The sequence below is a fragment of the Rhinopithecus roxellana genome, chromosome 8 (assembly GCF_007565055.1).
Source record: "Rhinopithecus roxellana isolate Shanxi Qingling chromosome 8, ASM756505v1, whole genome shotgun sequence".
NCBI classification, from domain to species: Eukaryota; Metazoa; Chordata; class Mammalia; order Primates; family Cercopithecidae; genus Rhinopithecus; species Rhinopithecus roxellana.
In genome coordinates, this window is record NC_044556.1 from 55,022,264 (window position 1) to 55,093,689 (window position 71,426).

General features: G+C 43.2%; 2 protein-coding genes and 5 non-coding genes across 10 annotated transcripts; 2 read left to right on the forward strand and 5 right to left on the reverse strand.

Annotated features, from left to right (window-relative positions):
- Nucleotides 1–1,056: 1,056 nt before the first annotated feature.
- TRNAN-GUU lies at nt 1,057–1,130 on the reverse strand. Its single transcript has one exon. It is a non-coding gene; the product is annotated as a tRNA-Asn (tRNA).
- Nucleotides 1,131–10,020: 8,890 nt separating this feature from the next.
- On the reverse strand, nt 10,021–10,092 carry TRNAD-GUC. The gene has a single exon. It is a non-coding gene; the product is annotated as a tRNA-Asp (tRNA).
- Nucleotides 10,093–10,987: 895 nt separating this feature from the next.
- On the reverse strand, nt 10,988–11,059 carry TRNAG-UCC. Its single transcript has one exon. It is a non-coding gene; the product is annotated as a tRNA-Gly (tRNA).
- A 700-nt stretch (nt 11,060–11,759) lies between these two features.
- On the forward strand, nt 11,760–11,842 carry TRNAL-CAG. Its single transcript has one exon. It is a non-coding gene; the product is annotated as a tRNA-Leu (tRNA).
- Nucleotides 11,843–16,449: 4,607 nt separating this feature from the next.
- HSPA6 (heat shock protein family A (Hsp70) member 6) lies at nt 16,450–19,108 on the reverse strand. The gene is given in 3 exon segments (XM_010375598.2): nt 16,450–17,626; nt 17,628–18,046; nt 18,049–19,108. Coding segments are annotated over 3 exon segments (1,797 nt in total). The 5' UTR covers nt 18,533–19,108; the 3' UTR covers nt 16,450–16,732.
- A 394-nt stretch (nt 19,109–19,502) lies between these two features.
- TRNAG-GCC lies at nt 19,503–19,573 on the forward strand. Its single transcript has one exon. It is a non-coding gene; the product is annotated as a tRNA-Gly (tRNA).
- A 4,579-nt stretch (nt 19,574–24,152) lies between these two features.
- Nucleotides 24,153–39,479, reverse strand: FCGR2A (Fc fragment of IgG receptor IIa). 4 transcript variants are annotated; one of them, XM_030936370.1, is made up of 7 exons: nt 39,354–39,479; nt 38,893–38,913; nt 38,315–38,569; nt 34,231–34,485; nt 33,342–33,464; nt 30,476–30,513; nt 24,153–25,787 (listed from the first exon to the last, which is right to left on the reverse strand). In XM_030936370.1, the coding sequence occupies exons 1-7, from the start codon at nt 39,436–39,438 to the stop codon at nt 25,614–25,616; spliced, it is 951 nt and encodes a 316-aa protein (XP_030792230.1). In that variant the 5' UTR covers nt 39,439–39,479; the 3' UTR covers nt 24,153–25,613. The 4 variants fall into 4 exon arrangements, with proteins under 4 accessions (XP_030792230.1, XP_030792229.1, XP_030792231.1 ...); XM_030936369.1 differs by having other exon boundaries at nt 38,315–38,572; XM_030936372.1 differs by having other exon boundaries at nt 25,739–25,849; nt 38,315–38,572.
- Between the last annotated feature and the right edge of the window lie 31,947 nt (nt 39,480–71,426).

Genomic DNA, 71,426 nt, shown 5'->3' on the forward strand with positions numbered 1-71,426 from the left:
CATGACACAAGTGCATTTGGAAACCTTGGACATTAAACTCACATTTATTTACCACCTACAATGTGCAAGTTTGAGTTCAGGTGCTGAAGATATCAGATGAAAAAATACAGGGGTCATTCCCTGGAGAAGCTTTATTTCTAGTGAGAAAAACAGTTAAATAGGAAGAGAATGAAGAAAGGGCTGCAGAAAAGAGGCTTGATTTGGGGGATGTGGTCATGAAGGATGAGTAGGAGTTTGCTAGGCAAAGAAGAGAAGAAAAGCCCAAGGTTCATAGGCAAAGATTTAAAACCAAGAAAGCAGTTTGGTTCTGTGTCGCTGTGGGAGAGGAAAGAGTTTCAGGGCCAGATGATGAAGGGCATTGCCTTCCAAACTAAGGAGATGGTATCAGACCCTGCAGTACATTGACGGATTTTAAGCAGACCAGGTTTGTACCCTATAGTATTTTAGAAGGATTCTCTGACAACTACTTCATGGATGGACGGGACAGGAGAGTTGAAGACAGGAAGCCAGCTAGGGCGGCAAGGCAGGATGCAGTAACCCAAAGGCAGCAATAAGGAAGTAACTGGCGGTGAGGCTGGAGAGGAAGGTGCTTAATCAATAAGGTATTTAGAAGGCAGACTCTCCAAGAATTGGCAGCCAGCAGTACACGGCGTAACTAAGGACCAGGTTCCACACATAGTGCCCGTTTTCTGAGTTAGGAAATAGAAAAGCAAGGCAGGCACAGGTTTGGTGGAAAGACAATTCGTTTTAGGATTATTAGTACTTACTTCCTTTGGTCAGTAAATTTTCTTAAAGATGGAAGTTTCATAACGTAACTGCACTGGTTAAGCAGCTAAAAGTTAAAATTACAACCCTAGTCGGAAAAACCAATACCTCAAAATTACCCGTACAGCACTAAGGCGGAAGAGGACAGTGTGAACTACACGATGCTGAGGTCAGCTGGCAGGGCTCCCGGCTGGTTTTGAGAGAGCCGCGGTCCCAGCGAACCGGGTGGTTAGCATCGAAAGCGGTTTTTCAAAGTTTCTTAAAAACCTGAGTTTTACAAAACGTCACTTCCGTCCCTGGGTGGGCTCGAACCACCAACCTTTCGGTTAACAGCCGAACGCGCTAACCGATTGCGCCACAGAGACGGACGTTGGGGGATTTGGCTGCCAACTCACTTCACTGAAGAAAAAAGGCTCACTCTACGTCTCCAAAAATAACTGAGGCTGATTTGAAACCTGTGACACAATCAGTTTTCCGTGCTTCAGGGCGCAGTTCATAGCCCTGAGCGAGGCAGGTCTTTTTTCCGCGCTAGCACTTGCGTAGATCTGGAACAGGACTCAGCTTCCACCAGAAGAGGCTGAGAAAAAGGAGAGCAGAAGAGGATGCAGGAACGAAGGGTCTTTGGGGAATCTAAAATGGATGCTCTCTGTGGGTTCGGGGGTTCAGTTGATTTTGGTCGGAGAAGTACGACGATAAGCTTTTTTTGCTGATGTAGACAATTTATGTATGCATGTGCACACGTTTAGTGCTGACTCATAATAAGCTTATTATCGTGAGCATTAAAAATACTTTCTTATGGGTCCAATTACGTCCAGCAAAATGTGATATCTAAGTAAGTGAGTTTTGTATTACAAAATTGGTCTTCAACCCCCGCTGTTTTGAAAGATTTCTACCGGCATATTAGACACGCAGGCAGAACACGGAGCTTAAAAAGCCTGTAACATTCCAATTAATGGTATTCAGCTTGGAAATAAAAAATATTTTTTAAAAAAATGCCTGCAATTTAAGGACTTTCATACTGATATATCCAGATCCAAATATCTGAGGACAGAGACCCCTAATCCCACCACCATCGACCTAGGGAACCTCGTCAGTGCTGGGTCTAAAAAGCTATTTTTTTTCTTTAACTCTTTTTTTATATGTTTACTTTAAGTTCTAGGGTACATGTGCACAACGTGCAGGTTTGTTACATATGTATACATGTGCCATGTTGGTGTGCTGCACCCATTACTTCGTCATTTACATTAGGTATAGCTCCTAATGTTATCCCTTCCCCCCTCTCTCCATCCACAACAGGTCCCAGTGTGTGATGTTCCCCACCCATGCACACGTATGTTTATTGTGGCACTATTCACAATAGCAAAGACTTGGAACCAACCCAAATGTCCATCAATGATAGAGTGGATTAAGAAAATGTGGCACATATACACTATGGAATACTATGCAGCCATAAAAAAGAATGAGTTCATGTCCTTTGTAGGGACATGGATGCAGCTGGAAACCATCATTCTCAGCAAACTATCGCAAGAACAGAAAACCAAACACCATATGTTCTCACTCTTAGGTGGGAATTGAACAATGAGAACACTTAGACAAAAGCCATTTTCTATATTGCCCAAGACCCAGGGTCTCTCCATAGCCTCCACACAGAAGCTCCTTTCTTTCTGCCCTGCCATCCTCTGTCATCAGTGGGCTCCAGTTTAGGTGCAGGTGGAAGTTTTAAAGGATGTTCAGTGAAATGAGAAGACACACAAACATAGATATGCATATGCAGAAATTATATATGCATATATGTTTATGTGTACATATATTTTATATCTTATGTAAAATACATATATGTGTATCATATGTATAATAAATAGGTAAATAAATAAATTTGCCAAATGACCTTTAAACTAGAGTCATTTATTTTTATTTTTTTATTTTTTTATTTTTAAAATTTTTTTGAGACGGAATCTCGCTCTGTCGCCCAGGCTGGAGTGCAGTGGCCGGATCTCAGCTCACTGCAAGCTCCGCCTCCCGGGTTCACGCTATTCTCCTGCCTCAGCCTCCGGAGTAGCTGGGACTACAGGCACCCACCACCTCGCCCGGCTAGTTTTTTTGTATTTTTTAGTAGAGACGGGGTTTCACCGTGTTAGCCAGGATGGTCTCGATCTCCTGACCTCGTGATCCGCCCGTCTCGGCCTCCCAAAGTGCTGGGATTACAGGTTTGAGCCACTGCACCCGGCCCATTTATTTTTATTTATTTATTTTTAATTAATTTGTTTTTTTGAGATGGAGTCTCAGTCTGTCGCCCAAGCTGGAGTGCAGTGATGCAATCTCGGCTCACTGCAACATCCAACTCCCGTGCTCAAGCAATTCTCCTGCCTCAGCCTCCTGAGTAGCTGGGATTACAGGCATGGGCCACCATGCCCGGCTAATTTTTGTGTTTTTAGTAGAGATGGGCTTTCACCATGTTGGCTAGGCTGGTCTCGAACTCCTGACCTCAGGTGATCCTCCCGCCTCAGCCTCCCAAAATGCTGATTACAGGCGTGAGCCACGGCGCCAGGCCTAGAGTCATTCCTTTTTTTGTTTGTTTGTTTGTTTTTGTTTTTTTGAGTCATTTCTTTTATACTTTAAATTTTTGTTTTTGCTCTTTTGCTCAGACCTGTGGAGCCGGCAATATGGGCAAGTGTTCTGGACTGTCTACCGCCAGAAAGCTCCATAGTCACCAACAGGATCAGAAGTGGCATGGTAAACAGTACAACAAAGCCCATTTGGGCACAGTCCTGAAGACCAGCCCTTTTGGAGGTGCTTCCCATGCAAAGGGAATTGGGCTGGAAAAAGTAGGGATTGGAGCCAAATAGCCCAACTCTGCCACTGAGAAGTGTGCCAGAGCCAAGCTGATCATCCAGCATAAGCTAGATGCTGTGGTCTCCACTGGCACAGCTTGTCCTCTTGTTACAGGATGGAGGCTGTGAGGCAGATGAGAGAATAGCAAGAAAATCACAGCTTTTGTACCTGATGATGGTTAATTGAATTTTATTGAAAAAAATGATGAAGTTCTGTATCGGGGGAACCAGCCCCCAATATTTCAATGTAGGTTCTTTTCTATTTTCCCTAAGTGTCGGCCAGTCTAAGAAATAAAGAGAAAGAGTACAAAGAGAAGAATTTTACAGCTGGGCCGCCGGGGGTGACATCACATATTGGCAGGTTCCATGATGCCTACCTGAGTCACAAAACCAGCAAGTTTTTATTAGGGATTATAAAAGTGGAGGGGGTGTACAAACAGGGAGTAAGTCACAAAGATCACATGCTTCAAAGGGCAATAAAAGATCACAAGACAAGGCAAGGCAAAATTAGAACTACTGATGAGGGCCTGTGTCCCTCTGTGCATGCATTGTCTTGATAAACATCTTAACAGGAAACAGGGTTCGGGAGCAGACAACTGGTCTGACTAGAATTTACCAGGCTGGAATTTCCCAATCCTAGTAAGCCTGAGGGTACTGCAGGAGACCAGGGCATATTTCATTCCTTATCTCAACCTCATAAGACAGACACTCCCAGAGCGGCCATCTGTAGACCTATCCCCAGGAATGCATTCCTTCCCCAGGGCTATCAATTATTAATATTCATTGCTGGGAAAAGCATTCAGCGATATTTCTCTTACTCACACATTTGTCTGTAGGCTCTCTGTAAGAAGAAAAATATGGCTCTATTCTGCCCAACCCCATAAGCAGTCAGACCTTATGATTATCTTTCCTTGTTCCCTGAAAATCGCTGTTATTCTGTTCTTTTTCAGGGTGCATTGATTTCATGTTGTTCAAACACACGTTTTACAATTTGTACAGTTAACACAATCATCACAGGGTCCTGAGGTGACATACATCTTCAGCTTACAAAGATGACAGGATTAAGAGATTAAAGACAGGCATAAGAAATTATAAGATTATTGACTGGGGAAGTGATAAATGTCCATGAAATCTTCACAATTTATGTTCAGAGATTGCAGTAAAGACAGGCATAAGAAATTGTAAAAGTATTAGTTTTGGAAACTGATAAATGTCCACAAAATCTTCACAATTTATGTTTCTCTGCCTCGGCTCCAGCTGGTCCCTCTGATCCGGGTCCTTGACTTCCTACAACAGTTCTGGTTGCTGGATTTGGCAGACAAGGTCATGCTGTTGGTGATATTCCTGGAGTCCACCTTAAAGTTATTAAAGTAGCCAATGTCTCTCTTTTGACCCTATCAAAAGCAAGGAGGAAAGACCAAGCTCATCAGCTTTAATGGTGAAAACCCAATAGTAATACTTTTTCATTCACCAAAATAAGTTGTTTTTAAATGTCCTTTCTTTTCTAAAATTAAAATTATGATAGAAGACAGTTTTGTGGCTATTTGTTTTATGAATTTCCTAACTTGGCAAAATGAAAAGTTGACCACCCTATACTAGTAACCAACTTTATTGATGTCATTAGAGACAGGGTCTTGCTCTATCACTTAGATTGGAGTGTAACTGCACAATCATAGCTCACTGCAGCCTGCAACTCCCGAGCTCAAGCAATCCTCCCGCCTTAGCTTCCCAAGTAGTTGGGATTACAGGCTTGAGCCACCTTGCCTGGCCAGTAACCAACATTATGGGGAAATTTTGTTCATCTGTGAAGTTCAGGTTTGGAACTATCACTGTTTGCTTTACCTCCATTATTGGATTGACAGCAGAAATAAAAAGTTATTAGTTTCCAGTTGATTGTGAATATACATACATTTCCTATGCTTCATTTTACATGTATGTGACAGCAGTGCAAAAGCAGGAGAATAGAAAGGAAGAATTTTAAAAGAATAAGTGAGGTCAAAAGCACAAAACGAAGTGGTGAAATAAGCTCAAATATATCAGCAATTTTATTTGGAGGGTGGGTGGACAGAGTCTTTGTCACCCAGGCTGGAGTACAGTGGTGGCATCTTGGCTCACTGCAATCTCCACCTCCTGGGTTCAAGCGATTCTCCCACCTCAGCCTCCTGGGGACTACAGGTGCACGCCACCACACCCACCTAACTTTTAGTAGAGACGGGGTTTCATCATGTTGGCCAGGCTGGTCTTGAACTCCTGACCTCAAGTGATCCACCCGCTTCAGCCTCTCAGAGTGCTGGGATTACAAGTGTGAGCCACCATAACCTGGCCTATATTAGTAATCATAATAATGCAACTGAACAAAACCTTCCAGTTAAAAGATAAAGTGAATTTTTAAGATCAATTTTATTCTGTTTAGAAGAATGACATTAAAACATAAAGAAACAGAAAGATTAAATGGAAAAGGGAATGCCAGGAATATTCTAACAAAAAGAAAGTTGGCATATAGCTATATAATATCAGACAAAATAAAGTTTAAGGAACAATGCATCGTTAGGGATGAAGATGGTCATCATATAATAAAAGATTAAACTGATGAATATGTAACTGATAAAATGGCATTAAAATATGAAAGCAAGAATTAGGCCTACAAGGGAAAATGAACAAATCCATCACCACAGTGAAAGAATTCCATATACTTCAACCCTTACTATATCAAACAGAGAAAAAAATTATTAAGCATATTTTTTCTTATTTACTTTTATTAAGCATATGAATGCAATTAACAAGCTCAATTTAATAGATATATATATAGAACTGTAATCAATAATTATTAGTTGTACATTCTTCTCAAACACACATGGGATATTATGAAAACTGACTTTATATGAGGCTAATAAGTTTCTTTTTTTTTTGAGATGGAGTCTTGCTCTGTCACCCAGGCTGGAGTATGCTGGTACTATCTCAGCTCACTGCAACCTCCACCTCCTGGGTGCAAGTGATTCTCCTGCCTCAGCCTCCTGAGTAGCTGGGATTACAGGCACATGCCACCACACCTGGCTAATTTTATTTATTTACTTATTTTTTATTTGTAGTAGAGACGGGTTCACCATATTGGTCAGGCTGGTCTTGAATTCCTGACCTCAAGTGATCCACCCATCTCGGCCTGCCAAAGTGCTGGGATTACAGGCTTGAGCCACCATACCTGGCTAAGGTCAGTAAGCTTCAACATATATCATGGAATCAGTACTATATGAAGCACATTTTCTGAACCTAAGGAATTTAACTCAGAAATCAATGACAACAAATAACTTTTAAAAGGCTTCATATATTTGGAAATTTAAAAAAAACAAAATTTGTGGAATGCAGTGAATCCTGTTATAATGGGGAAATGTATAACCAGTGGCTATTCTGATTGGTCAGTGCTATATCTGTTAACTCCTCCACAAAAAGAATTGTCTTCTGGGTTTTGCTTTTGGCTTTCCCTAGACATCCCAAAAATCCGTCCCCATACCTCGGCTGGCCACAGGGAACTCTAGGTGGCCACTTCCAGAAAAATCACTCAGTGGATCCCAACCTGAGGGGCTAACTGAAGCCAGCCTATGGCAGGAGTTGGTTATAGGTATCTGTCCCTATATGTTTCCCAAGACAGGGCAGCCTGAACCCTGATCCACTTAGTAATTGCCCAATGTCAATCTGTCCCCACACAGCTGTGGCTAGCCACTACCAGTCAGTACTACCCTTTGGTTCTTCTTGCCTGTGGGCACTGCAGCCTCCGTGGGACCTTAGTACTAAGAGTCAGAGAATATCAGGGAGAGCAGGTGGGCAGTAACACGTTACACTGATGGCATAAGCTAGATGCTGTGGCCTCCACTGGCACAGCTGGTCCTCTTGTTATAGGATGGAGGCTGTGGGGAAGATGAGAGCATAAGGTAGGTTTGGAGCTAAAGCCTGTCTGAGGTGCATATGTCCTTTCTTCCCATCCCTGTTGAATTTCACCTCCATTTTATGGAATGAGATTTAAAATCTCAAACATCATCCCACTACAGGCATTAACAATGGACCATCGGCCTGGCGCGGTGGCTCACACCTGTCATCCCAGCACTTTGGGAGGCCGAGGCGGGTGGATCACGAGGTCAAGAGATCGAGACCATCCTGGCTAACACGGTGAAACCCCGTCTCTAGTAAAAATACAAAAAATTAGCCAGGCATGGTGGCAGGCGCCTGTAGTCCCAGCTACTCGGGAGGCTGAGGCAGGAGAATGGTGTGAACCCGGGAGGCGGAGCTTGCAATGAGCCGAGACCGCACCACTGCACTCCAGCCTGGGCGACAGAGGAGGCTGACAGAGGAGACTCCGCCTCAAAAAAAAAAAAAAAAAAAAAAAAAAGTGGACCATCCTGGCAATATTTATACATTTGCAATATATGTTTATATATTAACCCATTTAAGAATTAAAATTACTGCCGGGCGCGGTGGCTCAAGCCTGTAATCCCAGCACTTTGGGAGGCCGAGACGGGCGGATCACGAGGTCAGGAGATCAAGACCATCCTGGCTAACATGCTGAAACCCCGTCTCTACTAAAAATACAAAAAACTAGCCGGGCGAGGTGGCGGCGCCTGTAGTCCCAGCTACTCGGGAGGCTGAGGCAGGAGAATGGCGTGAACCCGGGAGGCGGAGCTTGCAGTGAGCTGAGATCCGGCCACTGCACTCCAGCCTGGGCGACAGAGCAAGACTCCGTCTCAAAAAAAAAAAAAAGAAAAAAAAAAAAAAAGAATTAAAATTACCATCATTATCCTCTTTTACAGATGAGGAAACTGAGACAAGGAGAGCCAAGATTCAAACACAGGAAGCACAACAGAGCCCATGCACTTCACACTGTGTTGCCTCATCCAGCCTGAATGGTTAGGGTCAGTCTAATTATATATGTTATTCCAAAAAATGACTTTTGTATAACAAAAGATAACAGATACATAAAACCTTCATACAATATTTTAAAGGCTAGAAAATTTGCGAATACAATTGCTGTTAGTTCAACCAGTGACAAATAACTCAGTATCATAAACAACATGTTAGGAAAAAGTTTCGACTTATCGAGACTACAAGTCATCTAATGACTATCAGTTTATTGGGAAATTACCAAAAGAGTTTGATTCCCAGTCAAATTGAATCCCTACCTCTCTCCCATGTAACTCAGTTCCAAATCAAATGCTCACTCCAGTGCATCTGAGCTTTTTGCCAGCAGAGAGGGGGGCCCGAAAGCGTTGCTTACTATGAGGCCACTTTGGGGGTTTTTATGGACTGGAAACGGGAAGGAATGTGCTTCGTTTGCCGGCTGTTTTGGAGAAAGCGGGATTTAGCTTGGCCTGGGACCTTGGCCCGGAACTAATTAGAAAGCCTGGCCCGGGACCTTGGCCTAGGTCCTCAGCCGCGAACTAATTAGGGGCTGAAGTGATGATTTGTAGAGACTGCTTTACTTGGCTCTAGACCTACTAAGGAGCTGAAGCGAAAACTTGGCCGGGGACCTCGCCCCAGGACCAACTGGGGCTGAACTTGTGATTTATAGAGGCTGGACCTGCAGTTTAAAAAAAGGAAAGGAAAGTGCATACTGGAACCCACTGGAGCCTACTGTGCCTATGCCTACAAAAAGAGAAGGAACTTTTTCCTGGGAGCCCGCTGACTATACAAAGGACAAAGGCATTTCTATTTCAGGCCTTGTTCTCTTATTTGAGTGAGCTGGAGGTTTGTGCAAGTTTTTATCTAAAAAAGTCGGAGGCTCTCCTATTTGTGCCCCGCCCGCATGTTTTCAGGCGCAACCTCCGGTCCTAGTTCCCTTATGGGTGCCCCGAAGCTTGACTTTTTCCCAGGCTGCTTTTTGGTTAAGTGGAAATGAGGCACTGACCCATGGGGCCGGGGGCTCTCCAGAGACGCTTCCCTTGCTATCTACCAAGCTAACTAACTCCTTTCAGTTCCCCCTTAGGAATGGAGACCCTAACTGCTGTTAGGGAGATTGGGTGTTGATTTTTTTGGCTATTTTTTGCTGGAAAGGGGTGTTGTGTGGGGAACAGCAGCTAAGGTTTTTGAGGGGGCAAGCTGAAGGGCTTTTGGAAGAAAGGTGTACTTATGCGTGGTTTTATTGCATTGCCCTTTGGAGCTTGATAGCCTTTAGACAAGAGGAAAACAATTTGGGTTACAGCATTGAGTATACAAGGCCTAAACATTAATACAAGCATATATGAAAAGTAGGTTTTAGGGGCTAACTAGGTTTAAACTGAAGACTGAAATTTATCAAAAAGGGAGTGTAGCTAACTGGAACTGGAGTTTGTGTTTCTTTTTAATTTGTTAATTATTTTAATTTGGTTTTTAAGCACTTGTAAATTGTTTTTTACTTGACTGGAAGAGACGAAGAGAAAAAAAAAAAAACACACACAATCTCCCCGTCGGGGAATCGAACCCCGGTCTCCCGCGTGACAGGCGGGGATACTCACCACTATACTAACGAGGACGACAGAGGCGCAACTTTGAAAATTGTCTTTTAGAAAAAGGTATTCCTAAGCTACCAGCATGCTTTCATGGAAAGTTGCTGACTGTTGGCAAAGTTATGCTTCTACTCTCTAGACCGGCACACTACAGTAGAAACATGATTCGAGTCCTACATGTTATTTTTAATAGTCACATTAAAAAGTAAAAAGAAAGAGGTGATAATTTTAATAACAAATCTTATTCTTTAACCCAACATATGCAAAAAATAGTTATCAATATAAAAATATTAATTGGCTATATTTTTTTTCTTACCTAGCCTTCAAAAATCGCTATGTATTTTGCACTTAAAGACAGCACATTTCAACTCGGAAGGGAAATTTTCATTGGAAATACAATCCGTATTTAGATTTCATAAAATTTACAATTGAAAAAGTAGATTCAATAGCCAAGTTGTTTCAAATGCACTGAAACCTTCTCCAATAGTTATTAAGTACCCATTTTTAAATTTCCATTTATTAATTAATTTTATTTCAATTGATTTATTTATTAAAACTAAATTTGAAAATGCAGTTTCTTAGAGAAACTAGGCAAGTTCAAGTGCTCAATAGTGCGTGGCTACCGAATGAACCTCGCAAGACACAAGAGCCCCTTTCTGAAGCTAAGACTTCATCCCAGGATTCAAATAATCCCAAAGATTCCTCAAGAGTTGGAAGTTTACAAAGAAAGGAAAGGAGGAAAGAACCATCAGAATTTAATCCCTTCAAAAAAGGCCTGGCTTTAGAAAGAGGCCAGGAGAAAGACCGGAAGCGAGTATGGAAAGTGAAGTACAGCTGCAGTTTCGTTGAGGCGTAAAATGGATACACAGCGCGCTGTAGCTCCGGCTCAGAGAAGTTTTTCGTAGAAGGAAACGAAAACGTTGCGTTGGCCGGGAATCGAACCCGGGTCAACTGCTTGGAAGGCAGCTATGCTCACCACTATACCACCAACGCTGTTAACACTAAGTCTTTAGAAATCTGTATATAAGATAAGCAAAGAGTATGACTTTCCCGACCGTTCTAGCAGTATCTTGTGTTTATGATCCTGAGGTTAAACACGCTAAGCTCTCACTTGGTGAGAACCGATTCTTATGACTCGGCCCCGCCCACAAACGGCGGGGGGCTATGAACGCAGAAGCCACTGGCTCTGGAAGCCTCAGGGCGGGGCCGGCTGACATCCCAAAGAGAAAGCCGGAGTTGAGCACCGCCGGGTGATTTTCCTCTGCCGTCTTCTCTTACCCCTGCTCTCCTCACGTCCCGTAGCTCCTCACGTCCCACCTCCGCAGCTGCTCGAGACTCCGCACTGGATCCGCCGGCTGTCGGATTCAGCAACAGCGATTGGTGCCGAGGATCCGAGGGAGACGGGCCGGCACAGGGTCTACCTTGACGTGGCTCGACCCCTCTAGAGAAGTAGAGGGGCGCTCGAAGAGTCGCCAGGGAAAATGGAAGATTAAGGTTTAGTTTGGGTAGTGAGGAAGTAGGAAAGAGGAAAGAGCTGTCGGAGCCTGTTTTATTTTTCTCGCTTTGCGACAGGGTCTAGAGAGAGTTAGAATCTTATTTGAACCACTAAGTAGACACAGTAATGTGACCTGATGGCGTGCACTATCAGTATATGATAAAATTAGGAGAAATTAGGAAACGCTCTTTAGCGGGTGTCAGGATGGCCGAGCGGTCTAAGGCGCTGCGTTCAGGTCGCAGTCTCCTCTGGAGGCGTGGGTTCGAATCCCACTTCTGACAAATGTATGTTTTCGTTCTTTTCCTCCTGATATAAACCAACTAGGAATTGTGCTTGAATTCGTAGAGACTTTTCAATCGATCAACACTGCTTTTTATCCTGAGTATCTACATTTACGAAAATTATTTGTGCTGTTCTGCACATATAGAACTAAATCTATTTTTTCTGTATTGTAGGCTGGAGTCTGGTCTATGAAATCAGGGAGCAGTTGAGACTAAGATTAACTTTGCACTCCAACTTCCCAGTGTCAATTTATCCATTCCTTTATAAGACAACAATGTGTTGGGCCCTTTCTGTGCGTCAAGCACACTAAGGCAGCAGATACCATCTCCTTTGACTAAACAAGAGGAGGTCCTCAACTCAGGATCCTTTAATTTGCCGTACGGTCTTAGTCTGAGTTTTTTTTTTTAACGCTAACGCAGTAGGGTCAAATTTTGATAAGGATCAGATTCTCCACCGCATTGCCCCGCTGCCCCGCTTTTTTTTTTTTTTTAGACAGGATCTCACTCTGTACCCCAGGCTGGAGTACGGTGGCGCGATCTCGGCTCACTGCAGCCTCCGTCTTCTGGGTTCACGCGGTTCTTGTGCCTCAGCCTCCCAAGTACCAGGGGTTCGCGCCTGCAGTCCTAGCTACTCCGGGAGCCTGAGGCGAATCTCTTGAGCCCAGGAGGCAGAGGTTGCAGTGAGCCGAGATCCTGCCACTGCACTCCAGCCTGGGGTACAGAGTGAGACCCTGTGTCCAAAAAAGAAAAGTAAAATCTGAATAAAATCTACAGTTAGTCATTAATGTTATACCAATGCCAATTTCTTAGGTTTGATAAATATAATATGATTATGTAAGATTTTAACATTAGGGGAAGTAGGAAGGATATAGAGTAACTTTATGTAGTATCTTTGCAACTCGTCTGTTCATCTAAAATTATTGCAAAATCAAAAATTCTTTTAAAAAACCAACAACTTGAGGCCGGGCGCGGTGGCTCAAGCCTGTAATCCCAGCACTTTGGGAGGCCGAGACGGGCGGATCACGAGGTCAGGAGATCGAGACCATCCTGGCTAACATGGTGAAACCCCGTCTCTACTAAAAAAATACAAAAAAAAAACTAGCCGGGCGAGGTGGTGGGCGCCTGTAGTCCCAGCTACTTGGGAGGCTGAGGCAGGAGAATGGCCTAAACCCGGGAGGCGGAGCTTGCAGTGAGCTGAGATCCGGCCACTGCACTCCAGCCCCAGGGACAGAGCGAGACTCCGTCTCAAAAGAAAAAAACCAACAACTTGAAAGTGGTTGCCTGTGAGGAGTAGGACCTGGGAATGGGGCAAGAAACTGCTTGTACCAAGAATTGATTTTTTAATAATGGGCATGTGTTCTGATTTAATTTGTTCAAAATTCCCCCCACCCCCACCTTTGGAACTGGATGACATCGTCGTGATTACAATAATCAAACTAAGACTACATACAACTTAAGGATTTTTAGATACCTAGTATACAAGAAACTAAACCAAAATGATCAACAGACATTTAAAAGTAAATGAAGTTTGTTTAACAAATGAAATTTGTTTAACTCTCTACATAGAAGAATAGATTGCACTCAACTGGGAGGATCTGAGATGTCACAACTAAACACGATAAAAATCTTTCTTCTTATATTCTGTGTGTTGGGTTTTTTAAAAGGAGAAAGAGGCATGCTATCAAAATACTGAGAAACTATATAAAAGTGAGTACCATCAATCCTCTTCAGAAGTTCAAACAGGTTGAGGGGGTCAATGTTAAGAGTTGAGATAAGGTTCAGGAAAGGGAGAATGTAATGCAGGATGTACGTGTTACTCCATCTCTCTCTCTCTCTCTCTTTTTTTTTTTTCGGGTTCCTTCCATATGAAGCCAGGTTGCATAAGACTTGGGCCAGGGCCAGGAAAAGAGGGCAGTTAAAAATGTGAAATGACAGCCAGGGACAAGTGCATTATTAGTGTAACCTTCTCCCCATCTTTAAAAAATCAACCTAACAAATATAATGTATAAGGTAGCATTGTTCTAGCCTATAATTTCTCTCCCATAATTTCTGAGATAAAAATAAATCTCCCATTGTGCATAGGGCAAATATACTATGGATTGGATTGTTTGGGAACTAACACAAGTTTATCCTTTTGATTATTTTCTTTACACCAACAAAGCAAAGGCAAATATCCTTGCTTTTATATTGTCATGACTCACCTGGCAGTAAAGTTGTGCCTGAGGATATTTTGCAGGTTTAGTCACTTGCTATAAACTGGGTGTGGTGGCTCACACCTGTAATCCCAGCACTTTGGGAGGCTGAGGCGGGCGGATCACCTGAGGTCAGGAGTTCGAGACCAGCCTGACCAACATGGTGAAAGCCCATCTCTAATAAAAATACAAAAATTAGCTGGGTGTGATGGCCGGCACCTGTAATCCCAGCTACTCGGGAGGCTGAGGCAGAAGAATCAGTTGAACCCGGGAGGCAGAGGTTGTAGTGAGTCGAGATTGCGGCACTGCACTCCAGCTTAGACGACAGAGCAAGACTCCATCTCTGCAAATATACAATAAAATGCACACTTTTTCTCACGTGGTTCAGCATCCAACTGTATTTCAAAGGCATAATATATCCAATCGCAAAACATCCAGGGGAAGGTCTGATAATAAGTGGAGTTATGGCCTATTTGTAAGGTGGCATGCTCAGGCTCTAGAATTAGACAGGACAGAGTTCTTCATTCCAGCCTTCCCCTCCCCTGTCCCCACTTAATAGCTTTGTGTCTTTGAATAAATTGTTTAACCTCTTTGAACCTCATAATCCTCATATTCAAAAAGAAGACAGTATTCCATAATGCTGCTGTGAAGATTAAGTTAGATTGTGTATGTCAAGTACCTGGTACATAGGTAACATCCAACTAACAATTAACAGTAGTTGCTAATGTTTGTTGATAGTATATTACATGCCTGACATTCTTCTTTGCCTCTTACATGTATTAATTAATTGAACCCTCACAACAATCTGGAGGTTGGTACTGTTATCATCATCATCCCAGCTGCAGGGAAGGGGAAACTGAAGAGTTTAATTTGCACAGTATATAAAGTGGCAGGGCTGAAAATCTATAGTCTTGTTCCAACATCCTCATTATGCCAAAGGCAGAAACCAGATGGAATCATACTATTTCTCTGACATGAAGTCAGTAGTAACTTTAATCATACCACCAGACCTACTTCCTCTGACATATACCATCCTCCAGAGTCCAGGACTCAAGGTCTTTTCTCTAAAAGAACAATGGATAAAGTGACATGATTAGAAACAGCTAATAAGCATGTAAACTATTTGTTAGTGTTACTAAAACACCTAGACTGACAAACTAAACCAGGCTCCTATGACAAAAATACAGAATTTGTATCATAGGATCACATATGGAAACCTTGCCAGTACCTAAGTTTCTCCTCATTCTCTGCTTTTCCAATTCCACATCTCTCCCTCTCTTTCTCATTATAAGTCTCAATCCTCTCCTCTTTATCAGCCCTAACTCTTCAGTACTGTTCCAATGTGTTGGCCTCAAACTCTTTTCCAAATCATGCCTTCCACTATAGAAATCATGCACACGGTCTCAGGAATATTATTCACATTCCTTCTTCAGCACCCACCCCAACATTTTCTGCTTCTGAAAGCCTTTGTGTACTTTTGTACTTTGATTGGTTGGAATGAAAAGCAAGAAGGAGTTTTTAAAGTTTATTTAGGTCTATATTTTACATAACAAAATTCATACATGCAAGTAACAAAATACACAAAATACAGGTGAAAGCAATGTTAAAAGTGCCACATGAGCATTAATAAATTAATGACTTTTTATGTGAAGTAGAAGAAGACGAACCTCCCTCCCCTCAGAAAGTCAAAAGACTTCAGTTATGAAACATCCTGGGAAGAAAGTTCTAGCTTTGGGGAGAAGACCCCCCAGCCCTTCATTTCTGAAGGGTAGGATCATAGAATACAGTCTAGAAGACCCATATCTGTGGGGAAAAGAAAGAGAGATCAGCCTGTTACTGTGTCTATATAGAAGGAAGTAGACATAAGAGACTCCATTTTGTTCTGTATTTGAGATGCTGTTAATCTGTGACCCTACCCCCAACCTTGTCCTTGCAAGAGACATGTGCTGTGGTGACTTAAGGTTTAAAGGATTTTGGGCTGTGCAGGATGTGCTTTGTTAAACAAGTACCTGAAGGCAGCTTGCTGGTTAAAAAGTCATCACCATTCTCTTGATCTCAACTACCCAAGGGACACGTACACGGCCAAAGGTCGCAGGGACCTCTGCCTAGGAAAGCTAGGTATTGTCCAAGGTTTCTCCCCATGTGATAGTCTAAAACAATGCTGCTAAAAGGTTTATGGAGATGTTTGCATATGTATATCAAGGCACAGCATTTTCCTTTGAACTTATTCATGTCACAGAGATCTTTATCCATATGTCTTACTGCTAATTTTCTACCTACAATGATCCTATTATCCTGCCACTTCCTTTTCTTTAAGATGGTAAAGATAATTATCAATAAATACTAAGGGAACTCAGAGACCGGTGCCAGCGTAGGTCCTCTGTAAGCTGAGCAGCCGGTCCCCTGGGCCCCACTTTTCTTTCTCTATACTTTGTCTCTGTGTCTTATTTCTTTTCTCAAGTCTCTCGTTCCACCTAATGAGAAACACCCACAGGTGTGGAGGGGCAGGCCACCCCTTCAATACCACAGCCCTGACAGTCACAGCTGACTTACCACGAAGGACCGTTCAATCAACCTCCTCAATGATGGGACCAGTGCTGAGGTCCCCCTGACAGGCTTGAGCACCACAACTGCTACCCCCAGGGACACCAGGCCCACCATAGAGCCTGGAGAAGATGCAGCAACAGATTTGCTCCAGCTACGTCTTCTGATGCTCATACTCCTCCTTCTCTGCCAGCTGGTTGTGTTCCAGCCAGGCAAGGACTTCCCGACACTTGTCTTGCACATTGCGCCTGTCCTCTTCGGGAATCTTGTTCCTAAGGCTTTCCTCTTGCAAAGAACCTTTCACATGGAAGACATGGGCCTCCAGCGAGTTTTTGGCAGATACTCTGTCCCTCTGGGCCTCATCCTCAGCCTTGTACTGCTCGGCTTCAGGAACCATCCTCTCCACCTCCTCCTTGCTCAGCCGGCCCTTGTCATTGGTGATGGTAATCTTGTTAGCCTTACCTGTGCTCCTGTCAGTAGCTGTCACGCTCAGGATGTCATTAGCATCAATGTCAAAGGTCACCTCTATCTGGGGGACTCCACGTGGGGCAGGAGGGATGCCACTGAGTTCAAAACACCCCAGCAGGTTGTTGTCCTTGGTCATGGCCCTCTCACCCTCATACACCTGGATGAAGACGCCAGGCTGGTTGTCTGAGTAGGTGATGAAAGTCTGGGTCTGCATGGTGGGGATAGTGGCATTCCTCTGGATCAACGTGGTCATCACCTGACCTGCTGTCTCCAGCCCCAGAGACAGGGGAGCCACATCCAGCAGCAGGAGATCCTGCACTTTCTCACACTTGTCCCCCATCAACATGGCCACCTGCACAGCAGCCCCATAGGCCACAGCCTCATCAGGGTTAATGCTCTTGTTGAGCTCTTTGCTGCTGAAGAAGTCCTGCAGCAACTTCTGCACCTTGGGGATGTGAGTAGAGCCCCCTACCAGGACGACGTCATGAATCTGGGCCTTGTCCAGCTTGCCATCCCACAGGGCCTTCTCCACCAGATCCAGGGTACTGCAGAAGAGGTCTGAGCACAGTTCCTCAAAGCGCGGCACGAGTGATGGACGTGTGGAAGTCCACGCCCTCGAACAGGGAGTCTATCTCCAGGGTGGCCTGGGTGCTGGAGGACAGGGTGCGCTTGACTCGTTCACAGGCCGTGCGCAGCCTGTGCAGGGCCCGCTTGTTCCCACTTAGGTCCTTCCCATGCTTCCCCCGGAATTCTTCCATGAAGTGGTTCACCAGCCGGTTGTCCAAGTCTTCTCCACCCAGGTGGGTATCTCCAGCAGTGGCTTTCACCTCAAATACACCGGGGTCAAAGGAGAGAACTGACACGTGGAAGGTGCCCCCACCCAGGCCAAAAATGAGCACATTGAGCTCTCCCGCGCCCCGCCGGTCCAGCCCATAGGCGATGGTGGCCACCGTGGGCTCATTGATGATCCGCAGCACGTTGAGCCCCGCGATGGCCCCGTGTCCTTGGTGGCCTGGCGCTGCGAGTCATTGAAGTAGGCCGGCACGGTGAGCACCGCGTGCTTCAGGGGCTGGCCCAGATAGGCCTCGGCTGTCTCCTTCATCTTGCTCAGCACCATGGACGAGATCTCCTCGGGGTAGAACATCTTGTCCTCCCAGCGGTAGGACACGCGCACCTTGGGCTTGCCGCCCTCGCTCACTACTTGGAAGGGCCAGTGCTTCATGTCGGACTGCACCGTGGTGTCCGCGAACTTGCGACCGATCAGCCGCTTGGCGTCGAACACGGTGTTGTGCGGGTTCAGGGCCACCTGGCTCTTGGCCGCGTCCCCGACCAGCCGCTGGGTGTCGGTGAAGGCCACGTAGCTGGGCGTGGTGCGGTTGCCCTGGTCGTTGGCCAGAATCTCCACGTGACCCTGCTGAAACACGCCCACGCACGAGTAGGTGGTGCCCAGGCCGATGCCCACCGCGAGCTCCCGCGGGGCCTGCATGGCTGAAGCTTCTTGTCTGATGCGCTAGGCCACGGACGCTGCTGCCGCTGCGCCGTCAAGGGGCGCTCAGCAGTGAGGCTCTCCCTGTGGTTTCTCTGCAGCCAGCCCGGCTCGGAGCTGCTCAGCTCCGCTTCCACGGGTTTTTTTTATCCTTTTGAGCCTCCTCCAACCCCCGCCACCGCGAACCTTCCCGCACCTTCCGGGCCAGTCTGAGAGCCGCCCGCCCGGGCTGACTCAGCCGGGCTGCCGGCGCAGCGCTGACCCCAGGAGAAGGTTCTGACGGATCCGGCCACGAGCTGGGGGGCGGGACGGCTGCGCCAGGCCAGCCCGCCTCTGACTCAGGACTGCTGAAAGAAACGCGGGGAAGGTTCTAGTTCCTCCCGGCTGGCTCTGAGGATGCGCGGTTGTGGCAGAGGCTGCCAAGGCAGCAACTTTAGAGGCAAGGTCTCCCCGGGGCTGTGGGAGGTCGGATCCCTGAGGCGCACAGGGGCCTGCCGGCTTCCTTGGAGGGCTGCTGCGAGTCCAGTGGCTCAGGAAGCCGGAAAATATGTTACCATGCGAATACAGATATATAAGATATATATGTATATATCTTTTTTTTTTTTTTTTTTTTTTTGAGACGGAGTCTCCCTCTGTCTCCCAGGATGGAGTGCAGTGGCCAGATCTCAGCCCACTGCAAGCTCCGCCTCCCGGGTTTAGGCCATTCTCCTGCCTCAGCCTCCCGAGTAGCTGGGACTACAGGCGCCCACCACCTCGCCCGGCTAGTTTTTATTTTTTTTTAGGAGAGACGGGGTTTCACCGTGTTCGCCAGGATGATGTATATATCTTAAAACAGTTTTATCTTGAACAAAATATTTTCCAAACCGCGATTTAAGACGCTGCCTGATTCCTTCGTGAATGGCCAGAGATAGCGTTAAGGGATGATATCGAGCTTTAAGAAACGATACTGCAGCCTATTTAGCTGCTAGTAGCATTGGTGGTTCAGTGGTAGAATTCTCGCCTGCCACGCGGGAGGCCCGGGTTCGATTCCCGGCCAATGCACGCTTTTTTTTTTTTTTTTTTTTTTTTTTTTCCTGTATTCATTTCGGTTATTTTTCTCATCTAAGTATAATGACTCTTGAATAAATTAAACCACGTGGCCGAAGAGTTTAGGCTCCTCCAGTTTTGTTCTCCCTCCTTTACCACTTTCCTCAAAGGAGAGGTGACATCGTGCTGTGGCCCTAGGACTCGGGAGACACCTCGCCACTCAGCCCAAGAGAGAATGCAACACCCAGGGAAGGAGGACGCAGTGTATGGTCGGGATGTCCCTCATGTTCTCCCCAGCGTTTGTATCACTGAGGAGCCTCCTCTCCAGAGGCCCAGTGGAGAGGCCCAGTGTGCGTTTTTCTCTGTGGCCTAAGTGGGTTCTGAGTCAGAGACCAGGACTCAGGTGGAGAGTAAACTACTACAGGCTCCAGTCCGACCTACGCCCTAAATGCTGGAGGACGAGATGGGTTCACTGGGCAGTAAAGTCACACTGGTTTCTATCAGGCTGTGACTTTGTGAATTGAGGCCATTTCCCACTTTCTTTAATCCAGAACATTCCATTCAGATCATCTGGTGTTCGGATTTCTACTGAAAGCCAAAACAAAGACATTTCTGAGACTTCTGAAGATTGACAAAATGCTCACACAATTTTCCCTGACCTCCCCGTCAGGGAATCGAACCCCTCTCTCAAGCATGACAGGCAGACATACCACTATAGAAACAAGGGTGGAGGCCGGGCGCGGTGGCTCAAGCCTGTAATCCCAGCACTTTGGGAGGCCGAGACGGGCGGATCACGAGGTCAGGAGATCGAGACCATCCTGGCTAACACGGTGAAACCCCGTCTCTACTAAAAAATACAAAAAACTAGCCGGGCGACGAGGCGGGCGCCTGTAGTCCCAACTACTCGGGAGGCTGAGACAGGAGAATGGCGTGAACCCGGGAGGCGGAGCTTGCAGTGAGCTGAGAGCCGGCCACTGCACTCCAGCCTTGGTGGCAGAGCAAGACTCCGTCTCAAAAAAAAAAAAAAAAAAGAAACAAGGGTGGCAACTGTAACGGCTGGCAGCTGGAGCCTATGTGCTATATTCTGGTGTTATAATTTAGCAGTGTATTAGAGAAACTTAAAAGTTGGCTTTTATTTAATGTTACTTGCCTGATTCAAAGGAAACTTCCATTTGTAAAAAGAGAAACTAAAAACCCTTACTCCATAGGTGGCTATTTTCTCCTTTGACAGGTTAGAACCCACTAGGAAGTTCGAGAGACCTTTTAAGAGGGAGGCAGGAGTCCAGAAGTAGAGGTCAGTACTGTTCCTGGGCTGGGTTTCTTGGTCGGTCCTCTCTCCGAGAGCACCAGTGACAGCTGGTAGAATTTGCTGCTTGAGAGATCAGCTGTACTGGTAAGGTGATCAGTCCAGGAAAAAAAAGGAATGTTTAAAGAAATGGGCAATATATGACTTCCACAGTGGAAAATCAAACTGTCGTCGAAAAGAAGTAACCTATTTCATAACTCCAAGAGGGAAATAAGCTGTCGGCTTTAAATTCACTCACTCTCAGTGTCTAAGCTGGTCACAGCTGGATGCCAGAGTCAAGACATTTGCTGACGGTCTGCAAGAGATGGGTCTTCACCTCAGCAGGGAAAAGCTGGCCCAGCCAGGGGGTCTATGCCCTGGCTTGTTAAGGGATTCTCTTGTGTGGACTCTTCTAACCTTCTCTTCCAGCCCCTACTCACCTCAAAACCCCACTTACCCACTCACCTCCAAGAGTTACAGGTATGGCCCTAATGCAGCCTATGAATGTTACCACAGCATCACACAGGCATGCTTCCAATGTCACTTCTTTTTAATTGATCTCTTCAGAGTGGTTCAAACATAGCACAGGGGAGCTTATGCATGCAGTACAGTTTTGGTTTTGTTTGCTTGTTTGTTTTTTGTAAAAGAGTCACTGCAGGGTTGTTGGGGTTTTTTGTTTGTTTCATTTTAGTTTTTTTTTTTTTTTTTTTTTCTGGTTCCTGCTCTGTTCCCCAGGCTGGAGTACAGTGATGCAATTCCAGCTCACTGCAGCCTTGAACTCCTAGCCTCAATCAATCCCACCTCCACCTTCCATGGCTCTGGGATTACAGGCATGAGCCACCACAGTTGGCCTAGTACAAATTTTATACATACACTTAAATATATCCATTTATGTTTAGTAGCTTGGTTTGAGTAGCTTTAAAAATAGAACTGACCTTAAAGTAATGACTGAAATAGACATTGTGAAGTGGTGCAATGCTCACAACTCAATATTGAGTACAAAAAAAAGCAAGTTGTATGTGTTAGCCCATTCTCACACTGCTAATAAAGACATGCCTGAGACTGGGCAATTTACAAAAGAAAGGTTTAATGGACTTATAGTTCCACGTGGCTGGGGAGGCCTCACAATCACGGCAAAAGGTGAAAGTCACGTCTCACATGGTGGCAGACAAGAGAGAGCCTGTGTGGGGAAACTCCCCTTTTTAAAACCATCAGATCTCATGAGACTTACTCACTATCACAAGAAAAGCATGGGAAAGACCTGCCCCTTGATTCAGTTACCTTCCACTGGGTCCCTCCCATGTGTTGTGGGAATTCAAGATGTTATTTGGGTAGGGACACAGCCAAACTATTTCACTATAGAACAAAATTTATAGTATAATCCAAACTGTGTATATATAATGGTCAGTGACATCTACTACCTGTTTGCCCTTGAACAAGTCATTTCACCTGTCTGGGCCACAGCTTCCTCCGTTTTAAAATGAAGAGATTGGACTACATTGTTTCTAAGGACTTTCCAGTTTAAAAGTCTTTGATTTCAAATCTCAAAGAATTTACTCATTCCACACATATTTATTAAGTGCTTTACCATGCACCAGATACTGACCTGGGCTCTGAGTATGTGACAGTGAACAAAACAGACAAAGGCTTCTCCTGGAGCTCACATTCTAATGAGAGGAGTGGGGAAGTCAGACCCAAAACAAACAGTAAACATATATTAATAGCACATCAGTAGTAATAAGTACAATGGAGAAAAATGAAGAAGGAAAGGGACATTAAGAGTATGGGAAGGCAGACGGGTTATACTGAATGATCAAGGAGACCTCACTGATAAGGTGACATGTGAGTAAAGACCTAAAGGACATAATGAGGCATAATGTGGGTCTATAAGAACATTCCAGAAACAGGAAATAACATAGGCTCTGGGCAGAAGTATAACTGGCATATTCAAGGAAGAGCAAGAGTGACCAAAGACAAGCAAGGAAAAGCCGTAGGAGGTGAGGTCAGAGAGAGTGAAGAGCAAGATCCTGTAGCATCTTGTAGAGCATTGCAAAGGCTCTAGCCTTTACTCCAAGTGCAAGGGGAAGATAGTATATGATTTTGAGAAAAGAAGTGACAAATATGACACACATTTTTAAAAGATCACAACAGCTGTTGTGGTGAGAATAGACTATAGGATGGCAAGGGTGAGTGCAGGGAGGCCAGTCAGGAGGCTATTGCAGTAATCCAAGTGAGAAATAATGGTGGCTTGGATCAGGTGGTAGGAGTAGAATACGGAGAAGCGGTCAGATCGTTGGGTGCATTTTAATGTAAAAGCAAGATTTAATAAGGTTTTGTATATTTGAGGAGCCTCTGTCTAGGGTGATATGGTTTGGCTGTGTCTCCACCCAAAATCTCGTCTTGTCATCCCCATAATCCCCATGTGTTGAAGGTGGGACCAGGTGGAGGTAACTGGATTATGGGGGCAGTTTTCCCCATGCTGTTCTCATAATAGTGAGTGAGTCGCACGAGAGCTTATAAGCGTCTGGCACCTTCCCCGCTTGTACTCACTCCGTCCTGCTACCATGTAAACAAGGTGCCTGCTTCTCCTTTCCCTTCTGCCGTGATTGTAAGTTTCCTGAGGCCTCCCCAGCGATGAGGAACTGTGAGTCAATTAACCCTCTTTTCTTTATAAATTACCCAGTCTCAGGTTATTTCTTCACAGCAACCTGAGAACAGACTAATAAATAGAGTCTGGAAGCTAAAGGGTAGGTGGAAGCTCCGTAGCCTCCTTAAAAATCGATGTAAACTATCCAACAGAAGCAGCTGCTACTTTTCAAATGCAAAAAAATTTTGCACAGTGGTGCTGCATCCCAGGAAAATGGAAGGCTCTTTAAGGGCACTCACCAAACCATCAAGGAGACTGTTGGTCATGTTTCTAATCTGCCTGGAATGGCTTCTCTGAGAAGGTCACATCCTTCTGGTAACTACATTGGGAAAATAGCAGTGCAGGAAGTCAGCAATCTCCACTGACGACTCATCTGAAGTTTGCCTTTCTGAGAACTTGTGTTCCAAAACAAAGTGAGTGTTTTATTTGCCATAGAAGGAAAGGGAAGAAGACATGGAAATAGGAATACAAGTTCATTAGAAGAAAAGTATTCAGTTTTAAGAAGAGGGGCACTCACCCTACACTCCAAATCCCCATCTCTCCTCTCCCCCACATCTTATCCATTACTACCTTCTCAAGATTTTCATCACCAAAAAGAAACAGACCCCAGATAGTTCAGTCTACACCCCAATCAATAGAGCCCTGAAAAGGTAAACAGAATGTTTTGGTTATAATGTTTTATTACAAAAGTAATATATGATCATTATAGAAAAATAAAATAGGTCATCAATAATTGCATCACCTTGAAACAATCACTTTTAATTTGTTGTTAGAGGTTAGTCTATTTTAACATTTCTGAAATCATATAGACTTACATGATTGTTCTCATGTAACCTGTAACATAAGCATTTCTCTTGTTGCTATATCTGTTAATAACAGTGGTTTGATTAATTGTATTGGCTGTGTGGATGTGGAACAGAAGATTCTTGATGTCAAGAAGGGCTGAGGCACAGAAGGTACAGTCGGTCATTTGGGACCATATTGTCTGTGGCTTTCAGGACAGGGAGCTTCGGGACTCAGGTAGTGACTCTGGAAGAATCCTTCTCTTTTGGAACTGCAGCATCCCTTCGTCTTCCTCAAGGGGAATTTAGTCCAGGAAATACCAGATCCTCGCCTCTCTAATTCTCTTCTCAAATCCCAAGGCAAAACAATGGAGACCTAATGTAGTGCTGGTAATTGGGCTGTTTGTTTTTCTGGAGCTTCTGACTGCCTAAGCAGTGAATAGGTGGTTTTACTCTCAGCATGAAGAAGGCAGAAACCAGCAGTAGGGATCCACAGAGAGGGCATAGTAGAGACGATGTTAAAGAGGGCGGGCATGGTGGCTGATGCTGGCCATCCCAGCACTTTGGGAGGCCGAGGCGGGCAGATCACTTGAGGCCAGAAGTTTGAGACCAGCCTGGCCAACATGGCAAAACCCCGTCTCTACTAAAAAAAATAAAAATACAAAATACAAAAATTAGCTGGGCGTGATGGCACATGCCTGTAATCCCAGCTACTGGGAGGCTGAGGCATGAGAATCGCTTAAACCTGGGAGGCAGGTTTGCAGTGAGCCAAGATAGCACCACTGCACTCCAGCCTGGGTAACAGATTGAGACTCTGTCTCCAAAAAAAAAGAAAAAAAAAAGATGTTAAAGGAAAAATCTGAGGCACAATATACTTTTAAAAGGTTATTTGAGTCAGAAGCAATTCATGAAGTTCAGTGTTCCAGCGGCAAAATGTCACAGGCAAGTATTTATTGGGGAAATGTGGAAGCAAAATAAAGACATTTGATTGGTTTTCAATTACGTAATTGTTTTTGGGGGTGGTATCTTGTTAGAAAGTCCCTAGACAGATAGTTATATGTTAGTAGGCTGCTTATGATTGGCTGGGGTTGTCTTATTTCTAACATAAGGATTTACCAGAAATGATCCAAGTTAAGTTTTGCTTACGCTCGTAGTATGACCCCAGTGAAGTTTTGCTTATGTTTCTAGTTTAAGCAAAGTTAAAGCTATTTCTAAGGGCCAGGTGGTTTGTTTGCTCAGGAATTTTTCCAGTCTCCATTTAAATTTTCCTTTAACAATTCCCTTCTTTTTGTCATCCCACTCAGCAAGCTGAGAGTGTGACCACATGGCATAACATTACTCTTAGTTATTACTGTTGACATAGTTGTTGGGAGGAAGAGTCAGGTAGATGTTTTTATCATCATCAGTAGGTGCCCTGGGGTTCAGAGTCATGTAGCCCCCGTCAGCTGTTTCATAGTCATTGTTAGTTTCTGCAAGTTGTTTCTTTCTGATGGCAATCGTTTGATGTCCAGGTGGCTGCAGGAAAGCATTTAAAACCCGTAGGATAATTCAATACACCGGGGAGGTAAATACAATAACTATAAGGAGAATAATAGTCAAGGATTGAAAAATTCCTCTGAGCAAAGATTCTCGGGAGCCAAGACTTAACCAATCGAATAAATTAATGAATACAAATAAATATTATCTGATGAAAAACTCACATTTGTTCTTTAAAGTCTTTTAAATTTTAGGAGGTTATTGTTTTGCACTAAGCTCCTGCACTAGGCCCAAACAGAACAGACTAAAAATCAAAATGGAATCACCCATGATAAAGTTTCAAGTCGCCAAACAGAAACTACATTGTTATCTGGCCTTTGGAAAAATCAGGAGAGAGAGATAATAACCTAATAACCTAAAAACCTAATTTTGCAAACAGGCCAGTTTCAATTGGCATCCTTACAAAAAAGTAACCTGATGTTAACCAACCAGTTATTTATTATTCTGTTTCCCATTCTGTCTTTTGCAACTTTAACCAGCTTTAAAATAGCCAATCCACTTTAAATTCTTTGTTTCTTTCTTCAGACCATTCTCTGTCTATGAAGTCAATCTCCTCTGCTGTAACTCATTGGAAACCTTATTCTATTTTAAGGAGGCAAGTGTTGCCCAGTTCTAGAATCACCACAAAGCCAACTGAGATCTTTAAGCATTTCTTTTGACATCAGTAGGAACACAAGCTCTTCCTTGTTAAGCATTAAGATATCAAGAACTTCTATTTTGGGGTGCTATTGAGGCTAACTTGCTCATTTTAGATTGTGTTGCTTGAAAGGAATTCAGGGTATTATTCTATTAAAAAAACAGAGTTGGCCGGGCGCGGTGGCTCAAGCCTGTAATCCCAGCACTTTGGGAGGCCGAGACGGGTGGATCGCGAGGTCAGGAGATCGAGACCAACCTAGCTAACACGGCGAAACCCCGTCTCTACTAAAAAATACAAAAAACTAGCCGGGCGAGTTGGCGGGCGCCTGTAGTCCCAGCTACTTGGGAGGCTGAGGCAGGAGAATGGCGTAAACCCGGGAGGCGGAGCTTGCAGTGAGCTGAGATCCGGCCACTGCACTCCAGCCTGGGCAACAGAGCGAGACTCCGTCTCAAAACAAAACAAACAAACAAACAAACAAACAAAAAAAAAAAACAGTTAATATTTGGAGCAAATTATGATCTTAGTTTTTGAGTTTAGAGGGCAGCTAGGTGAAACAATTTCTAGATGTGAATTTGAGGCAAGTTTAAATGGTAGACTGAAGATGGCAGTTGCAATGTGATGTGCTTTACTGGTTTGCAATTTGAATGTCTCTGGTTATTTCATTAAATATTCTGGTACACTCTCTGAGTGACCCACATAGCAGCAGGCATTAAGATTGGCATTAAGGCATACATGCTCTGTTGTAGTGATTTTTCTGAAGCTTAAAGTCACCAGTTTCAGTTTGTAGAGCTTTGAAAAAAGGCAGTTTTAGTTTTTAGTGGAACTAAAAAACAAAATATCAGGAGTCAATCCAGTTTATAGGGAGATAGTAAAACTTCAAAGAAAATGAACAGGCTTAGAATTTGACAATGGATGCACCATAGTTTTCTACTAAAATATAATCTTTTTTATTCTGGAGAAAAATATTTTTATTTTCCATTTTTACCAAAAATCAAAGTTAACTTTTTTGCAAAAATAAATCTAGTTTCATTAAATTTGACCTGATTATTTATATGGGTATAATAAAAATAGTAATTTTAAAATATATTTTAGCCAGAGCTTTGGTGATATCCAAGACACTTTACTGACTTTGTATCAGTCAACTTTAGTTTTTAAAAACTATCTAGTAATTGAGAAATCTCAGATTAGACCTTTAAAAGCCTCTCTTGGCTAAGAAGCCAAGCCAAGGACTTGCCCAATTATGTCCTGTTACAAGGAGAACAGATTCTTATTGAACCTATGCAAATACCCAGATTGAAAATGAAAATAGTTAATAAGAGTTTCCAAATTCTGAAACAATCAGGTAGACAGAAAAAGATAAGTGGAACACTTTTTTATTTTTGTTTTAGTAGTTTGTCTTATCTGGAAATGGTGTAGATATTTAATGAATACCTGTCATTTCATTTAACACAGTTAAAGTGGCAAACATAACATTAAACAGAACCAACTACCTGTCATCTCAAGGTATTTTTTCTTTTTACAAATTTTGTAGGAGACAACAAGAGCTTATTTGGGTAAATAGGTAGAATATTCACTTTCATTAATACCAATATTCTTATTTATTAAAGATTACTCAGGTAATATGAAGTTGAAAAGCATTTTGGCAAAGTTCTTTTCTTCTGAGAAAATATGTAATTTATACAAGTGCTTATTTTTCTCTAGGCTAATTGAGTTCCTTTAATACTGTTTCTAATAAATACCTTCTGGAGGCAGAATAATAGTATGTACAAATAGCATACATATGTGTAGATATACATAAACATACAGAAAGATGCAAACAGAAATTCATGGCTTTTGTTCTGAAATTTTAGCCATGTGCCAGGTACAATAATATAAAACTAATTAGTTGGATCCAGCTTCTGGGAGTTAAAGTTAGCTGTTCAGATGGCTGACACTTTTTATTGGTATTTGTGGAGAGGACTATTAAGATTTTTCTTTTGCCAGTTTGTTTCTAAAAAGTTCCTCCTTTTTTTTTTCTTTTTGATGAGTCATTTCACTGAAGCTTGTGTTTTAAAAACATTTACACACCTCAAAGACCCAGAGAAAGGGTATTAAGCTTTCTCCAATAAGGAATTTTGGGGCATTTTCACCTATTATTAGGAGTCAATCTTAATGAGACTGTGGATTAAATTTTAAATGACTGACTAAGGAGACATCTAGTTTATCTGGCCTAGTTCCAATTAGTCTTTATTCTTTTTAGCCTTAGTGGTTGCTTTTATAATAGTTCATTTGTGCAATAACAAGAGTTAAATTTAGTTGTTGTAGATGCTCCTGGCTCATTTGAGGATCTAATTTTTTAAGGAGGTTAGCATTGAGTAGGTTCAGATGGAAAAAGCAAGCAAAGAATAATTTTTTTTTTTTTTTTTTTTTTTTTTTGAGACGGAGTCTTGCTCTGCCACCAAGGCTGGAGTGCAGTGGCCGGCTCTCAGCTCACTGCAAGCTCCGCCTCCCGGGTTCACGCCATTCTCCTGTCTCAGCCTCCCGAGTAGTTGGGACTACAGGCGCCCGCCTCGTCGCCCGGCTAGTTTTTTGTATTTTTTAGTAGAGACGGGGTTTCACCGTGTTAGCCAGGATGGTCTCGATCTCCTGACCTCGTGATCCGCCCGTCTCGGCCTCCCAAAGTGCTGGGATTACAGGCTTGAGCCACCGCGCCCGGCCGCAAAGAATAATTTCTTATTAGCACATTGTAGAGATTTACTGAGAGACTATTTTTAAAATCATTCTTTTAGAAACCTTTACATACCAATCAAAAATGTTTATCATTGTTTCTGAGACATTTGGGATCTCATTTTTTCCCAATACATCCCTTAAATGAACAATTTTTTCTAGATTTAAACATCCTCACTGTGACCATTGCAATTTTAAGTCATCTGTGGTAAGGCACACCTATTTCTCTAGAAAGTCACAGGTTCTGGGCCCATATTATCTGAACATAAAAAATCACTGTGTTTCAGATGGAGGAGTCCCAGACTCTGTGCATTCTGACAAAGTCATAATATCTTGCCCTTCTGAAATTTACCTACCTGAGGACTCCAATTGAACCCCCAGTTCAGTTTCTGTTGAACACCTAGTTCAATCTGTCAATTTGACCTAGTTGAACACCTAGTTCAATCTACCCAATTTGACCTCTGGATCCCAATCCAGAAAGCAGACCTTGTCTGGAAACTAGTACACTGTACTGGACCTAGTGTAGTTCCTGTTGAAAACAGATGAACTTGTCAAACAACCAGATTAACCGCTGAATCAAATGAGAAATAAAATTACTGAAATAAGCTCAGAGAGCTCAGGACACAGTTGCAAGCCTGTTATCTGAGAGGGACTTACCTAGTGACTCACAAATGCAGTAAGAAACCAGTGAATACAGTGGGCTCAATGGGTACCTATGCCTGGTTACCCATTGCTCTTAGGGATATCTGGGGGAGAGTCTACTTTATATCCTACTTCTGACGCCAAACTGTTAAAGAAAAATCTAAGGCACAATAAAATTTTAAAGAGTTCATTTGAGTAAGAAGCAATTCATGAATTGGGTGACACCAAATCAAAAGAGGTCTAGTGTTTTAATGACAGAAAGTCAGAGACAAGTATTAATTGGGAAAATGTGGAAGTAAAATACAGAAATTTGATAGGTTTGCAGTCACATAATTGTCTTTTGGGTGAGGTACCTTACTAAAGTCTTCTTAGTCACATAGTTATGTTAGTTGGCTGCTTACGATTGGCTAGAGTTAAATCTTACTTCTGTCTAACATAAACATTTACCAGAAATGATCCAAGTTAAGTATTACCTATTTTTAGTTACAATCCAACTTGAGTTTCACTTATGTTTGCAGTTTAAGCAATGATAAGGCTATTTCTAAGGGCTGGGTGGCTTTGTTTGCTCAGGAGTTTTCAGGCCCAGTCTCCATTTTAATTTTGCATTAACAAAGGCAAAAAGAGAGGAAACAGGGGAGAAGGGATGGGGGAGGTGGAAAAGGAGATGACTGGGATTACTCACCTCAAATTGGGCAGCCTTCACAGGATCAGTGGAATTGGCTGTGGGGAAAAAGAAAAAGATTAGCCAGGGCACTGCTGTTGAAAAGGGCCAGCCCTTGCTGATGCTGAGGCTGCGAAATCATAACCAGACTCAAGGCAACGACTGCTGACCCCTTGACACAGTCCTGTAAGGCCAAGGGCTAAGTAAATATGGCCTCATGTTCCCACCCTTGGGGTCACCCAGCCACAGCCTTCCCCACGGGACACACTGGTGGAGGGAAGCAGTCACTTGGGCCACGCTCTTTTCAGGGAATTGCTGAGCTTTCCTAGAAGCAACCAGACAGCTTGGGGATCTGAGATATTGGGGAAGAGGTACAGGAGGGGTGTTCAGCATCAGAGTGAAGTAAAGTCCAGGTTTTTGCTGACCACATCAGGGAGAGAAGGCTGAGGGCCATTTCCACATTGTCCAAATGTCGTGCATCTTTGTTGGAACTTTGAAGAATATAGTAAGTACTCCATAGCATTAAAAAGGAAGACAGAGTGAGAAAGTAACAAGAGAGAGAAAAAGAGAGGCAGGGAGGGAGAAAGGGAGAGGGAGAGAGGGAAGCACTTTCTCTGGTTAGTGTCCAAAACACACCTAATTTCCTCATGTTTTTGTCATAAAGGGACTTTGCCAGTGTGAAAAGCAGCCTCAGTATCTGCAAAGCAGCATTTCTCAGGAAGTTAGGAGGTGTCTGACACAATGTATCTAGTCTCTTACACCCTGAACACAGAGAGTCTTTACTGCAGCAAACCACATTCTGAAATCCCGTTCTAATACATTCCCCAACAATTCCAGCAACCCAGCTCTGCCTTTTGGGAAAGGATTTTTAAAAACCCGTTTATGCAGCACCAATGCCTGGCTGCAAAACTGCCTTGTGAAATGTGCTTATGCCAGTGTAGACAGAACCACACAACAAGACAGATAATTCAGTTGCTCGGACTTTGTTTTTTCCAGATCTGCTTTGGCCCTGGTGTGAACACAGGCCCCTGTCCCCACTGGGCCTGGCCAGCGGACACAAGACCTTGCTCCAAGCACAGCTGGACGAGTGGTATTTTGCTCAAGCTCTCAAATCTGTTGACTCTGCTCTGAATCATACTCCAGCCATGTGAGTTGGGGTCTTTGACAGCCTCTTTTTCCTGCCTGTTCCTACTGTCATGGAAGCCCCCAGAGAAAGCCCTGGTTTCCTTTGTGCTCTGACTTTACTTACAGTCTGGAAGTTGCCTGGCATCCTCCTAGAAGTTCCTTTACATACTCCCACCTGAATGTCAGACCTAGAAGGCCTGAGAGGTCACCCCAGTCACCCACTTATTTCCTCAGTGAGCAGACTGAACCCCATCAGGGAGACTGACTGGCTCAAGGCTCCACTGTGTGATGGGGGCAGAACCAGGCCAAAATTCAGTCAACCTTGAGTGCATGGGCATCGGAACCAAGCTTTGCCCACAGAGTAGAGCCCACTAGTGCCCCAAGTCCCCAGGAATTTTCTCAAGCCCAAACCTCCTCTTAGCATTCCACAGACAGCTGAGCCTGGCCACTCCACCCCATCCCTTCACAGAGACAGATTCCTCAGCAAATCGAGGGGTTTTCAGGCCTCCTCCTCCTTTCCCCTTAGAATCCTGCCTCCCGCATCTGATTGGCCTCAGTCTTACAGCCCCTAGCCCTATCCTTTGCCAGCTCTGCCAAAGCTCCACGGAAAGACCAAAGTATCTCTGATTTCCTGCTCTGGAAATATCTCCAGATTCCTGGTCCCAGAAATTTGAACACAGCCCTCTCTATCTGGGACTGGTGTTTCTCTTCTCATCTCCAGAGAGGTCCTCTTTAGGCCCAGAAATCAGACTCAGAGCTGACCAAGTGATTTTAGCCCTGACCATCCCCTCACCGCTGCTCCCTCTCTGGCTCCCAGCTGAACTCGCACAAGCCCCTTCTGGCTGGCTCCGGTCCAGCGGGCAGCCCTGGTGAGCCATCACTGAATCCCTGAGACAACCCTGTACTTACCTGGTTTCTCAGGGAGGGTCTCTCCCATTTCCCTGCACTCAGGGTTTCCTGGGAGAGCTGGGAGGGGCACACAGGAGGTTAGTAGGATTAGGGGGTAGGGCCTGAGTCCTTAGGACCAAGGACCAGGGCCAGGGTTGGATGGGACCAGCTCAGGCCTTCCCTCTGGCAGATGCTTCCCGTCCTCCCACCCCCAGCTCCCCTGCTCAGGGGCTGCTCCCACCTGGAAAAGGGCTGGTCCAGAGGCAGAATTCAGCTCACCCATGGGGACGCCCAATAGTGTCAGAAAGGCCACTCATGGCATCTGTCTGAGGCTTGCTCTGCCTTTTAAAAACACCTCTGTGTCTCAGTCTCTCTCTGTTTCTCTGTATTATCATCAGTAATTGAGGTCCTGGCTATGAACCAATTGCAAAGTGCTTTGTGAGGTGTTAGTGGGATTATTTCTCTTTCTCAGCAGCTTGCAGCACCCTCTCTACTCCCCCGTGACACCCATATAAGCCCCACCCAGCCTCAGTCCCTGCCTCGGCCAGGTGCCTGGAGAGTCCTCTTTCCCTGCTAAGCACTGCCCTCACACACCACCTCCTCCAGAATGGCAACAGCCCTGTTTGTGTGCTGTTACTGCCTGACAGGCACTGGTGTAAGAGCGTCAGCCTCTTTCATCCCCATGGCAACCCTGTGAGGTGAGTCCTATTAGTGCTCCTGCTGAGGATGAACTAATAAATGAACTAATAAATAAAATGTGGGCCTAGATCTGAATGCGTATCTAGCCCTAAGAGAGGGATTCTGGAAATGTCTGGGGTTAGGGCCTGGACCAAATGCAAACTGATAACAAAAGGGACTGGGAGGAGCTACAAACCTGAAATCTGCTTTTTCCTGCAGTAGATCAAGGCCACTACAGCAGCAACAATGGCCGCTACAGCAATCCCAGTGACCACAGCCACATTGATCCCCATCAGTGAAGAGCTGCCCACGCTGGGCACTAGGGAAGACAGACATTAGGACAGGATGGGGGTTACTATTTTAATGACAACTTGTATTCTCCTTGTCCCACCTCCCACCTCCTCCAGTGCTATGTCCTAGTGCTTGTCACCCAAAGCTCTTCTGTGTCTGAGTCACTCACCAATGCAAGACTCACTACATCCCCCAGCCTCACCTGCACAGGGTTTCTGTGGCTGGACTTACGCCTCCTTCCTATCCAGGTTTCTCCACCAAACTAATAAAGGCACATTGGCGAGCAGGCAGGAGCAGAGGAAAGGAATCCCCTTAGCCCTTGGGGGCAGTAGGAAGGGTGGGCCCAAAGCCTTGCATAGCTGGAGGCATCGTTACTCTATGGAGCACAGCCTTGAACAGACTATGACATGCCAGGCTTTCTGGAGTGAATGGCTGTAACATGAGCCATGAGAAGAAACGAGGCAAACTTCAGCTCTTAGGAATGCCCAGGAGCTTTGGGAACCTCTGCACCAATGAGGGAGCTCTGCTTCGCTGCCATCTTTAGTTTGGGGCCTGCATTTCAAAGTGGAACAAGAGCCTGACTACCTATTACCTGGGAGGTGACGGTTCCAAGTTCTGGCCCCTACTCCTGCTCATTGGCCAATACTTAGCCAGGCCTCCACACCACTCCTCTTTGCTCCAGTGCCCAATTTTGCTGCTGTGGCCTTTCTCAGACCTCCGTGTAGGCCCATGTGACCTTAGTGCTTGTCCATCCCCTCTTCTCCCCTCCCTACATCTTGGCAGATTCCCCATACCTTGGACAGTGATGGTCACAGGTTTGGATGAGTATGACGTGTAGCCTATGTTTCCTGTGCAGTGGTAATCACCACTGTGACTGTGGTTTGCTTGTGGGATGGAGAAGTTGGGATCCACAGGGGAAAATTTCTTGGATATTCCATTCTGGAAGAATATGACCTTGATCAGAGGCTTGTCCTTCCAGCTGTGGCACCTCAGCATGATGGTTTCTCCCTCCTGGAACTCCAGGTGAGGGGTCTGGAGCGCCAGCCACTCTGAAAGACACAAATACGATAAGAAAAGGTTGTAAGGCTAGATTCCAAGAGTTTTTCAGCTCATTTTCAGAGGTACATTACTCACAGAACTTGAAACGATGTCTGGCGGAGAGAAATGAAGATGCTTCATGACAGATGTGAGCATTCTCTTATAGGCAATATATGGGATTATATATCTATGGGACCTCTAAAAAACAGAAGTTTTCAGAAGTTTCAAAGATGCAGAACAGATATTTAAAACAATTCTGAGGAATTTAAAATACTTGTTTGAGTAGAGAAATGAGTGCATTTCAGTAACTGTAGAGGCTACCCGACAGGGCCTGAAGCCATCAGTTTTTGTGGTCTGGGGATTACTAATTTAATGGTAAATTTTGTACAAGCTTTGGGAAGTGAGGGTGGGCAGCCACGAGCTGTATTAACAATGAAGTAGAGCATTTTCCCCCCTTTTTTCCACATGCTGTTGCTGGTTTAAAAAAAAAATAGAGCTGGGTGTGGTGGCTCATGCCTGTAATCCCAGCACTTTGGGAGGCCGAGGCAGGTGGATCACGAGGTCAGGAGATTGAGACCAATCTGGCTAACACGGTGAAGCCCCGTCTCTACTAAAAATATAAAAAATTAGCCAAGCGTGGTGGTGGGTGCCTGTAGTCCCAGGTACTTGGGAGGCTGAGGCAAGAGAATGGCATGAACTCAGGAGGCGGAGCTTGCAGTGAGCCAAGATGGTGCCACTGCACTCCAGCCTGGATGACAGAACGAGACACTGTCTCAAAAAAAAAGAAAAAAAAAAATAGAGCCTTAATCATGCCTCATCCACCCTGTCTTAGTCTGTTCTGGCTGCTATATCAAAATACTATAAACTGGGTAGTTTATAAACAACAGAAATTTCTTTCTCCCTGTTCTGGAGGCTGGGAAATCCAAGACCAAGGTTCTTGCAGCTTCTTTCGTAAGATCCTATTTCTTGGTTCACAGAACTGAGGCTTCTTGCTGTGTCCTCACATGGCGGAAGAGGCCTTTGAGCTCCCTTGGCCCTCTTTTATAAGGGCTCTGCCCTCATGACCCAATCACCTACCCAAAGACCTCACCTCCTAATACCATCACCCTGAGGGTTGCTATTTGATTAATTCATATCATATGAATTTGGGGGGCACAGAAACATTCAGACCATACTATACCCTGCGTGAAATCTTCCATCCACATAAGAAAGAAAAAGGTATGACTTTTGAATTCACACAAGTGAATTCAGTATTCAATTGTGACTCTGAATAAAAGGGGCATTCAAGAAAAATTTTAAACTTAAAATCACTTTTTCCTTTTTGCCTACAAACATCCTCACTCCCAACAATTCCTTCCCTTCATTGATGGCAGAGTAATCAGATTCCAAAATTCACCTATCTCGGAGGACAAATCTATTAACAGAGTTTCAACAAACTTAATAAAGAAGAAAATCAAATTGCTCTATCATAGGAATAAATATGATTTATTTATACTTATTGTTTTACTTATATTTATTCAATTTTAACAGTTTTTTTTTTTTTTTTTTTTTGAAATGGAGTTTCGCTCTTATTGCCCAGGCTGGAGTGGAATGGTGCAATCTCAGCTCACTGCAAACTCCGCCTCCCGAGTTCAAGCGATTCTCCTGCCTCAGCCTCCTGAGTAGCTGGATTACAGCCATGCACCATCACACCGGGCTAATTTTATATTTTTAGTAGAGATGGGGTTTCTCCACGTTGGCCAGGCTGGTCTCAAACTCCCGACTTCAAGTGATCCACCCGCCTCGGCCTCCCAAAGTGCTGGGATTACAGGTGTGAGCCACTGTGCCTAGCCAAAAAAAAAGTATTCTGTATATGAAAGGCCAAGTACCATTATTGAGATGGCATGAAACAGAAACTAAAGTCAGGATTAGGATTGTGGCTGTGCCATTCACTGCTGAGTTCTTGGGTCTAATCAGCTTCATTTCTTTGTACAATGGATGGGTGGGACTAGGTAGTTTCTCTCTAACAACTGTTCAGATCTCAATTTTTTTTTTTTTTTTTTCTGGAGACAGAGTTTCACTCTTGTTGCCCAGGCTAGAGTATAGTGGTATGATCTTGGCTCACTGCAACCTCCACCTCCCAGGTTCAAGCGATTCTCCTGCCTCAGCCTCCTGAGTAGCTGGGATTACAGGCATGCACCACCACGCCTGGCTGATTTTTTTTTTTTTTTTTTTGAGACGGAGTCTGGCTCTGTCGCCCAGGCTGGAGTGCAGTGGCCAGATCTCGGCTCACCGCAAGCTCCACCTCCCGGATTTACACCATTCTCCTGCCTCAGCCTTCTGAGTAGCTGGGACTACAGGTACCCGCCACCTTGCCCGGCTAGCTTTTTTGTATTTTTTAGTAAAGACGGGGTTTCACTGTGTTAGCCAGGATGATCTCGATCTCCTGACCTCGTGATCTGCCCATCTCGGCCTCTCAAAGTGCTGGGATTACAGGCTTGAGCCACTACGCCCGGCCTGTATTTTTAGTAGAAACGGGGTTTTTCCATGTTGGTCAGGCTAGTCTCGAACTCCCGACCTCAGATGATCCTCCTGCCTCAGCCTCCCAGAGTGCTGGGATTACAGGTGTGAGGCACAACACCCAGCCCTCAATTTGTATTATCTATATTTTTACATTTTCATAAGAAGAGTCAGAAGTACTATCAGCTGTCTCTGGGAAGCCAATACAGAGGGGAGCTATGATGTCATTGGGTAGCTTTTGAGGTCAACTCAATATTTATTTATTTCCCTTCAGTAGAGCACCGTCAAGAGAAAGCGACCCCACCGCCAGGATCTCTCTGGTACAGCAGCAGCCTTAAAGGACAACAAAAACAAATCACCATCTCAGTGTTGAACAGGAGAATCTAAAACACTGAATGTTTACCCGCGATCATCTCCAGGGTTTATGCACCAAGAGTGCAGCTCAAGTAAACAACAGTAGAAATGTGCTTATATTTTCAGACATTGGAAGCAGGTAGAAACAGTATCTAAGCCAGGCGTGGTGGCTCACGCCTATAATCCCAACACTTTGAAAGGCTGAGGAAGGAAGATCACTTGAGACCAGGAGCTGAAGACCAGCCTGGGCAACATAGTGAGACCCTGTCTCTATAAAAAGAAACAAAAATAAGTCGCTTGGCATGGTGGTGTGCACCTGGAGTCCCAGCTACTTGGGAGAAAAAAAAAAAAGAAATACTATCTAGAAGCATTTTCTCTACAGACTCTATTAAACTGAACACTGTCAGATGTTTACATAAACCAAAATCAGAGATGTGACTCCTTTAATTAAAGCCATCTCAACTCACTCAGGAATAAAAGTCAAAATAGTTGCAACAGCTTATCAGCCTCTGCTTGATCTACCCTTCACCCTCCCCTCAACTCTGACCTCATCTTCCAGACGGAATTCTGCACTCCCACCTCCTCACAGCTGTCTGGCAGCCTCCCACCTTAGAGCCTTCAGAGGTCTATTTCCTCCAACCTCTCTGCTTTACCACACTCCCACAGGAGGAAGGTAGTTTTTTAAAGTAGGGATTTCCTTCTGCTTCTCTCACACTCAGCTGTTTGTGGCCTCGTAACCCCCTTGCTCAATCAAGACTGAGGCAAAAACAACCTAACACATGCTGAGAAAATTATTAGAAATTCCCCCTTCCCCCACCACACACGCTAAGCAAAGGGGGTGGGTGAAATGGGGAATGAATGAGCAGCTTACAACAGTGCTTCCCAGTAAGCAGGCCACCCCCACTCTTTCCTGCAAACGTCAGCCTATAAACAGATTTAATCCATCCTGGCCCTCCCAGGTCCACCCCGGGGCCTTCCTCCACTGACCAGAAAGCACAGTCAGATGAACAGGGTCGCTGAGGCTGGTCCGGCCAGTCTGGCACCTGTACTCCCCGCTATCATTGTTGTTGGCCTTGAACCTGTAGCTGGGCTGCGTGTGGGTAGGGATGAGATTCCCATTGTGGAACCACTGAGTGGAGTCGCTGTCAGGGCTGTGAGCCCCCCGGCACGTCAGAGTCACAGAGTCCTCCTGGAGCACATTGATCCACGGGGGCTCAAGTTTCAGCACAGCCTTTAGGGGAGCTGCTGAGAGGCAGAGAGTGGAAAGGGGTGTGAATAAATAACCCTGAAGGGACTGTGGATGCCAAAGGAGCTCCCAAGGGAGGTCAGGCACCAAAGAGTCCTATTGTCGATGCAGTTCAAGATCTGTACTTGCAGCAGCCTCATTCTGTTGGGTCTTCAGTGGATCTAAGAAGCAAATCCCAGACCCCACTAAAATGAGGGAACTGCCCATGCTGAACCCAAGCTTGATTTTCAGTGGAACAGACATATCCCCCATAGCAAACACAGCATCATATTATGAGGATATAATACTGTCAATACAAGGAAGCAAAGGGCATACTCACCAGCTTGACTGTCTGCAGAAGCTGTAAAAGGGAAGAGAGTGGATCAACGTCTAGCAGGAGAAGATGGCTTCAAATTTAGCTGCGTATGTGAAAGGGGCAGGAGAGGTGAGCTTGGGCTCTTCCTTCTCCAGGACCTATCTCAAGATCTTGTTTCCAGTTGATCTTTTATAAGAGTATTCACTTCATATGAACCCCTTATCTCATTCGCTGTTCCTCCTCATGACTACAAAGTACACATGAATGTTTGGTGCAGAATGGATTTTCCAGGGACTACGTAACTACCTCTAAGTTCTGACCTTAGAAACCACTGGAACACTTAAGAATTCAGAGTCCTGTCTCCTCTTTCAATCTGTCCCCTGCTTCCAGGGCCCAGGCCTGCTCTTTACCACACTGGTGCCTAGAGTCCAGGCAGTAGGATTGTCTGAAATTGCGCTATTTATTTCAGAATGACCCTCACTCACCCAGCAGCAGCAAAACTGTCAATGGTTGAAGCAGCCACAGGTTGCTGGAACATACATTCTGAGACATTTGGGTCTCCATAGTCATCCCAGCACTGTGCCAACGTCCAGTGGGGTTTAAGAGATAAGCTTAGAAAAGAGGAAGGAAATGGTTTCATCTTCTTGTGCAGCTGTCATCAGTCCTCAATTCTGTTTCTGCTAACCAATCAGGAACAACTCCAGTTAGGAGTTGAGTCTGCTTTACAGATAAGTCTATTACATACCACCTTGTGTCCTTGTGAAAACCCCAGGGAGGGGTTACCGTTGTGTTGGCTGGTATACCCCTCCTTAGAGTATTCTTTAAGATAATTCCTGGTCAAAATCTTATCCAAAGGCATTAGAGCAGTTTGCTTCCAACAGGAGCCAAAAATGACCAGCAATACAGCCTGCTGGAGAAGAGGAGATCAGAGCCTGGGAAGAAGATAATGTCCAGCTATTTTTTATACCCATAGGACAGAAACTTAAAGTAGAAAATTACCTTGTTTTTCACAATATTTTCTCCTACTGAAATTTCCTTTTCTTGAAATGGGAACCTTTTCTCCCCCGAAACTGTAAGTGGTTTTTCCTCTATGTTTTCCATTACAGAAATTGTAAGGAACTGCCCATGCAGAGCAGTTGATTTGCACACATATTTATATATTTCAAAAATGGAACACAAATAATAGGGTTATAAATTGGCAAACATTTTTGAAGGGGATTTAGGCACTATCTATTAAACATTTGAAATTTGTCAGCCTTATCACCTAATAATTCCATCTCAAAAAATACATCCAGTAGAAACACTTAGGTGTGAAAAAAATATCAACAAGAATATTCATTGCAGTATTGTAGCATATAAGGAAAAAAGTCAAGATTAGAAGATAATGGAGACAGTTCAAGACCATCCTGGACAACAGAGTGAAATGTCATCTCTATAAAATTAATTAAAAAGTAAATAAAATGGGAGATTTTATTAAATAAATTTTATTATTTTTATACATTTAATAAAATCAAATAGTAACTGCCTTATAGAGTTGTTTTGAAGGTTAAATAATGTCAGGTAAATTAATTGTATAAAGTACTTAGAATAATAACAAAACTATCAGAAAATGTTAAATAATTTAATTACTATCTTTATGCTACTCTTTTATGGATGGGCCTGTGAGAAGACAGTGATACCCCTGTATTTAGTGGGTGGTATTTTACCTGAAAAGGGTGGTCATTCCCAGTCCCTAAGGAAGCATGTTTCCCAGAGCAGATGGAGAGCCACTGTTGGTGCAGTGGGAATCTTGCTCGGCGTAGTGGCTGCTAGTTATCATGCCCCTAGTCTGGACCTCCTGAGAGTCAAGGCATACAGGATGCAGTCCAGGGTGGGAAGTATAGCAACATATGCTCCATGGAGTAGCAAGTTGGGAGTAAGCTAGTAAAGACCCCCCAGAGAGGTGCCAGCAGAGCCAGAGACATATTCTGTGGAGAGCATCTTACGAAGAATATGACAGAGTACATGGGTCTGAGAGGGGGCTGGTTATGGTAGATTCAGACCTTGTGATCATGGCTAGGACTGGAGAGATTCCTAGGGGAATACCACACGCTGAAAATTAAATGCACATTTCATTACTACATAGGTAAAAGAATGTTATCCTCACATATGCAGGTGGCAAAGGAAGGAGAAACAAGTTGTTCTATACTCTGCTTACCCATGAGATACAGTATACCCCACCACAGTTCAACTGTAAAATTTCAGGACAATGATTTTGTATCTAAGGTAGCCTTTAAAAAATACAAATATGTTTAAACTTTTCCTAAAATTTTTTTTTTTTTTTGAGAATGAAGTCTCACTATATTGCCCAGGCAGGTCTTGAACTCCTGGACTTAAGCTATCCTCCCACCTCTGACTCCTTAAGAGCTGGGATTACAGGCATGAGCCACTGAGCCCAGCACTTTTCCTAAAACTTTTCTCAGACTTTATAGCAATATATTCTGCCCAATCACCAAGACCACACCCTGAGTGACTCCTGGGAACTAACTCTGTGGAAGGGACTTAAACCTTTGGGGTAGCCAGATAAAGCTATTCTCAGCAAGGAGAAATTTCCTAGAAACCAACCACAAATATTTGTCAGTTCTTCAGACTTTTCATAACACTTTGTATTCTTCATTCCTAAGTAACTATTGTACCCTCTGCAATGGATTTTATATTTTTTTATAATTTTTTAAATTTATTTGTTTTTCATTGTCCTTTGGTAAAATCTCTTGAGAGTCCCAAGTCTTGGGAAATCAAGGGAAGGGATTTTTGTCCACTCTTTGGCCAAAACATTGAAAGAGAATTGGCATATCCCCCAGAGACCTATTATGGCAGGGTCAGCAGTTATTAAAGAAGAAGATTCTAGAGAAAAATTGTGATGTGGGTCTGAATCAAAGCCTCTAGGTCAACCACCCACTCCCACGCCACAGCAAAGCATGAGGTGCAGTGTTCTGTTTGAGTGTGGAAGTAGGCATCTCCTTTCACCTACCCAATGCCGTAGCACTCACATTCCCAGGGCATCTATCTCTGGCTTATGTTCTCAAAAGAAAGTTCACTTTTTCATGTTGTTTCACTAACAAAATATCCTCTTTGAGATGATAGGGATGTTGGCACCCACACAGAATCAATAATGTCAAGCCAGCTCAAGAAGCACTACTCCTGCTTTTTTGTTTGTAGGAGTTCCTTCCTCAGTGGGGTTCTAGTTTTACCCCAAGGGGGAAGGAGTCTACAGTTAGGCTTTTATTAAGTTACTTTTCAGACTGAATCCCATTGAGGGAGAAAGACAGGCACATTAGAGAGATTTACCACTGAAGTAGAGCTAAAGAGATGCTGTGGAATAAGGAAAAGTAAACACAACGTGTAATCAGCATAAGTGGAAATAAATGGCAAACTGTGGAAACATGATACTTGATACACACTTCCTCCTCTGCTCCTAGGGGGTGGCTGTAGGCATTAAAAGAGACAAGACAAGTAAAAGCTGCAAACTCTCTGCTCATAAGTAAGAAATAAATGATAATTTTGGGTCACCCCAAAGACAATGTCATTAGAGGATATTGTGTTTGAGGCCTTGAGAAGTGAGGGGAAATCTAAAATTAGAAATAATACCATTTTAGTTTCTTAGAAGATCAGAAAAGCAATTTTTTAATACTAAAGAAGATAGAAAACTATTCATTACTACACAACAAAGAATTCAAGAGAACCAGGATTTAAGACACAAGAGAAATTTGATATTAAGAAGTTCTGGCAAATTAAACATGCTAGGACTTCTGAGCAGTCAGCAGCATTAAGTAAGGTATGCTTCTTCCAGAACTTCAGCTCCAGCCTTTGCCTTCCCCCTTACTCCACTTTTGCCTCTATATATTAACATTTTACCTCTCCCACATGAGGATCTGAACCTGGACATGACCCCTGGTTTTTGGCTTGTTACTACTCACAATGTGCTGAGAGTGCATCATAGTCTTACCACACTGCAAGTAGAGACCGAACAGAAATTGGAATTCAGACTACAAGAATAGAAGAAAAAGGCATTTTTGAGGAAGAAATACAAAAGGTAACCTACTAAAAATTTAAATGACATATCAAAAGCCAAAAGATGGATAATTTTCCCCTTCTAGGGAAAATTAGGAAAGGGTATATTTTTCTAGAGAAAATGTGTGTGTGTATGTGTACATATGTGTATGTACCTGTATGTTTGTATATGTATCTCTGTGCATATGTGTGTGTGTAAATGTGACCTACCAGCGTACCATGACTCGTATCATATACTAAGAGGGCCCAAGGTTTTATTTTTGTTTTTCTGTTTGTCTGTTTTTGATATTGAGAAGGGCAGGCAATAGAATTTATAAAGAACCTAAGAAGATTAGCTGTTTTTGTAGGTTTTATAGACAGACTTTGTAAAGGAATAGTTCTTGAGAGAAGAAATATGTACTTGGATTGAATATTTAAATGTATGATAGGCAGGGGAAGAGGAATTCACTCCAAGAAGATTCAGGGCCCTTGTGTACACACATCTCCTGGTGACTTGTTCTATTATTTCAGGTTGGTGGACAGAACTGTAGCAGTTCCTTTGTAGGAGGAAATTCTACCAGGCTTGGATTTTTAACAATCCTGCTGTAAGATTTCCTAACCACCTACCCCAACACATTTTCCAGAACTTATAGAAATTCTATTCAGCATCCTGATCTCAGGAGCAGCATTCCTGTGGTGTTGAAGAGGATTTTCAAACTTAGTGCAAAAGATCTACAAGAATTTAAGGATTATGATAACCTTGAACAAGATCAGGAATAGAAACAGTATAGCCCACAAAAACAAAGATACAAAGTCTTCCCCTATCTCTGAAAGAAGTTCACATATAGGAAACTCTCCCTGAGGAAGGAGAGTTGAACTGTGTCTGAGCACAACTGCCATTGGAAAAGAATATCTTCTTTCATTATTATATTGGGCATTGTTATTTTTCCTGTGATTAGATATGCCTCTGACCCATTAGAATGACAAAGTGCAAACAGAGCTTCAGAGGGGTGTCCTCAGGTATAACTGTGAGAATTGCCTAGGAAACAGCCTCAGAGCACCCAGACAACAGATTTTCATTCATTCAGCTAGTATCTACTGGGTACTTACCAGGTACTAAACTGTTCTAGATGCCTCAGATACATTCATAAATAAAACAGACAAAAATCCCTGCTTTCAGAGAGCTTCCATTCTATTGGAGAGAGACATAAAGTAAATAATAAACATATTAAATAAGTATATAATATAATATTATATGAAATGATACAAAGTATGGGAGAAAAAAGAGCAGGGAAAGGGAATTAGAAGTGGAAGTGGATTGCAATTTTAAGTAGGGTAAGAAGGTGACAGCTGAGCAAAGATTTGAAAGATGAAGGGAACTGAGCTCACAGCTATCTAGTGAAAGAACATTTCTGGCAGATGGAACAATCAGGTGAGGAACTGAAACTGCTTTATGCCTGGAATGTTCCAGGAGTTGTTTGGAGTGGAACTGAGGGAGGGAGGGAGCGGCAGGAAATGAGGTCAGAGAGGAAATGAGAGACCAGATCACACAAGACCTCATAAGCATGAGATTGTTCACTGTGACACAAATGAAATGGGGAACTTTGGGGAGATTTTGAGCATAGGAGTGACATGATCTGAAATGTTTTTGAAGGACCATTCTGATTGCTGTCTTGAGAAAAGATTGTAGCAGGGCAAGGGCAGAAGCAGTGAGACAAGTAGGACACTGTTGCAACAAGCCAGGCATGAAAAGATGGAGACTAGTAGTATACAGGTAGCAGGAAGTCTACATTCCATGTATGTTGTAAGACAGAACAACCAGACACAGTGGTTCACACCTGTAATCCCAGCACTTTGGAAAGCCAAGGTGTGAGCATCACTTGAGCCCAGGAGTTTGAGACCAGCCTGGGCAACATAGCAAGACCTTGTCTCTATAAAAAATCAAAAGAATTAGCCACCCATGGTGGGACCACGCCTATAGTCCCAGCTACTCAGGAGGCTGAGGTCGGAGGATTGCTTGAGCCTGGGGTGTCAAGCCTGCAGTGAGCTATGATCGTACCCCTGCACTCCATCCTGGGTAACAGAGCAAGACTCTGTCTCAAAAAAATAAAAAATAACAAAAAATAAATAAAATGAAGATAAAACCACCAGAATTTCCTGATGGACTAGATATGGAAAGGAGATGAGTTCAAGATTTTTAACCTAAATGTCTCAGTTGTTTATCGCACCATAAAAAACCACCCCAAAACCTAATGACTTAAAACAACCAATTTCTTATTATCTCTTATGCTCCTTCTGTGGGTTCACTAGGCTCAGCTGGGCATTTTTGTTTGGGGTCTTTCATGCTACCGCAGTCAGACAGTGGCAGTCTTATGCAGATTTGAATGCAGGAGATGACCTGGGAGAATAATGCTTCTTGTGTTGACTGGCATAAACATGGGTAAAGGATATCATGATATATTCAAGATGAGGAATGCCAGTGAAGCTATGAGTGCTGGCATGTAGAGGACAGTGGTAATCTGGGGCTCTCTCTTGATGCCTGTTAACAAAAGACTGGTTGTAAGTCCTGAGTTCATTCTGAGTGTATTGACCCCAGCTGATGGAGTTGAGGTTGCCTAGAGAAGCCACTCATTACTCCAAATATATGGCCTTTCTTTTTTTTTTTTTTTTTTTTTTTTTTTTTTTTTTTTTTTTTTTTTTTTTTTTTGAGACGGAGTCTCGCTCTGTCGCCCAGGCTGGAGTACAGTGGCGCGATCTCGGCTCACTGCAAGCTCCGCCTCCCGGGTTCACGCCATTCTCCTGCCTCAGCCTCCCGAGTAGCTGGGACCACAAGCGCCCGCCACCTCGCCCGGCTAGTTTTTTGTATTTTTTTAGTAGAGACGGGGTTTCACCGTGTTAGCCAGGATGGTCTCGATCTCCTGACCTCGTGATCCGCCCGTCTCGGCCTCCCAAAGTGCTGGGATTACAGGCTTGAGCCACCGCGCCCGGCCTATATGGCCTTTCTTGATCCTGATAAAGTGAGTTAGGATACAAGTCCTGGGTAATCTAAGGTCTTGGTCTCAGGGAACGGATCAATTTTGACCTCTTTGGGGAATTAGTAATTCTATACATTGTCTTCCTCTAGACCTTTGCTGTCCAATATGATGGGAGTCATCAGCCACATATGGCTATTAAAATGTGGTTAGTCCAAACTGAAACGTGCTATAAGCATAAAATACACAGTGGCTTTTGAAAACTTAGTATGAAGAAATGAATATTAGATATCTCATTAATATTTTATACTAATTACATGTTAAATGATATTTTGAATATACTGGTTACATAAAATATTAATAAAATTACTATCTTGGTTCTTTTTACTCTTTTTAATGTGGCTACTAGAAAGTGTTAAACTATATAGGTGATTTATGTGATCTATGTATTGGACAGAGCTGCTCTTATACCCTTTGGGGCTGAAGACATCTGAAAATTCATGTGTGAAATCCCTCCGAACCCTTCTTAGAAGTATTGCACTCCTTCCCCATATGGTCAGAGTTTCATCATTTCTCTTGAAAGTTAGAAATCCTAGAACCCTCAGGCTTCTGAGAGTTCCAAGCTTGAATGCCTTTGCCCCTGCCCCCAGGTTTTTTGTAGGTAGAGGTTTGCAAACAAAATTCCTTTCTTTTGCTGTAACCTGGTCACTTTCACATGTACAACAGGGTGCTCAACACCCTCTTAAAATCTCTTCATCCCAACTTTCTTTGTAATCTATTTTTTTATTATTTCATTAACATAACCTTAATTGTTAGTTTAGTGTTACCACAATCCCTCTTAACAGCTACAGTTATCCCTTACCATAATTGTTGCTGATACAGTTTGGCTCCTAGGGGTTCAAGTTAACATTACCTAAATAACTACCAGAACATTCCTATTCTCCCTGGATGCAAGAGTACTGAAGTGCTGCATCTTGTTTCAAACTTTTGAATTTATGATAAATTTTACAATAGATTTATGCATTGCCAAAAAACAAAAAGGAAAGAAAGAGAAAAATGTGGAAAATGACATCTGATGACAGCTAATGCCAGCTGCTGACATCAGAATTTAAGGGCAGAAGGTTTATTTATAAATCACAGGAATAGAACATTGAAATCCAACCCCTTCAATTTTACAAATGAGGAAACCACAGCTCAGACAAGAATTGTGACTTGACCCAAGGCAGACCTCTCCCGTGCCACTCTAATAACTCATTGTCTCCATTCAGTTATCTGCACTGCCTACTCAAGACATATTTTATCACGTCATGTATCTACTTGTCTCTGTTGTTAGTTTTTCCATAATTCAAGAGTAAGATCTCCAGAATGAAAGTTTCTCTAAGGCAGAAATTCATTCATAGATTCATTACACTTATTTTTGCTGCATTGGGTAAATGGGCACAGGAAGACAACACATTTGTTGAGCATCCGACTTTATTATAATTACTGATTTTTCTATGTAATATCAGCTTATCTATCTAATATCAGTTTCTCTAAAGTGATTTTTGGGGGTAAATGTTCCCCCAAAGTTTAGTTTTCTATATTGTTTCATTAGAAGATAGGATGAGAAAGTTATTGCAGGCCAGAACTTCAAAGAATACACAGAATCTTCATCAACTTATATTATAAGTCAACAATTTGTCCCTGAAGTTTAACACCATTGCATATAGTCAAGATGATATTTGCCTAGAAAACTTTCAAAGCAACTGGTACTAAAATGCTCACCATGGCTCATAGAACAATGTTTACATTCCCATTGAATGTCTGCTTTTTGAACAATATAGCTTGTGTTTAGTTGTCCATCCCTAGTATCAAAATCAAGCAGGTCAGCCCAATTGATACGATTCTATGGGGTCATGGATGATGGGTGGCTATTGGTACGTTGATAGCAAAAATATCCATGAAAAAATTTTTAAATAAATTTTAAAAATCATAGCTTTCTAAAAATATTTTTTAAATCGCTATGGCTGAAGATGCATGGATTTTAAGTTCAAACAAAGAATTGTGTTCAGGAGAGAGTATCAGATGTCAAAGACAGATACTTTTTCCAAATACATTATCAAGAAGACCTGAGAGTTTGAGAGTTGGATTACAGATCAGTGGAAGAGTGTCTAGGTAAATACCAAAGGCAATATCAGTTGCTGTTTGCTGATTATAGATTGACTTTCTATATTAACTGGGCATATGAAGTAGATAGGCATCCCCACATAAAGCACTTGAAGAAGAAATCACTTCCTGTTAAATCTGACAGGATAAATTTATTGCTAAATATACCTCTATAATATACCTCTAAAATATACCAATGGAAATATAAGAAATTCAATTTTGCATTTTTAAAATTAATTTTAATAATATATTTTATTTAACCCAATGTATTAGTTTTCTGGAGCTGCCATAACAAAGTACCAAAAACTGGGTGGCTTAAAAAACAGAAATGTATTGTCTCACAGTTCTGGAGGCCAAAAGTCCAAGATCAAGGTGTCAGTAGGGTGAAGGCACTAGGGAAAGATCTGTTCCAGGCCACTTTCCTAGGTTCTGGTAGTTCCTTGGCATATGGCAGTAGAGCTCTAACTTCTCATGGTTTTCTCTTTGTCTGTATGTCTTTCTATCCATGTTTCACTTTTTAAATTAGGACACAAGTCGTATTAGATAGGGGCCCACTCTACTCCAGTATGACCTAATCTTAACTATGTAGAAAGCAGAAGTCTAATTTCTTTTCTTTCTTTTTTTTTTTTTTTTTGAGACAGAGTCTCGCTCTGTCACCCAGGCTGGACTGCAGTGGCCGGATCTCAGGTCACTGCAAGCTCCGCCTCCCGGGTTTATGCCATTCTCCTGCCTCAGCCTCCCAAGTAGCTGGGACTACAGGCACCCGCCACGACGCCTGGCTAGTTTTTTGTATTTTTTAGTAGAGACGGGGTTTCACCCTGTTAGCCAGGGTGGTCTCGATCTCCTGACCTCGTGATTCACCTGTCTCGGCCTCCCAAAGTGCTGGGATTACAGGCTTGAGCCACCGCACCCAGCCAGAAGTCTAATTTCTAAATAAGCTCACACTTGCAGGTACTAGGAGATAGAACATCAACATACGTGCATTTTATTGTACGTCAATTACATGTCAATAAAGCTGTGAAATGAAGCTAATTGTAAAAAGATTTAATGCAGAAAGACAAATGGCATAAATCCCACCCATCACATTATCACGTCATGAATTTCAGGGGGTTATGTGAAAAATACATACACGTGGTTTATTATTACCTATATACTTTGATACCATTTACTTTTCTAATGAGCTACTTATATTAGTTATCCATGACTGCATAATAAGTCATTGCAAAACTTACCAATTTAAGCTAACAAATATTTATTATGTCACAGTTTCTGTGGGTCAGGAATCCAAGAGCAGCTTAGCCTCATGGCTCTGGCACAGGGTACTCATGAGGTCACAGTCAAGCTGTTGGCGGGGGCTGCCATTATTTGAAGCTTCAACTGGGGCTGGAGCATGCCATTCCAAGCTCATTCAGGTGGTTGCTCACTTAGGTAGCCTTAGCTCTTCCACATGGGGGCCTCTCCGTAGGCTGCCTGTATATCCTACAAAATGTCTACTGGCTTCTTCGAAATACCTGTGTGTCCTCACAAAATGATACTTGGCTTCTGTGAAAAGTGGATTATGACAGAGACAGAGAAAGAGGGACAGGGAGCCTAAGATGAAGTCATATGCTTTTACAACCTAATATTGGAAGGGATGTACCTTCATTTTTGCCATATTCTATTTTCACGAAGACACACCGAGATATGATGTGGGAGCGATCTGCAGGGGTGTGGATATATGAAGATGGGATAATTAGAGGCTGTTTTAGAGGTTAACTACCACAAAAGTATAACTGACATATGTACTTACCTACTCCTCCCTTATTCTTTTAAACTGCCACATACCGTCATGTAGCTCATAAACAGGCTCTTAACTATAAATATGGGGCATATTTCCTAATTTTCTATATTAGAGATAATGAAGCAATGAAGATACAACTTTGCCAATGGGTGCAAATATTTGAGTAAGATAAATATCTAGAGTGGAATTGTTAGGGTTAAGAATAAACATTTAAGATGTAGATGCATTCTTCCAAATTTTTATTTCAAAACTTTGCCGTGTTAGAGTAGGTAGACAGCCAGAAATGAGCAGGCAAGGGAGCCGCCTAGAAAAAGAAGCCCTGGAGATGCTGCCCACTATAGTCAGTGCTGCCCACTGACAGTCAACAAAAAGACAATGGCTAAATTGGCTACATCTGGCCTTGTGGTTAGACTCCTCTAGCCCTGAAGGGGACTTATCAGGCCCGAGCTAGAGATAACCATGCTAGGGATTTTCCCTACTGGCAAACAGACAGTCCTCCAAAAACTTGCCCTGGACTATACTTGTGCTCATTTTAACAGTAAAAACACACCCCTAGGTGGAGATTTTAAATGCTAATTAGACCTGCAACATGTATACCAGCATGTACAACCACAGAGCATGCATGCTCAAAGGGACCTCCCAACATGCTTGCAAGTGACACCCCCTCAAGCCTTTTTATGAATAATCACATAAGATTCTCATAGAGACAGTCACCCAGCACTACCTGCTGCTGGCTCATTCTTTTGAGCAACCCACTCTGACTCATCTTTCAGAGTATAATGTCTAATTAAATAGACACTACTACTACTATTTTTTCAGGCAGGCCAGCTTGGAGCTGTTTTCTACTCCTCTCTAGGAATGTACTTTGTCTTTCTTCAATAAAACTCTGCTACTTAACCCTTGCTATGCATCTTTTGGCTGAATTCCTTCTTCCAAAATTAAGAAGAACCTAGGATTCCCGCATTTGCCAGTAACCATACTATAATTTCACATTAAAAAAAAAAAAGATAATAGTGACCATTTTCTCAGACCTTCAGCAACACTGCACTACCAAATATTTAAAATGATACCAAAGGCAAAAAGATCACAAATTAGAAGTTTGCATAGATGGAGGGACATGTGATAAAGGATATATAATAGGATGTTAAAGACAAAATCTAGATGGTGAGTTTGCAAGTATTATTAGTTTCCCAGGACTGCTGCAACACATTGTCACAAACTGGGTGGCACAAAATGACAGAAATTTGTTCTATCACAGATCTGGAAATTAAAAGTGTGAAATCAAGATGTCAGCAGGACCATGCTCCCACTAAAGGCTTCCCATGCTTCTTCTAGGGAAGAATCCTTCTTTGCCTCCTCCTGCCTTCTGCTGACTCCCAGATATCCTTGACTTTCCTTGGTCTTTGGCAACATGACTTTAGTCTCTGTCTACACCTTCAGATGGACTTCTTTTTAGTGTGTTTCTGTGTGTCCTCTCCTCATCTTTACATGGACAGCATTTGCCTTCACTTTATCCACAGGCTGTCCACCAAGCTGCAAGTGATAAGACAAACTGAATGCTTGCAGAAATATCTGATTAAAGACTAATATATCAATATCCCCAAAATGAGTAAGATTTCTCATTTCACTATAAATATATGTAAATTAAATGAAATTTTTGAAACAAATGAGAGTACACAACCTCAACTTTTTATACACACAGCTCAGGATCTGGAACCAGTGAAGCAGCCAGAGGACTTGATGGCATAAGTGTTATCCTTAGAAATCACAGACTCTGACAGGTGACCAAACCAGTAGACAAAGATGCCCTCAGCAGACAGAAAAGTAACCTTTCAGTCACAAAGATTCCACTGGCAGAAGGATTGCTGTGGCAAAGTCCTGGCCAATTCTCTATATGTATAAGAGTCTCTATTTGTGTAGATACATCCATCGTTAGTGTGTGTGTGTTGTTCTTGTTGTTCTTTGTGTGAAAAACAAATGTCAGCTAGAAGTCTATCCTGACACCCACCCTCCCACACACACTCCTGGTCAATTTAACTGTTCAGTTTTCCCCAATGGGTCCTCTCTCTCCCCACTTCAACCTCCATTGCCAGGTTGGTCTAACTAACCAGAACTCTCAAAATTCATTTTCACATCCAGAATACACAGAAAACTCGAACATATCAACAGTAAGCAATCCCTGGAACACACACAAACAGCTGACCACCACCACATACAAATACCATCTAAACCCATTAACGAGTAGGCAAAGAACACATAGGAATGGCCAACCAATACGTGTCTGAAGAAAATGCTCAACATCACCAATTATCAGGGAAATGCAAATTGAAACCATGATGAGCTGTCATCTTACTCCAATTAGGATGACTATCATTAAACAGAAGGAAAAATAACTGATCCTGGCAAGGAGGTAGACAAAAGGGAAGACTTAGACACCATTGGCAGGAAGGCAAATAAGTACAGCCGTCATGAAAAATAGCATGGAGATTTCTCAAAACAAAACAAAACAAACAAATCCCTGCCCACTCTGATAACTAAAGGTAGAGCTACCATTGAATCCAGCAATCCCACAGCTGGGTATTTATCCAAAGCAAAGGAAATCCAGATATCAGAGGAATACCTGAACCCCCGTGTTTAATGCAGCACTATCCACAACTGCAGAAACATCAAATCAACCTAAGTGTCCATCAGTCAGGAAATGAAAAAATAAAAAAATGTGGCATATATACACCATGGAATACTGTTTGGCCATACAAAAGAAGAAAATCCTCTCATTTGCAGCAACATGGATAGAACTAGAGATCACAATGTAACATCAAATGAGCCAGGCACAGAAAGAAAGGGCATGTTCTCACTCCTATATGGGAGCTCAAAAAGTTCACCTTGTCAAGGTAGAGAGTAGAATAATAGATACCAGAGGCTGGAGACGGTGTGTGGGTGACTGTGGTGAAGAGAGGTTTGTGGCAGACTGCCACAGTTACTACTTGAGACAGTCACTACAGCAGTTACTACTGTTACTGCTTGAGACGACCGCTACAGCAGTTACTACTGTTACTGCTTGAGACGACCGCTACAGCAGTTACTACTGTTACTGCTTGAGACGACCGCTACAGCAGTTACTACTGTTACTGCTTGAGACGATCGCTACAGCAGTTACTACTGTTACTGCTTGAGACCATCGTTACAGCAGTTACTACTGTTACTGCTTGAGACCATCGTTACAGCAGTTACTACTGTTACTGCTTGAGACGACCGCTACAGCAGTTACTACTGTTACTGCTTGAGACGATCGCTACAGCAGTTACTACTGTTACTGCTTGAGACCATCGTTACAGCAGTTACTACTGTTACCACTTGACCATCATTACAAGTGAACAAAGGGACAAACACAGAAATGATAATAAAAAACAAAACAAACTATCTTAAAGGGGAACTGGGAAAGAAGAGGGCTCCCTGCTTCTAGTGAGCAAAGGTGGCCCCTGAGCTTCTACAGCCCTTTGCATTTATTGGGTAACAAGAGTAAGGAGAAGGAGGTAATGATTGGTCAGCTGCTTAATTGATCACTGGTTCCTATCATTACTGACAGGCTTCAATTATGCCTAATCATAAGAAACATTTGTGCAGCCTCCAATATCTTTTTGTTTTGAAATCAGTTGAGCAAGGCAATTGCAGGCTGTGCAACCCTTCATTGTCGGTTGGTGATCCAGCTTCATTTTTCTTAGCCCTTATTCAAAATAGAGTTGCTCTGGTTTGAATGCTTCTTACATATTTCCCCCTTCCTTTTTACAAAAGGACCCTTCATCCTAAGGGTTGCAGAAGGATGAAGGTCCGTCTTCTGCAACATCTTCGTACTGAATAGAGGCGATTATATTCCTGCCTATTAGGGTCTCTTGTATTCAGGATAGAGAGGAGTTCAGTCACAAAGCATTGGTCCATTAAGCATCGATTGTACCTCTGAGTTCCAGCAAAAGGTGAAACCCTGGCGCTCTAGCAGTTTCTGAGCTTCCTGTATGGTTTTCCTGATCTGTCCCCATGTTATGGGGGTTGATGTCAGGATGACTCCAGTTGGTCCTCGTTCCATCTTTGCATTCAAATTCAACTGGTTCATGGCTCATACTGGGGGAACCAGGTCGATGGTTGGGATCCATGGGTCCCTCCAGTCTCCCGTTCCATGGTCATACACACCTTGAGGACACCCACATGGTTTGTTCATCTTCTGTGAAGACACAAGCATACCCTCGTCCCCACGTCCCCATGTTAGTAAATCTACTGAAACAAAGGCAAAGGCTCTTGTGGTTGTAGCCAGGAGGCATGCCGTTGCTGAGCATTTGTTCTACAAGCTGTAACTCAGCTTCTGCCCCTTTGGTTAATTACCGTGGGGTAAAACTTTCCACTGATGAGAGACGGGCTCTTTCTGATTAACAGAAGACACCGAAAAAGCAAACGAAGACTTATCTTTCTCGTAAACAATTCTCAAGATCTATTACCATGCGAAACCAGTCTCTTTTTCCCATATCCATAAGCCCACAAAACTTTTCTTCAATCTACACTGCACAAGTGGGTCTATGAGATGCTATGGGTTGTGATAGATAAATCTCTTAGGTGTGCTTCCAAATCCCTGACCTCCTCACTCCTTGCATAGAGAAGGGTACAATTTACAGGGAATAAGCAACGACTGAGCAGTATACTCTCTCGGTTCAAAAACCCAAAGATCTTGTGACATTACCACTACTGAATTTCTCCTTCACAATCAAAATCAACAACTCCTGGGCCTGTAAGTTAAGACAGCTTTTACCAAAATCAATCCAATGTATCTTGTTGGCAAAGATCCCCAAATACCAACTGGAATCTTAGTGAGTTTGTTTCCTCTAATTAACATAATTTGTTCTCTAGGAGATCTAATCCTGCCTTTCCAGTTATTCCCAGGGAGAGGGAATCCATGTGCCTCCGGAAACCTCCCCTGAGACAGAGTTGTGGTCTGGACAGGGAATGCCCTCATAGTTTGAGGTACCTGGGTCCAGACACCCTTCTCATTTCCCAACAGGGGGATGCCATTTTGATGAAATTTTGAGCGGCATTGATTAGCCCAATGATTTCCTTTATTACAAGGAGAGCAAACTCCTGGCGTTTTTTCTGTTAAGATGGGAACTGTGTTACAAGATCCCTTTTTCCCAGAGGTATGACAGCCTTCTTTTTTGAAATGTCCAATTTTTCTACACTTATAACACTTTCCCACTTTAGGGCTTGACCCTTGGTTTCTTTTAGAGCTGTCAGCTACCAAAGCAGCCATTACCTGAGTCAATACTGCAGAGCAATGAAACTCAGTTCCCACATCTTGACAAGCTCAGAGGAAACCTCCCAAGTCCTCTGCACACCTCACAGGTGCCAGCACATGTTTACAATCCATGAAAGCCAAAGCTAAAGGTAGCCTTTCTATAGTCACAAAAGATGGTACAAGCCAATTTTCATTCTCCCTCTTGTGTTCACTACTTTCTATAGGTGCTATAGGTGGGGCAAAAAAATTCTCTTAAACCCTGAAATAATGACAAGAAGATGGTATGTACCCAACTCCAAATAAAAAAGAGAAAAGAAATAACCAAACTCTTCCTCATGTTACCATGATTTAAAAACTTCCCATTCTTTGTACCTCTAGGGCACTGACCAGTACCTTTTTAGAGCACTGACCTTATGTTGCTGTTGGCAGACTCGTAATGGGATTTCTTATTTATCTGGTTGGTTTTAGTTTTTTCTGTTCTTTAATTTTTTCTGTTCCAGTACCCCTTCCTTGTTCAAGTCCCTATAGGATCCTATCTGTCCCTGCAAATCTCTGCTAGTCTTTGCTAGTCTCTATTTTTGTACTTCTTTGGGGCACTGACCTTATATTGCTAGTCTTTGCTAGTCTTTATCTATCTTATCTGTCCCTATCTGTCGCTGCTTATCTCTACTTATCTCTATTTGTCCCTGCAGGCCTTTTTCAGGTCCCTTCAGGTTTCTTTTTGCCCCGATAGTCCCTGCTCAGGAGCCACTTGTGGCAGACTGCCACAGTTACTACTTGAGACCGTCACTATAGCAGTTACTACTGTTACTGCTTGAGACCATCATTACAGCAGTCACTACTGTTACCACTTGAGATGGTAATTATGTCTAGTACAATGACAGAAATGATAACAAAAAAAAAAACTATCTTAAAGAAAGGGGAACCAGGGAAGAAGAGATCTCCCTGCCTTTAGTGAGCAAAGCAGCCCCTGAGCTTCTACAGCCCTTTGTATTTGTTGGATAACAAGAGTAAGGAGGAGGAGGTAATGATTGGTCAACTGCTTAATTGATCACAGGTTCATATTGTTACTGACAGGCTTCAATTATACGCAATCATAAGAAACATTTGTATGGCCTCCAACAAGGTTGGTGAAATAGGTACGAGCATGCAGTTAGATGGAAGGAATACATTCTAATGTTCCATAGCAGAGTAGGGCAACTATAGGTAACAAAGATGTATTAGAGTTGCTTCCAAAGAGCTAGAAGACAGCACTTGAGATGTTTCCAACAGGTGGAGATGACAGATACCCACAGGATGGATGTCCTACATCCCCTCACCGGATCACTACACAATATACACGTTACAACATATCACAGGAATCTCATTAATATCATGTCCAGATGAAGAAAAACATCATGATGCTAAAAGAGTCGCTTTCACAACTCCTCCTCCCCAGCACCATAGCCTATGGTCTCAGCTCCTCAGGTTCTGCTGGCATCCCTGCCAAAGCTGCTGACACATGTGGAGTCCAATCATGAACCCTGGGCTCAGGGTCTGGTATGCCTTGGAAAAGCCAGAGAGCTTGCTGGCGTGAGTGGCTCTTGCAAGTGGCCCAATTATTACGCACAGATCTCTCCCAGCTGAGAGAGAAGCCACCTGTCAGCCACCAGGCTTGGCTTGGTGGAAGCAGTGCTGCTGGAGAGTCCTGGCTCAATCAGTGGCCAGATACAAGTGACAGTGTGTGGTGCTGATGGTAGTGGTCATGATGGTGGTGGTTGTGGTGGGTCCACTGGTGGCCATGATGATACAGGAGGTAGAAAGAAATTATTTAGGCAGATAGTGAGGGTAAAAGAGTCCCCAACAGAGCTTCTCTTTTAACGAAAAGCAGCCCAAGAAATTATTTTTTCCTAACAAAGAGCAGCCTAAAACATTGAGCTGCAAACATACATAATCAAGCTGGAAGTTTGCACTGGGGGAATGCCAGCAGCTGTGCTAATAGAAAAGGGCTACCTGGGGGCCAGGCATATCCAACATTCAGGTACCATCTTCCCTTTTTTTTTGTTACCACATGTACAGTAAAGAAACAGGAGACATGGCCCAGCTCAGGAAGAAGACCCACTTGTGAAGGGGTGGCCTGCCCCTCCACACCTGTGGGTGCTTCTCGTTAGGTGGAATGAGAGACTTGAGAAAAAGAATAATACACAGAGACAAAGTATAGAGAAAGAAAAGCGGGGCCTAGGGGACCGGTGCTGTGCTTACAGAGGACCCACACCGGCACCGGTCCCTGAGTTCCCTCAGTATTTATTGCTCAAAAGATAAGGGAGTAAATCAGCAGTAAGACATACAGATACACGGAGATGTTCCATTTACCCAGGGACGGGCAGGAGACAGATGTTTTTCTTTTACTGAGATTTAAGAGAATGGTGATGACCTTTAACCACAAGCAGGCTTTAAGCATTTGCCTAACAAAGCACATTCCTTACAGCCCAAAATCTTTTCAACTTTAATTACCACAGCGATGTCTCTAGCAAGGACAGGATTGGGGGTAGAGTCACAGATTAACAGCATCTCAAATACAGAGCCAAATGGAGTCTCTTAAATTTACTTCTTTCTATATAAACACACTAACAAGCCGACCTCTCTTTTCCCCACATTTCCCCCTTTTCTTTTAAACAAAACTACCATTGTCATCATGACACTGAGATTATATACTTCACAAAGTAATAGAATATTACAAAGTAAGTGGAGGAAGGATGAGATCACAGGATGGTGTTAAAATTAAAATTGCTGATGAAATTTTGGGCACGCATAGTCATTGATAACATTTCATCAGGAAATAGGGTTTGAGAGCAGACAACCTGACTGGCCAAAATTTATTAGGTGGGAATTTCCTCTTCCTAATAAGCCTGAGAGCACTACAGGAGGCCGGGGCTTATTTCATCCCTCCGGCTTCAGCTGTAAAAGGCGGCACGCCTCCAAGGGGGTCGTTTATAGGCCTACCCTTAGAGCGCATTCTCTTTCTCAGGGATATTCCTTGCTGAGAAAAAGAATTCAGCGATATCTCTCCTATTTGTGTGCAAAAGGAGAAAAGATATGGCTCTGTTCCGTCCGGCTCACCGGCGGCCAGTTCAAGGTTACCTCCCTTGTTTCCTGAACACCGCTGTTATCTCGTTCTTTTTTTCAAGATGCCCAGATTTCATATTGTTCACACATGTTTTACAAACAATTTGTGTAGTTAAGACAATCATCACAGGGTCCTGAGGTGACATATATCCTCCTCATCTTACAAAGAAAATGGTGGGATTAAGAAATTCAAGACAGACATAAGAAATTACAAAAGTATAAATTTTGGAGAACTAATAAAATGTCCATGAAATCTTTATATTTTATGTTTTTCTGCTGTGGCTTCAGCCAGTCCCTCCGTTCAAGGTCCCTGACTTCCCGCAACATTTTGTCTCCCTTTTCCTCTATATAAAAGTGCCATGGCGATGAAGGCTTGTTCGTTCTCTCGATTTTGGCGCAGGATTCTTCGACTGGTCCAGCACACTAAAAACAAACCGATTAAACAGAGACACATAATTCCAAAATTTATTGCAGTAGAGTTTCCAATAGACTCAATTCAAGTCGTGGGGTTTAATCCATAAAGATTTTTTGCCACTTGATCTAACGCCTCAGCTCCAGGCACAATATTTAAGTGACTCTGAGAGGCTTCAAAAATTTGTTGTTTTAATTTAGAAATGTCTAAAGTGAGATTATCTTCTCTTCCCTGTAAATGGCGTCTAACCATGTCCCAGTGATGTTTAGACTCATTATAAATTTGGGGTGTAATACAAAAATCTGAGGTATTCCAGTCACACTGTAACTGGAAACGATGTTCCAAGCTCATGAGTCTATCTCCCATCCAAATGACAGTTTGTCTAAGGTCATTAATTTGATTTGCCAATTTTTGATCGATACCAGATTGTGAATTCCACAACCTTGTGGAATTCTTTTGCCAATTGTTAACAAAGCTTACTGTCTGAACAGAAGAGTGCAATGCGACTCCTGCCACAGCGGCTGTAGATGTGACTGCAATTAATCCCATAACCACTGCAATTAAAGTAAAAATGAATCTTTTGGATCTATTTAAAATGCCTTTTAATACTTCAGTTAAAATATGGATGGATGGCGAGGCCTCCCATGGTCGATCCATGGACACAGGGATCCACACGCCTTTTCTTGCTCTCACTAGCAGAATACGGTGCTGCCAAGCAAAAGTCGAATCAATGCAAGTAAACAATCTGCAATTTTCACACGTTATAATTTGGGAGTCTGGTTTAATAACTATATTTCCTATGACTAACATATAAGGGGGTTTTACACAACTTTGTAAAGGAACTGTTAGACTGGAATTTAGGTTGATAGAGTAAAATGTCTTATAATCTCTTGTTTCTATAGTTTGGTTTCCAGACCAAATTCTAAGGTGGTATGAAGCCACAGTAAGCCTCCATAATTCTGGATGTTCAGGACCAAAAACAGGACTTATTATTTTTGGTCTTGGAGTAGAGATTCCCTTTTCTCCCCATTTCCAAGGGTAGAAAGACTGTAATTTTTTGTGCTTATGTTTGTCTACATTTCCTGTTAAGTCACTATCAACAGTTGGACTCACTAGTGCACTGGGACAGAATTGAGTTTGTCCTGTGCAATCGTGGTAGAATTGACCTCGAGGTGCCCAATCTATAACAGTTCCAAATGTATTATTTTGTAAAATCACCGCACTATCGGCCACACATTCTTCCCAAACTAAATCTCTTGTTTCTATGGAAATCTCCTTGGGGCAAGGTTTTCCTTTTGGCCTAAATTTTAATGATCTTTGATAAGAGAAGTCTTGTAAATAGTTCACCTGTGGTTTGAGTGACATTCCGCTTACCATGTGATAAGTAAATTTACAGGTGGGATTGAGAGTAGGTACTTCTACCAACCAATTTTGGATATCAGGCATTAAACATCCTGGTGCTTTCCCTAGACATATAGGAGGATAACGATACCCAATGGAAATATTTATCATCATTCCTTCTTCCTCCGGTTTGGCAGGGCAACGATCATCTGTGGGACCAGCTACCCACACACTATTATTAACATATACTTCAATAGGATTATCCATCCATGTGACTGCCTGAATTAAGGGCGGGAAAGGCACATAGGCCCAGTAGGTATAATTAGCTGCAGCTGCTCCTGCAGGCATGGGGAGACTTACCACCGTTGATACAACCATTAAAGCTGCAAGCAGCATTTTTTCTGAGGTTTGTGTCACCTTTGTGCTAGCTAGGCTTTTTCTAGCTAACAGTGTCAGCTTCTTTAACTGTGCCCAGGTCGGCAGCTCCGCCTTCTTGGTGTGTGGTGACTTCATCTGTTTTTTTAATATCACCACTTGACTCATCATGCGAGTCAATGGTGCTCGATTGCGGTGTTTCCGTCTCCGTGGAGGCGCTTTTCTTTGCATCTCCGCTGGGTTCATTGTAGAACTTCAAAGGTCTAGTGGGTATCCAAATAGGAAGCTGATTTTCTCCTGGTGAAACACAAGCAAAACCTCTTCCCCAGGTTATCACCTTCCCTATTTCCCATGTCCTATTTTTGTTGTCTTTCCACCAAATCAGTTTTCCTTCATGTGGACTGTTCTTTTTACCAGTAAGATGTTGTTCTGCAGAAGTAGTAGTCTGATTTCTATAAATGTTTAAAAAATTTAGGGCCGGGCGCGGTGGCTCAAGCCTGTAATCCCAGCACTTTGGGAGGCCAAGACGGGCGGATCACAAGGTCAGGAGATCGAGACTATCCTGGCTAACACGGTGAAACCCTGTCTCTACTAAAAAATACAAAAAACTAGCCGGGCGTGGTGGCGGGCGCCTGTATTCCCAGCTACTCGGGAGGCTGAGGCAGGAGAATGGCGTAAACCCAGGAGGCAGAGCTTGCAGTGAGCTGAGATCCGGCCACTGCACTCCAGCCTGGGCGACACAGTGAGACTCCATCTCAAAAAAAAAAAAAAAAAAAAAAAAAAATTTAAAGTATAGAGTGCTAGATTAAGCTGCATCTGAGAGAGGTACACTCCTTACTGTCTCCCCCTTCTTTTTGTTTAACTAACTGAGTTTTGAGTGTTCTTTTTTTTTTTTTTTTTTGAGACAGAGTCTCGCTGTGCCGCCCAGGCTGGAGTGCAGTGGCCAGATCTCAGCTCACTGCAAGCTCCGCCTCCGGGTTCACGCCATTCTCCTGCCTCAGCCTTCCTAGTAGCTGGGACTACAGGCGCCCGCCACCACGCCCGGCTAGTTTTTTGTATTTTTAGTAGAGACGGGGTTTCACCATGTTAGCCAGGATCGTCTCGATCTCTTGACCTTGTGATCCGCCCGTCTCGGCCTCCCAAAGTGCTGGGATTACAGGCTTGAGCCACCACGCCCGGCCTTGAGTGTTCTATTAATTCTTTCAACTATGGCCTGTCCTTGGGAATTATAAGGAATTCCTGTTGTATGTGTAATATTCCACTGATTTAAGAATTTTTGGAAAGCTTTACTACAATAACCTGGTCCATTGTCAGTTTTAATTTTTTCTGGAACTCCCATTACAGCAAAACAAGATAATAAATGTTTTTTAACATGGGAAGTACTTTCTCCTGTCTGGCATGTTGCCCATATGAAATGTGAATAAGTATCAACTGTTACATGAACATATGATAATTTTCCAAATGAAGGTACATGGGTAACATCCATTTGCCATAATGCATTAGAACACAGACCTCTGGGATTAACTCCTGCCTCTTGAGTGGGCAGGTTTAGTACTTGACACTGGGTACAATGTTGTACAATATTTTTTGCCTGTTTCCATGTGACATCAAATTTGTTTTTTAACCCTGCTGCATTTACATGAGTCAAAGCATGAAGTTCTTGTGCTTTTATGAATGCAGAGGATACCAGTAAGTCAGCTTGTTCATTTGCTTTAGTTAAATGTCCTGGTAACTTAGCATGTGCTCGAATATGAGTAATATAAAATGGGAAATTCCTTTTTCTTACAGTTTGTTGTAACAAATTGAACAGCTGGTTTAACTGATCATCCATGCTATATTTAATTAGAGCTGTCTCAACATCCCTTGTAGCCTGTACTACATATGCAGAATCTGATATAATATTAACAGGTTGATTAAAATCTTCTAACACTGTAATGACTGCAACCAACTCTGCCCTTTGAGCTGATTGATATTGAGTTTTGACTACTCGCTCCTTTGGCCCTGTGTAAGCCACTTTTCCATTGCTGGAACCATCAGTAAATACTGTCAGAGCATTTTCTAAAGGTTTATGTCTGGTAATTTTAGGTAAAATCCAAGTAGTCAATTTTAAAAATTGGAAGATTTTTGTTTTGGGGTAATGATTATCAATAATTCCCACAAAATCAGCAAGGCCAATTTGCCATGCACCAGAATTGATAAAGGCTTGTTTAACTTGTTCCTTGGTTAAAGGAACAACTATTTTGTCTGGGTCATTACCACACAATTTTATTATTCGTAATCTTGTCTGACCAATTAATGTAGCTATTTGATCCAAGTACAATGTAAAAGTTTTAATTGTACTGTGGGGAAGGAATGACCACTCCACAAGATCAGTATTTTGAACAATGATGCCTGTTGGAGAATGTGCAGTAGCAAAAATCAAAAGTTGGAGTGGGGCTAAAGAATCTATTCTACTTATTTGTGCTGACCGAATTTTTTCTTCCACTAATTTAATTTCTTTTGTTGCCTCTGGGGTTAATATTCTTCTACTGTTTAAGTCTGGATCTCCTCTTAGGATAGAGAACAAATTTGACATGGCATAAGTAGGAATGCCTAGAGTTGGCCGAATCCAATTAATATCGCCTAAAAATTTTTGAAAGTCATTTAATGTTTTTAATGTGTCTTTTCTTATTTCTATTTTTTGTGGCTTAATTTTTCTATTTTCTATTTGCATCCCTAAATAATGAAAAGGAGCGGAGGTTTGGATCTTATCAGATGCTATTGTTAGTCCTGCGTTGGCCACCTCTGCTTGCAGAAATGTGTAACAGTCAATTAATTTGTCTCTTGTTTCTGCAGCACATAAAATATCATCAATATAGTGAATGATATAACAATCTGAAAATTTGTCTCTAACTGGTTGAAGGACTTGACCTACGAAAGTTTGACAAATAGTTGGACTATTAAGCATTCCCTGAGGTAATACTTTCCACTGAAACCTGGTGGCTGGTCCTTTATTATTTATGGCTGGTATAGTAAAGGCAAATTTTTCACAATCTTGCTCTGTCAGAGGAATGGTAAAAAAGCAATCCTTAAGATCAATTATAATTAAAGGCCAGTCTTTTGGGATCATGGCCGGAGAGGGCAATCCAGGTTGGAGAGGCCCCATGGGTTGAATTACAGCGTTTACGGCTCTTAAGTCCATTAACATACGCCATTTGCATGACTTTTTCTGAATTACAAATACAGGAGAATTCCAGGGTGAGAATGAAGGCTCAATGTGTCCTTTTCTAATTGTTCCTTTGCTAATAAGTGTAAAGCCTCCAGTTTTTGCTTTGGTAGCGGCCACTGATTTACCCATACCGGTTTTTCTGTCCTCCAAGTTAATGGAATGGGTTTAGGAGGCTCTACAGTGGCCGCCCCTAAAAAGGATACCCTATTCCTTTTCTTTTTTCAGTTTTTTTAGTCTCAAGTGGGACTTTAATGCCATTTTCATTTTTTCCTAATCCCTTTCCTGGTATATATCCCATCTTAGTCATGATTTTTTGACTCATGGGGCTGTATAATGGAGCAGGCATAATGATTTCTGCACCTCATTGTTGTAACAAATCTCAACCCCATAGATTAACAGGAATTGAAGTAATCATTGGCTGAACAGTACTTTCTTGATTATCTGGCCCTAAACAATGTAAAATCATTGTACTTTCATACACTTCTGAAGCTGTGCCTACGCCGACAAGTCTTGTAACAGCCTTTTGTTTAGGTCAATTTTTTGGCCACTGATTTAAAGCAATGACAGAGATATCTGCTCCTGTGTCTACCAACCCTTCAAACTGTTTTCCTTGAATAATGGCCTTACACACAGGTCTGCTCTCAGAGACCAGACTTGCCCAATATGCAGCCTTTCCTGCCGGATCAGTGCTTCTGAACCCTCCTGTTCTTTTTATTTTATTGTTTTTAACTTTAATATAAGGTACGAGTAATAACTGAGCGATCCTGTCTCCTGGACTGGCACTCCAAGGAATTGAGGAACTAATAACCAATTGAATTTCTCCTTTATAGTCTGAATCAACCACACCAGTATGAATTTGAACTTTTAGATTTAAACTTGCTCTTCCTAAGATTAGTCCTACAGTCCCCTCAGGCAATGGGCCGTATACCCCTGTGGGGATTTTTTGTGGAGGCTCCCCTGGAAGCAGAGAGACTGCTTGTAAAGTACATAGATCTACTGCTGCACTGCCACTTGTGACGGGGTATAATTGCTGTATTGTGATAACTGGCTTATTCCCTGAGACCCTTGCGACAGTGGGGGTTGTTGTTCCTGAAAACCCTGGGGAACAAAGCGTTGAATTTTGAATGCCCCAGTTTGTTGCGGGGCCTGAGGCTGGCCCCTCCTCTCATTTCCCGACAGTGGTTGCCCATTTTTATCAAATTTAGAACGACATTGATTACCCCAATGTTTTCCCTTTTTACATCTTGGACATAGGCCAGGTGGCCCTTTATCTGTTGTTGTAGTAACTTGAGTAGTTACATTTTGTTTATTTGTGACTAGGCAATTCTTTTTTATATGACCAATTTGACCACAATTATAGCATTTTTCCCCAAATGTTTTCACTTGTCCTCCTAAAGCAACTCCTGGGATTGCTTGAGCCATAAGCATAGCTTTATGCATAGCTCCTCCAATTCCATCGCAGGCTTTAACATACTCTGAGATTACATCTGATCCTGCAGGAACCCTTCCTTTTAATGGCTTAATGGCTGATTGACAATCTGGATTGGCATTTTCATATGCCATCAACTCCACTATGACTTTACGGGCATTCTCATCGGTAATTGACTTTTGAGCAGCATCTTGAAGTCTTGCTACAAAATCAGGGTAGGGCTCTTTTGAGCCTTGTCTTACTGTATTAAAGGAAGGGCAGGCAGTTCCTTGGTCTTGGATTTTCTCCCGGGCCCTAAGGCAGATAGTCCTGATTTGCTCAATGGCCTCATTTGGCATTATTGCTTGTTGGTCAACAGTGCTCCAATTTTGACCTATTCCTAATAGTTGATCTGCATCTATGTTAATTGGAGGATTGGCAGTCCTATTTCTTCGGACCTGCACTTGTGCCCCATCAATCCACCAAGTCTTAAATTGTAAAAATTGAGAGGGTGAGAGTGATGATTTTGCCAGAATCTCCCAATCATAAGGAATGAGTCTATGTCCATGAGCAATGGAATTTAATAATGTTCTCATGTAAGGAGAGTTGGGTCCATACTGTTTTACTCCTTCTTTCATTTCTTTTAGCATTTTTATAGAAAAGGACTGATATCTGGCTTCAGCTACGGGAGGTTCTCCCTCTTCGGCCCCTTCTCCAGGTGGTCTTGCTTCTAATATTACTGGGAATTGCCACGCCTCAATATCTCCCTGTTTTCTTGCCTCATCAATAATTTTATGTATTGCACTACCTTGTGTACTAGGCGGTGCTGTAGGATTAAGTCTCATGGTGGGCGGCTGAGGATATGGCGCCCTGCCCTGTGGCACTGGCAATGCTCCTGGCTGTCCATACAGATTTTCTGGAGGCTGCAGATACTGCAGTTCAGCTGGCGGCCAGTATTGATAGGCTACTGGCGGCTGAATCTTACTTTCTACCTGCTGATATTGTGGACACTGTATTTGGATTGGCATTGCCGCGACAGAGACTCTATCTTTTTCTATTTGATCTTCTTTTGGAGTTTGTACTTGTTTAACCTGCATTTGAGGTTCTAACGTTGCAGGCATCTGAGCTGTTGTAAGAGTTGGCCATCGTGGTTTAGACTCTGATGGCTCTACTAATTCTGGATCTTTTCCCCCTAATTTTGACGTTTCAGGATATATTACCTCCTGTAATTGATTATTGTCAACATTTTGCGTTGACCGAGCCATTACCGGCTCTGCTACACATTTACAGTGTGAACTTTCTTTTCCTTTCCGGGACTCTATCCCTGCCTCTTTTTCACAATCTACTGCACAGCTTTTAGGGACATCAGAAATTGAAATGTTATCTTCTTCTGTTTGCAACGGTTCTAAAGCTACTTTAACAATGACCCAATCATTCCATACTGTAAGTGGGATGATTTTACCTTCCCTACTTGCTTGTTTTAATTCTTTGCCAATTTTTTCCCAATCTTTTAGATCTAAAGTTCCCTGTTCTGGAAACCATGGACAAAACTGTTCTATTGTTTGAAAGAGCGTAATTAGATTTTTGGTAGACACTTTAACTCCCCCTCTTTTTAAGAGAATTTTTATAAAGCTGCGATAAGAGGCATATTTACTTTTAGTTTGCCCCATTGTTACCCTAGGTTCTTCCGAGCGCACAAGCTTACCGCAAGGCTGACTGTAGACGTACTCGGGAGTCTCTCGTCGACTTGTCCTCAATGACCACGCTCCAGCGTACCTTCACCTTAGAGAAAAGCCTCCACGTTGGGCACCAGATGAAGGGGTGGCCTGCCCCTCCACACCTGTGGGTGCTTCTCGTTAGGTGGAACGAGAGACTTGAGAAAAAGAATAATACACAGAGACAAAGTATAGAGAAAGAAAAGCGGGGCCTAGGGGACCGGTGCTGTGCTTACAGAGGACACACACCGGCACCGGTCCGAGTTCCCTCAGTATTTATTGCTCAAAAGATAAGGGAATAAATCAGCAGTAAGACATACAGATACACGGAGATGTTCCATTTACCCAGGGACGGGCAGGAGACAGATGTTTTTCTTTTACTGAGATTTAAGAGAATGGTGATGGCCTTTAACCACAAGCAGGCTTTAAGCATTTGCCTAACAAAGCACATTCCTTACAGCCCAAAATCTTTTCAACTTTAATTACCACAGCGATGTCTCTAGCAAGGACAGGATTGGGGGTAGAGTCACAGATTAACAGCATCTCAAATACAGAGCCAAATGGAGTCTCTTAAATTTACTTCTTTCTATATAAACACACTAACAAGCCGACCTCTTTTCCCCACACACTTGCATAAAAAAATTTTAGGGTGGGGAAGGCCAGAAATTTGCTTCCTAGGCAAATGGCATACCTAGTCCTAACCAGTTTTTTGTGCCTATGCAAATGGTAGACCTAGTCCAACCAATCTTTCATGCCCCATGTAAATCAAACACTGCCTTCTCACCAGACATCTATAAAACCCCATGTTTCACTGCAGATCTGGAAACCCATTTCTCTAGGACCCCTCTCTCTAGCAGAGAGCTATTCTTTTTCTTTCACTCATTAAACTTCTGCTCTTAACCTCATTCTCTGTGTGTTCGCGTTCTTGATTTCCTTGACTGTGAGACAACAGACCTTGGGTATCACCTCAGACAATGAGGCCATTTCATTGTGGAGGCCCATCTAGGATCCAAAGTAGATTCATCAGAAGGGTGAGGATAGGAGCAGACTCCAAATATTTACTTTCATTTCAAGGCCTTCTGCCCCCAATTTTAATATCAAACTAAAAACTGAGTGTCTGATGGCCAGTTTAAAACCTTTTGAGGTGGCCACAGATCTCAAGACTCAGATGACAGACTTGGTTGGGGGGAACTTAGCAAACACCCCAGTGGCCTCACAGTGCTGGGAAAGTTGGCTCTGTTTAAACAGGTTTCCTTAATGGAGAGCCTAGCTGTTATGTGGGGCTGGAAAAGGTCCAGAGGTAACTGATGGTTCCAGGCCAGGGCCACACCCCGGTATTACCTGAAGGCTTCTGGACTAACCTGAGCTTCCAACTGCCACACTGTTGGATGTCAGCAACAGGATCTCCAGCTTTTTCTATGGCAATTTTCCTGCTTTCCTGTCCATAATCATCATGTCTCTTATCCAATTTCTGCATGCAATGCTGTGGGGATTTATACAGCTCAGGAAAATAATCCTGTTAGTCAAGATCAACAAATGCCATAGTAACCAGGAATATAGCTCAAGGGAATGCCATTTCTGTGATTTTTCTAGGAACAAAAGGTTTCGCACCACCACCCCACCCTTGCCCCCAGTGAACATCTCTCTCTACCCTTGGTTTGGAGAGCACATGATATTTAAACAGCACCACCTACTGGAATAGAAATCCTCTCCATGAGTCATCTTGGCAAGGCCCTTTGCTGAAACACTATTTTTCTAATTCTCCTCCCTTTTCTCTCCCTTCTACTAGAGACCAGGCTGTATGTCCCATCTATGAATAGGAAAACTCAACAGTGAGAGAAAAATGTCCTCCAAAACCAAATTTTAGCCCCAATACTATTCCATCAGCAGAAAAACCACCATTCAGTTCCTACAGTCTTTTAAGACACCTATTTTCCTCCAACCAAAATGGTACTTAAATAATAATGAGATTTTATGTCCAGAGGTTGACCACAACCACTGCCTAAGAATAAATGCTTTAGTGCAGGCCACAATAGCAGATTATAGAACTCAACTGAGTACACTCCATTAATGGGCCTTGCCAAATACAATTGTTACATATTCTTTCCTGAGATCCATCTATCAAAGAGCCACACAGATCACACAAGTCTAGGAAGTCAAAGGGAAATCACAAGTGAAGGACTAGAGTCACATGGATAAGCATGACTAACTCCATCATTTGGCTCCTCTGGATCCATGGCTGCAGGTCACGCCTGCATCCATGGGTGGCACCTTTAGTGGATGCCAGGGCCCAGGGAACCAAGGAGGGAAAACAGTTGGGAGCATGCTCCCACTGTCTTCCTCTCTACCTTGGGCCACTCCAAAGGAAAGAGGGAACAAAGGACTCCTTTTGAGTGCATTCTAAAGCACTGAGACTCCTTTGACCCTGAAACTCCGCTTTTGTGCAAGGGCAGGACCTTCTTATTCAACTTTTTCAAGCATTGCACAATCGACCCAGTTATTTTAGTAGTCATATCACGCAGGCCCAAAGGGAATGATTCCCCAAAACTAGAGAAGCATCTCCTGGGGGAACCATCTGAGGCAGCAATTGAGTGTCCTGGCCCTTTTTGTCCCCCTTATTCAGAGCCCCTTCCAACTTTGTCATCAGCTCCTCCAGTTCCAACATCTCCACAACTCCCTACTCTCCCAACTTTGCTCTTACCCCTACAGGAAATGCCCAATGAAGGTGACACCATCTTAGGGTTCAAGTTCTCTTCTCATTGCAGGACCTTAGGCAAATAAAGGGAGAATTAGGCTGATTTTCTGATGACCCTGATAGGTATATACAAGCTTTGCAAAATGTAACTCAGGTGTTTGACCTCACATGAAGGGATGTTATGCTGCTCTTAAACCAAACCCTAACCACAGCTGAAAAACAGTCAGCTCTACAGACAGCAGAGAAGTTTGGAGATGAGGAATGTGTCTCCTATAGTAGGCCAAAAAGGAAAAGAGAAAATATGGAAGGCAAAGAAATAGGGGAATCATCATTCCCAATAGGAAGAGAGGTGTACCTCTTGACAACCTTGAATGGAACGCCAATGACTCCAAAGATGAGTGGAAAAGGAAACACTTTTCAATGTGCATATTGGAGGGCCTACAAAGAACTAGGGCCAAACCTCTTAATTACTCTAAACTGTTCATGAATAGACAAAAAGCCAGATGAGAATCCCTCAGCCTTTATGGAAAGACTGAGAGATGCACTAATAAAACACAATTCCTTATCCCCTTATTCAGTCGAGGGATGGCTGATCCTAAAGAACAAGTTTATTACACAGGAGCTCCTGATATTAGAAGGAAACTGCAGAGGCAGGCTATAGGACCAGATAGGACCTTGGAAAACCTCCTGAGGGTGACTACCTCGGTCTTTTATAATAGGGACCAGGAAAAGCCCCAGGAGAAAAAGAGAAAACACAAGAGAAAGACAGAGTCTCTAGTAGCTGCTTTGCAAGCTTGCAAAGTCCAGAATCCCCAGGGTGCATCCACTAGTGGCTACCAGTATGGCAAGTCAGGGCACTTTAAGAAAGATTGTCCAGGCAGCAAGAAGAAACCACCTCAACTCTGTCCAGCTAATATGAGAGACCACTGGAGATTAGACTGTCCCCAGAGATGGAGGTCACTGGGTTCAGAACCAATCTCACAGATGGTCCAACAGGACTGATGGGCCCCAGAGCTCAAAACCCCGGCTCCAGAGGCTCAAACTTCCATTTCTGCTCAGGAGCCCCAGGTGATTCTGGGCATTGAAGGCAGGAGGGTGGACCTCCCTCTGGACACTTTATCCAGTCTCTCTCTTCTCTTTTCCAATCCAGGCCTCCCCTCTTCCCATAGCATGACCATGATGGGCATCTCAGGAAAGATTCTAACCTAATATTTTTCTCAGCTCATTACTTGCAGTTAAGGGGACCTATTATTTACACATGTCTTCTTAATCGTGCCTGAAAGTCGCACTCCTTTACTAGGTAGAAACAATTTAGCTCACATGGCCGCCAGCATCCTTATAGCCCCAGAAGAAACTCTTTGTCTTTCCCTGGTGGAAGCTAATATTAATACAGAAGTATGGGCAACTGAAGGAAGAATAAGGTCGAGTTTTAGCCACTAGGCCGGTCCAGATCAACCTTAAGGATCCTACTTCTTTTCCTAACCAGAGACAATATCTCCTAAAGTCAGAAGCTAGGAAAGGGCTATACGCCATTATTAATAACCTGAAAATGCAGGACCTCCTCAAACCCTGTAAAAGCACCTGCAACACCCCAATATTAGGAGTACAAAAACCGGCCGGGCGCGGTGGCTCAAGCCTGTAATCCCAGCACTTTGGGAGGCCGAGGCGGGCGGATCACGAGGTCAGGAGATCGAGACCATCCTGGCTAACATGGTGAAACCCCGTCTCTACTAAAAAATATAAAAAACTAGCCGGGCGAGGTGGCGGGCGCCTGTAGTCCCAGCTACTCGGGAGGCTGAGGCAGGAGAATGGCGTAAACCCGGGAGGCGGAGCTTGCAGTGAGCTGAGATCCGGCCACTGCACTCCAGCCTGGGCGACAGAGCCAGACTCCGTCTCAAAAAAAAAAAAAAAAAAAGGAGTACAAAAACCCAGTGGGGAATGGAGACTAGTTCAGGACCTCTGCGTCATTAATGAGGCCATAGTCCTAATTCATCCAGTGGTTTCTAATTCCTATGCCTTGCTAACTCAAATACCTGAGGGAACTAATGGTTCACAGTCCTAGATCTAAAGAATGCCTTTTTCTGTATACCATTACATC

What these genes read in the sequence shown, in the direction of transcription:
- FCGR2A (XM_030936369.1), bottom strand. Translation starts at nt 39,438, where the DNA reads ATGACTATGGAGACCCAAATGTCTCAGAATGTATGTTCCAGCAACCTG. An exon ending in TGTGACCATCACTGTCCAAG is followed by an intron (nt 33,465 to 34,230) that starts GTATGGGGAATC and finishes TGTCTTCCCTAG; the next exon opens with TGCCCAGCGTGGGCAGCTCT. An exon ending in TGAAGGCTGCCCAATTTGAG is followed by an intron (nt 25,788 to 30,475) that starts GTGAGTAATCCC and finishes GCTTTCCTGCAG; the next exon opens with CCACCTGGACATCAAACGAT.